Genomic DNA, 72,089 nt, shown 5'->3' on the forward strand with positions numbered 1-72,089 from the left:
CAGGTAAAGTGTTAAGAAGGGTTTAGAACAGCAAAAATCTCCATGCTGCTTTCTGAGTTATAGAAGAAACAGAAGTAAAAGTAAAGAGATAAATATGTATGGGTTATAAACAAACACAATCAGGTAATTAGGATTGGCCATAATATTTATTTTAATGTAAATATAATGTGTATATATATATATATAATGTATATAATGTAAATATAAAAATATAATGTATTTTTTATTTGCTACTTAAACATGAACACTTACATTGGAAACTTTTTTTCAGGGTAATATTTTCCATATTATTTAAATATACAAATAATATGTATTCGATGAAATTTAATAAATTCTTATGTGAACAATGAAAGAAGACTATCCTAAAACTAGCAGGCAAATTTTTATCACTATCATATTCCATCAAGCTTCTGTGTGAGAAAAACAGGAAACTACTTATTTTATTCTTTATCAACAAGAAAGATTTCCAAAGTAGGAACCCTACCTTCCTGAAGATCTGTGGAGGGTCCAGGCTAAACAATTTGTCTAGGAAGTGCTGTAAGAAATGATTAGAAATTTACTTTATCAGACACTGTTTTATGAAATAACAAAATACTTCACATTAAAGAAATCAAACTTTTATTGCAAGATAGTTTCATCACAATTATGATCTTTTTATATTGGCTTGACTAGAAAAACTTACAATTGTTTAACAGAACTCTAAAGGCAGCCATCACCAAAAGGCAAAATACTGCTAAGACCCCAGAGATCAACCTCCCTGCAGTGGTCTGAAAAGCTATAAAGAAAGAGAGGGTAATGATTTAAAGATCAAATACAGGAGTTCTTAAAGGCAGAAACCAGTGAGAGAATCCAAAAAGGTCTTTGGTTTGATAACCCAGTCATTTTGCCAGTAAAATGTTTGCAAATGAAGACAGTCCATTGAGAACTCTACCCAATACCAACATTTCAATATGATGTCCTTTGTTCTTCATTGAGATTATCAGTACCTTCTCTTATTTATCAGTTCCGTCTCAGTACAATGTATTTACCATTTATTTTTTAATTTGAAAAGAAGCTTAGAGATCTGTAGTAAAAAGAGATAAACAGGCACTAAGTTCCATTTTATTGACTCAACTCTTTGCGACCCCATGGACTGTGGCTCACTAGTTTCCTCTGTACATGGAATTATCCAGGTAAGAATACTGAAGTGGGTGCCATTCCCTTCTCCAGGGGATCGTCCAAACCCCAGGATTGAACATGGGTCTCCCTCATTGTAGGCAGACTCTTTACTGTCTGAGCCACCAGGAAAACCCTGATCTATTGATAACAAACTTATTTTGGTAATAACAACATAAGCATCACAAAGTGGAGCACATGACTCCCTAATGGGAGGTAAGAAAACCTAGGATAATTTTCCTGGTAAATTTATATCTCAATCAGAATTTAGAGCTATCCTGCTCAAAATCCACTCTTTAATCTGTTGAGAAAACTTCACAAGATCATCTCTATGTGACAGAATGAAGAGTCAGAAAAATGAAATTAAAAAGTGCTGATATATGAGAAACCTAAATCTGTACACATTTTTTCTTAACACGTTGCCCAAAATTAGCCGTACCCATGACATATATTTTTGGTTATTTTTATTTTTTCACTTTATGACTTGGGCTGCACATACCTGCCATGTGAGATGTTGTCTAATGTTGACGCAGATAAGGCACTGTGGATGCTTGTTCAAGGACAGTGAGGTTAGTCCATGGAGCTACGCTGGAGGCTACAAAAAACACAAAAGTTGTGAAGAAATTTTAAAAAAGAAAAACTGTGAATCAAAATGTGCTTGCATCTTCTGCTGATGAGACAAGGAGGCGTAGTATGAACAAGAAGCAGTAAAATCACTCTCTTCTAAAATGCTTCTGGAACCGCAATACAGGAAATTCTCACTGAACCTCATAATGCAGACCATTTGACTATCACAAATAAGGTGACAGGAAAGTTTTTTTTTTTTATTGTTCGAACATCAAAGTCATCTAAAAAGCTAATTGGAAAATGGAATATATGGACAAACCAAAGGAAAATTTACTTAGTAAAAAAAAATTTTGCACAGCATTTTCCTTTTTTAATAATGAAAAATGTTTATTATTTACCTCGTCTCAGACGTAAAGCCCATTTCATATATTAGCTTATTTTTTCCCTGAATGAGACCTAACAATGAAGGTAAATAAACACGCTTATTTTACCAATGAGAAAAGTAGGGTATAGTAAAGGTAGGTCATATGGTTGAAACCCGGGTAGTCTTTCTCTGGAGCACACATGAGATACATTTCAGATTAAGCCTCTCTCTCTCTCTGTCTATATGTTTTGCTAAGTTTCATTCATTTTCTTTAGTACAGAGTGGTTGGAACTTTCCTGCTCTCACGCTGTGCTTCTCATTCTTGTCTTATTAAACCAAGCATAGAAGACAAAATAAAAACGGTAGAATCAGAGGGACGTCTCCCCTCTTATCCTTCTTCTTCTCTTGCTCTTTCTCTCTCTCTCATTTAGTTCTCTAACTCGGTGGTAAAAATCCATCAAAGACTGGTTCAGTCCAACAAAGTAAATGTCAAGTCACAAATAAGATAACTGAATGCACTCATGCATATACACACAAAAGATGTAGATAGACAGATAGATGGACAGATAAGTAGAAGGTAGATACAGATAGGTAGACATATGTACATGTGTGTATATACTGTGTATGTTCTACATACGTATGTGTGCTCAGTTGCTCATTCGTATCTAACCCGTTCCGACTCCATGGACTGTAGCCCGCCAGACTCCTCTGCCCTGGAATTCTCTAGGCAAGAATAACGGAGTGGGTTGCCACTTCCTCCTCCAGGAGATCTTCCTACCCCAGAGACTGAACTCATGTCTCCAGCATCTGCTACACTGTAGATGGATTCTTTACTGCTGAGCCACCTGGGAAGTCAGGTGATTAAAGAGGGCTTTATATGTATATACTTTATATACATATAAAATTCTCTCTGTGCTATCAGCACTGGTTGATTGATCCCTTTTTGCACAAGAGCAGTGGAATTGTCTTTGTACCAGTTTCCCTACCGTTCATCTCCACTTGAAGCAAATGTTATCACTTTCCCTCAGAATATTTGTAAATTATGGAAAATCAGCAAGTGCAAATTTTCCCTCCTTGAACTGCTGAAAGTTTTGCTGCTCTCACCTGACAGTCCAGAAGTGTTGAGAAATTCTCACCGGGATGGCCCTAACCAACGCGTCTCAGTATTTGCTCTAATGCAGCAACCGTGACCTGAATGTGAGGCAATTTTGAACATTGTATTTTTCCCCACTTACCAGATTCACTCAAGTGATAGCCTCCAGTCTCCTCCTCTAGTGTCTGGATTAAGAGAGTGACCTTTATTGCGTTCTACATTCTCTTTCCTGTATTAACACACCCTCCTTTATCCACACACATTCCAAATATGCTTTGCACTCCAACCTCTATCAGGTGGGTTCTGATGCAGGGAGAACCCAGACTGAAGCTCCTCCACTGAAATGTCAGCTTCACTTATGTATTTGTTTCTCCTTCCAGAAAATGCAGGTCTCTCAGCAGAATCTCCTCTCCCCAAGCGTTCACTGTAGGAGCTACAACTTTTCTCCCCTGTAGATTACTCATGCCCTTGATCAGTGCCCATGTTGACTCTAGTAACTAACAGACCATTCAAACCTGAACTAACAGTTGGAGAAAAGTAATGAATGTCCACTTAATTATGAAGAAGGAGGTCTCTTCCTTGCCTATCAATGTTCCAGAATATAGTAGTAGTATATATTTTAAGGGTCTCAAATGACAAATTTTTTTGATCTCACCACTTGGAAAAGGGTACATTCTGTGAGTGGAGAGAAAATTGCCAGCATCAAGTTGCAAATTATTTTCTTTTTAAGGGAGAGGAAGATTCCCTAGGAAAAGAAAAAAAGAAGGATTCGGAACTAATAAAATCTTTGCATTGGATAATTGTATGGTGAAATGGTGACATCAAATCATATACTCCCGAATTGTGTTATCAGTGCTTGAAATATACACTTAGAGCAAAATTAGAATAGTGATCCAGGTTTCTAAATATATATGTGTAACATTAGTATAAAAGTGAGTTTTACAGTGTATGACATGATACTTTGGGAAAGTTTTTACTGGATTGATCAGGGAAGAAAAGAAGTGAAGGACTCCTTTATTGAAGAAGGATAAACATAAAAACACCAAAGAAATGTCAAAAGTGCTGAATTGAAGTGATAAGAAGATAAATTAATTTTATTTTGAGGAAAATTAAGAGGCAATCACTGTGTGAACCATGTCTTCAAAACAGGAGGCTCAAATTAAGATTAACAAAACACAATTGGATTGGGACACTTAAAAAATAATTTTTCTTAATCTTTATTAAGTACAGACAATTTTTTATCAACAACAATATAAGTGGTTTCAAATGTATTCATATAATCTTTATTACAAGAAGATAAAACAGAGACGAACACATTTCACTGTCTTCTAGAGGCAGAGAAATGTCCGTGATTTATGAAAATATAAGAGGTTCCGTTTTTAATCAGATGAGATTTGAATTCTTGCTAAGAAAACAGTTAAATAAGCTGTTTCTTATCAATACAATAGTTTCATTTTTTTTTAATTTCTTTTTCCCTACACTCTAGAGGATGATTAAAAACAGATGGTATGTGTGTGTTTGTATGTATGCACACACTAGCATACAAAAAATGAATATGAATCTAAAATATGTGTGGGCACAGCAACATTCTTTGAGCTTCTGTGTAAACTAAGTAGAGATGGATTATTATTTTGTTTTTCTTCTTATCTCAAATTTCACACCTTGAGACGTTGCCTTCAGTGCAGTTCTATGAAAGATGAATTATCTTGGTCAGATCTTAGGCAGACTCAACAAAAGAAGCAGAATAGCACCAGGACTACCAGACACTTACCAAACTGTAGGAAAGGGAAGGGCCACCTTCCCACAGGCAGGTGCTCGTTGAGCATCTGAGCCAGGAAAAAGGTGGTATGGAGTTCAGAAAAGCCACAGTTGGAAACAGTCAAACACATAATATGACTCCCAGTCCCTGTGCCTTCAGTGACTAAATAAAATTGTATATTTACTTTTGCAACTCTGGGCACCTTGCATTTTAATAAAGTAATGTCACAACCAGTCATTCAACCTCATGGTCCAAAGTTATTTTCTCTTAGATTAAGAGAATAATTCCATGACTCCACTTTCTCCTGACCAGAGGGAAAGGAGAATGAGCTAAGGACGCAATGGGGATTGGAGGAAGATAAAAAGAGGTCGGAGGGGCAAGACTGAGTACTGCTTGTGGGAAAGAGTGTGCTGTGAGTAGAGAGGATGCACTGGTGGTGATACTCATTTGCCACTTGAGTCAGCACTTTTCATCAATTTCTTGAATCCTTATAGAAAATGGGGAAACTCCTGAAGATGACTCACTCTCTGCCTGGAAGGGTATTGTGCATTTCATCCTCCTACGTCATATTCTAACTATTCATCTTATTATTATCTGGAGATAGTTTCCCTTTGAAAGAAGTAGGATCCATCCTATTTAATACCCTTATTTCTTGTAACATCCAATAAGCCTCATAAGCCCTCAACAAAAACAACAACAATAATAAAACAGAATGGAACTCTCCAGATGGTCAGTTAGAAAAATATTTCAAACCTTGATTGTGCTAGATTCCAAGATTCATCCTGGGCTAGAAATGTAAAAAATACCTCTCTGTACTTTTATACAGAAAGCTAACAAAAGTAGATAAAACAGAACAATAATTAGTTTGCTCTTGGGGCAGGACCAGAGTAATGACAAATAGGGAAAAGAATTACTGATTTTCCTAATAAGTTCTTCTGTACTGTGGAATTTTAAAGCATGTCCATGCTTTGCTTCTGCAAAATAACACACAAAAGCAAAAAATTTAAGTCTCCAAGAAAAGATTCATAACTTCAGGTTTCCAATGTTTTGAAAGTTGGCACTTACTAATATATATCTATCATGTGTGCATAGTTGCTCAGTCATGTCTGACTCTTTGCGACCCCATGGACTGTAGCCAGCCAGGCTCCTCCATCCATGGAGATTCTCCAGGCAAGAATTCTGGAGTGCAATGTCATGCTCTTCTCCAAGGGACCTTCCTAACCCAGGGATCGAACCAAGGTCTCCCTCATTGTAGGCAGATTCTTTACTGTATGAGCCACCGGGGAAGCCTGCATCTATCATAGTATGACTTAGGTTTATTTCTTCTGATTCTCTCTTTATTCAAGATTAAAAATGGCTTTGGTGTGATAGTCACATTGTCTAACAAGAAATAAATGGAAAGGTTTCTTTACATTGCCATGCTGTATGGGGAAATGGTGAAATTAAACCATATACTCTCAATTGTGTTATTAGTGGTTGAAATATACAATTAGATACAACCTAAGAATATCAATAGAATGGGAAAGACTAGAGATCTCTTCAAGAAAATGAGAGATATCAGGGGAACATTTCATGCAAAGATGGGCTCGATAAAGGACAGAAATGGTATGGACCTAACAGAAGCAGAAGATCTTAAGAAGTGGTGGCAGGAATAGGCAGAAGAATGGTACAAAAAAGACCTTCATGACCCGGATAATGACGATGGTGTGATCACTCACCTAGAGCCAGACATCCCGGAATGTGAAGACAAGTGGACCTTGGAAAGCATCACTACGAACAAAGCTAGTGGTGGTGATGGATTCCAGTTGAGTTATTTCAAATCCTAAAAGATGACGCTGTGGAAGTGCTGCACTCAATATGTCAGCAAATTTGAAACACTCAGCAGTGGCCACATGCCGGGAGCCAGCTCACGAGATCCCACCCATGACAGAGTCATGAGAAAGAAGACTGATCGAGCACGGCTTCTCTGGCCTCAGGGATTCTCGGGAGGCTGCCTCAGCGCTCACCTTAAAGATGATATCTGTCTTTCTGATGTTTGCTATAATAAACCTCTTCTTATTTTCTGTGACTTAGGCCAAAGGCTTTTCTTGATTTTCTTCTAAAATAGATCATTCTGAAACCTCAATCGACAAGGCCCCTGAACGGTAGCACCCTAATAAAATTAGCTGGGATATAGAATATGCTAATCTATATTCCTCTTGCTAGCATTTTGGTTTGTTTAATAAATGTACCTGTGCCTTTGGAGCTAGTGTGCACGACAGCTCCTTAACAATAAACAATACTGAGAGCCTCCACACAGAAAGCCCCAACGGGCACAGAGCCCTTCATAGGAAAAAAGGCTTATTAAGAAATGTAAGAGATATTGCTTTATAAAACTGTTACTTAGTCTACATTTACTCACTATGTTTTTGCTCTTAACGTATTTAGCCTATATAATGAAAGCATAATAGTTAGGGATTTATATAAATAGAAGTTTAGCTTTAATACAAATAATAAGACGATTGTTAATTCAGCTGGTGATTTTGCTAAGCACTGACCTTGGTGCTACATTGTTTTCAGCTTGCTGTGCCATGACTTTATGGGACCACATTCTTCTCTGTTAGGCTCAAGGCATAAGATAGAGTACAGAAAACAGGTTTTACCTTGAAACTCTGAGTTTGTGAATTCTCTCTTTGTCATAATCTGCTGTGCCTGTATTCTTTAAAAAATTGTAACCCTGGTGCTTTCTGTGCCTGATGCAAAAATGTCCTGGCTGATCAACCCTTATCAATAAAGGAGTCACTGAATGTTAGCAGGCCTCCAGGCCAAAAGATGATGTAAACAATTTAAACTTTTTGTAACTAAAAACACAAAGAGTGTTCGGGTTCCGAGAAGGGTCAAAAACTGCTGACCCATTGATTTGATTTGGCATGAGTTTACACTTTACATTTGTCTCTATGCACAACTAAAAATATAAAAGCTGCCTTGAAAATAATAAAGTCGGAAGACACTTGGAAACACCACGACTCGCTGTGTCTTCTCATTCTTATCGCCGACGCCGTCCATCCTGAGGGAACCCTGACCAGCTGGAGCAGGTCTCCGGCAGCCACAGGACCGGAAAAGATCAGTTTTTATTCCAATCCCAAAGAAAGGCAATGCCAAAGAATGCTCAAACTACTGCACAATTGCACTCATTTCACATGCTAGTAAAGTAATGCTCAAAATTCTCCAAGCCAGGCTTCAGCAATACATGAACTGTGAGCTTCCAGATGTTCAAGCTGGTTTTAGAAAAGGCAGAGGAACTAGAGATCAAACTGCCAACATCTGCTGGATCATCGAAAAAGCAAGAGAGTTCCAGAAAAACATCTATTTCTGCTTTCTTGACTACGCCAAAGTCTTTGACTGTGTGGATCATCATAAACTGTGGAAAATTCTGAAAGAGATGGGAATCCCAAATCACCTGACCTGCCTCTTAAGAAACCGATATGAAGGTCAGGAAGCAACATTTAGAACTGGACATTGAACAACAGACTGTTTCCAAATAGGAAAAGGAGTACGTCAAGGCTGTATATTGTCACCCTGACTATTTAACTTATATGCAGAGTACATCATGACAAACGCTGGGCTGGAGGAAGCACAAGCGGGAATCAAGCTTGCCAGGAGAAATATCAATAACCTCAGATATGCAGATGACACCACCCTTATGGCAGAAAGTGAAGAAGAACTAAAGAGCCTCCTGTTGAAAGTGAAAGAGGAGAGTGAAAAAGTTGGCTTAAAGCTCAACATTCAGAAAACTAAGGTCATGGCATCCAGTCCCATCACTTCATGGCAAATAGATGGGGACACAGTGGCTAACTTTATTTTTTTTGGGCTCCAAAATCACTGCAGATGGTAACTGCAGCCATGAAATTAAAAAATGCTTACTCCTTGGAAGGAAAGTTATGACCAACCTAGACAGCATATTAAAAAGCAGAGACATTACTTTGTCAACAAAGGTCCATCTAGTCAAGGCTGTTTTTCCCGTAGTCATGTATGGATGTGAGAGTTGGACTATAAAGAAAGCTGAGCACCAAAGTATTGATGCTTTTGCACTGTGGTGTTGGAGAATATTCTTGAGAATCCCTTGGATAGCAAGGAGATCCACCAGTCCATCCTGAAGGAAATCAGTCCTGGGTGTTCATTGGAAGGACTGATGTTGAAGCTGAAACTCTAGTACTTTGGCCACCTGATGCAAAGAGCTGACTCATTGGAAAAGACCCTGATGGTGGGAAAGATTGAGGGCAGGAGGAGAAGTGGACGACAGAGGATGAGATGGTTGGATGGCATCACCGACTCAATGGACATGAGTTTGGGTAAACTCCGGGAGTTGGTGATGGACAGGGAGGCCCGGTGTGCTGCGGTTCATGAGGTCGCAAAGAGTCAGGCACAAATGAGCGACTGAACTGAACTGACGAATATCAATGCAGATTCCTAAAGATATATGTGTAACATTATTACAAAAATGAGTTTTACAGTATATGATATTTGATACTTAGGAAAAGAGTTTAATGGAATAAACAGGGGAAGAAAGGATGTGAATGACTCCTGTATTGAGAAAGATGAACAAAAACACCCAAGAAAAACAAAAAGTGCTGAATTTAAGAGACTGGAACATAAATTATTTTTATTTCGAGAAAAATTGGGAGACAATTACATGAACCAAGGCTTCAAAGCAGGAGACTCAAATTAAGTTTAACAACATACAATAAAATTGGGAAATTTAAAAATAATTTTCTTAATCTTTTTATTTTGAGTAGAAACACATACATTTTATCAACAACAATAAAAGTAGTTTCAAATGTTTTTGTGTAGTATATATTGAAGCTTCCCTAATGGCTCAGATGGCAAAGAATCTGCGTACATTGCAAGAGACCCAGGTTTGATCCCTGGATCAGGAAGATCCCCTGGAGAAAGAAATGGCTACCACTCCAGTATTCTTGCATAGGAAATCCCATGGCCAGAGCAGCCTGGTTGGTGGGCTACAGTCATGGAATCACAAAGAGTTTGACACAATTAATGAATATTTATTAAAAGAGATAAAATAGACATAGTTACATTTAGTCTTCTAGAGATAGAGAAATGAGCATGATTTATTAAAATAAAAGAGTTTCCATATTTAGTCAGATGAGATTTGATTTTTTTCTAAGAAAACAGCTAAATAAGCTGTTTGTTACAAATTCAATAGTTTTGACTTTTTAAAATTTCCTTTTCTCTACATTCTGGAAGTGATAAAAAAGATGGTGTGTGTGTGTGTTTGTGTAACTTTGTTTATAATGTTCCCCTTATATTCAATTAAAACTATATTATTGTTATGAAAATCACATGGGCAGCAAAGGCAAAACATTTCAAGTATCTATAAAGTGCAGTGCATGTTTGCTTAGTCCATGTTAAGCATTTGAAAGATGCTATTGTCTATCTTGTATTTTTCATAATATAACAAGTGCATTTTTCCTAAGTCAACCTTCATACAAAAATGTGAAGAATTCAACTTGTCGTACTATTATATTTTGAGAAATAAAACATAAGAGGTTCCTTCCTCATCTTGACTCAGTATTTTTAAAATCAACTTTGGGTTCTTAATTATTACCATTTAATTAAAGTATAAAATCACAAAGCAAATAGAGGTGTCAAAACAAATTTCTTAAGATGTATAAAAGTGAAAGTGTCAGTTGCTCAGTCGTGTCTGACTCTTTGTGACCTCCCATGGACTGTAGTTCGTCAGACTCCTCTGTGCATGGAATTTTCCAGGCAAGAGAAATGGTGCACGTAGCCATTTCCTTTTCCAAGGGGTCTTCCCAACCCGGGGTTGTAAACTGGGTCAATTATATGCAACAGTTATAAAAAAGGGGGAGACTTGGGTTTTGATATCTGTGAGGTTAGGAAAATCCCATTCAGGTCACAGGCATCAGAACTCACTATGTTCTCAATCCTTCTTTGACCTACTCGAAAACCCTCAATAAAACAAACTGCTGCCTGTACCTCTCAAAAGTGTAATTGTTCAGTATTTATTACATACATAACTTTTAGGAAAAGATTTTGGGGATTGATGAGAGATTAAAATCTTCAAAGCACATGTGAGAATGACTTTTTTGTTTGTTTTACTGATATATAAGCATGAGGCAAGAAAGATCTATGGAATAAAAAAAAATAAAACTCTATATTTATGCGATCAGGGCTTAGATTACCTTTCCTTTTCCAAAATATGAAAATAATCTGTGAGACTACATACTTGGGCAGACTTGCAATTCTTTGGGGAACTTTGTAGCATCAAGAGAAGACACGCAAATGTGAAACCCTCTGAACCCTGTGATGCACAGGAAGAAAGTATTATATGGCACCTACAGGTCTAAATTAGAAGGTATAGATGCATAGACATCTAGAAAGAATTTAAAGGAGCATTAAAGCTATTTTTGCTTCCAGAAAAAAAGAGAACAGGATGGGAATTTTCAACCTAGTATGCCATACAAGGGGCTATGATTTTGATATATATTATTTGGTAGGAATTAGATTTTATTTGAATTTCAGCAAAGAGAGCTTCTAAGAATAGATGCATAAATTATGAAATTCACTATTGACCATATACATTCAATGTTCATGAAATTATTTATCTTGACTCCATAACTTCAGTGCAGGTACATAAGCTTCATCAATTTTAAAACACATTTCAAAATTTAAAAATTATAACTACAAAAAACTGCAACTATAACAATGGTGAATGTTAATTAGACTTACTGTCTAGTTATTGCTATGTTGTATACCTAAAACCAATATAATTTATATATCAATTATGTATTGATAAAAAATTTAAGCATATGTTTTCAAATATATGAAAATTATGATTGATAAGACACAATTTGAAACATTTTACAAATAGATAGTAGTAATGTGTTGCCATTCTAAGTAAGTCTAAATCTTCATTGCAGAATACTTCTGCCCCAAGAAACATCTAAACAAACTGTTGCTTACAGATGTAATTAAATGTACGTTCACAGTCTTCATCCACAGCACTTATGCTTGGCATATATATTATGCAGTTCTTTGGATTTACAGTGTGAAATAAAGGAACTCTGTAATGAAGAAGAAATTATTAGTATATGTGAAAAAGAATGATCAAAACCAAGGATGAACTCAAAAAGGACAGAAAAAGTTTTGATGCCAGAAACTTACAGATCTTGGGAGAGAATAGAATTGTCCTCCCTCAACCAGGCATGATGTTCTTCACTGTAAGAAAGTCCAATCCAGTAAAACCTGGAACTGAACTTCATAAAATCCTGCTTGGAAACAGAGACCAACATATTAAAGTATTTCAAATCTACTCTAGGAAACATGTACTTTTAAGAAGGTCAGTGTCCAGTATCAGATTCAGTTTTTCAATTCTATCAGATTGGTACGAAAAAGTAATTGTGGTTTCAGACCATAAATGCTAAATCATTATAACTAAGCTCAAACACATCTTTGTTAATCAAAATAGGAACCATGACAATCAACACATTTTTGCCATCGATAAATAAGTTTGTTTATTCCTGTAGCGTAAAAATCCATGCTTTGGGATTTGATGAACTCTTGGAAAGCATTTTCTGCCTCCAGTTAGTTGTGGAAACATTTCCCCTGCAAAAACTTGTGGAGATGCTTGAAGAAGAGGTAGTTGATTGCCACGAAATCAGGTGAATATGGCAGATGAGGCAAAACTTTGTAACCCACTTTGTTCAACTTTTGAAGTGTTTGTTTTGCAACCTGCAGCCAGGCATTTTCATGGAGAAGAATTGGGTCCTGTCTGTAGACCTATGAGAGCTGCAGGCATTGTAGTTTTTGGTGCATCTTATTGATTTGCTGAGCAGACTTCTCAGATGTAATGGTTTCACTGGGATTCAGAAAGCTGTAGTGGATCAGACCGGCAGCAAACCACCAAACAGTGACCATGACATTTTTTGGGTCCAAGTTTGGCTTTGGGAAATGCTTTGGAGCTTCTTCTTGGTCCAAGCACTGAGCTGGTCATCGCTAGTTGTATAAAATCCACTTTTTGTCACACATCACAATCCATTTGAGAAATGGTTTGCTGTTGAATAGAGTAAGAGAAGATGACACTTCAAAATGATTTTTTCAATTTGCTGTCAGTTCATGAGGCACCCACTTTTAGAACTTTTACACGTTTCTAATTTGCTTCAAATGCCAAATGATCACAGAATGGTTAACGCTGAGTTCTTGGGCAACTTCTTGTGTAGTTGTAAGAGGATCAGCTTTGATGATCCGCTCAATTTGTCGTTGTCAACTTCCGATGGTCGGCCACTGCACTCCTCAATTTCAAGGCGCTTGTCTCCTTTGCAAATCTTCTTGAACCACCACTGCACTGTACTTTTGTTAGCAGTTCCTGGTCCAAATGCATTGTGGATGTTGCAAGTTGTCTCCACTGCTTTATAACCCATTTTGAACTTCAATTTAAAAATTGCTTAAATTTGCTTTTTGTCTAACATAGTTTCTATAGCCTAAAATAAATATAAAATAAACAGCAACTGATGTCATTAGCAAAAAAAAAATACAGTGAGAAATGCATATTAAATGGTATATAACATAATCACTTTTATTTAAGAATGTTTTCCAATATCCTACAGCAATTTTCAACAAGGCAAAACCGCAATTACTTTCGCACCAAACTAACACAAACTAAAATCACTTTTAACTTCTAATTTAGGAGGTAGTCAGTCACTTGCCTCTTGTTTCTCATTGAACAAGTCAATTTCCGGAGGAAAAAATACCACAAAGTCTCACTTCTTGAAGGAATGAAAAATGTCATAATGGGTATTAGAGTTTTCATGGAACACTTCCTTCACAGGGGACCATCAGTCGACTCTGATCCCAAATCAACAGCACATTGAGGGCTAAATCTTACCACAGGTTCTACAGGGAGCTAGAGAACTTTTACTAAAGAGCTAATTGTTTTATAATATTCTACATATACATTTCACATTACACCCAAGAGTGTTAACAAAAGCTGTATAATTACAAAATAAATTAGAAATTCAATTAAAGAGCTAAAATAGGTTATTTTTAGCTAAAATAGGTTATTTTTATTTCTACTTTGAATTCTCTATAAAACTTTATCTGTACTTTATCTGTCAACACTCCTATCACGTAAATCTTTGAGAAATTTTGGGTTGATTTTGTGATGATAACAAAGTATAGGATATTAGTTCAAACATAATCATCCACTTGTTATCTGATTAAAGACTTAAATCAAAGTATTCAGCTTACTTAGATAACATATATCCTTAAGTCAAAGAAAATGTAGAAAATCAGAATTAAATACTTGCCAGTTCATTTCTGGTTTGTATCTGAAGTAGACTGGAATTATGAGAAACACAAAAATCCCTACTGTCTTTCCATGTTTTTAATTCATTCGAAATGAAATAACAGTTGCATTGGTAGCCAATCCACTTTTCTTGGCAAGAATAGCAGCCACATTCTAAGAGAGAAAATAAAACATGACTTGATGACATTGGAGATCCAGTTTCTTTTCAGTGCTACTTTTTCATTCAAAAAGAATTTGTTATTTATTAATTGTGTCTACAAATATTCTTTGAGAATTTACTGCATACACTACACATCAGCAGATATTTACCTGAACAACCCAGACATGACTCTTTTTCTTCATGGAGATTATATTCTAGAGAGAGAGAGAGAATTGCATACATTTTAGTCTTTATGAACTATATTTAATGCTAATCTGGGTAAGTATACCCAAGAAATTCACTGTGTTCAAATACAGTATAGCAGATTGTAGGATGTGGGGTGATTAGAAGAATGCTTTTTAAGGCAGTGACCCAAAGTTGATTTCTTCTATGTATTTAAAAGTAAACTAGATGAAAGAAGTATTAAAAGGAAGAAATAATTATAGCATATTTTGTGAGAGAAAACTTCTGAATATTTCATTTTCAAAATGATGATAAATAAAACGATTAGCTAGAAGACTGACCACCCAATATATTAGTGATCGTGTCTTCAGTATTGACCATCCTGAGTGACAAAAGTTCTGTCACATGGTAGACGCTCAAATCTTTGTCAAATAAATAATTTTGAGGGTGTAGGGTAGAATGGTGGTTAACAAGGGCTGAGATATGGGGAAAATAGGGAGATGTTGGTCAAAAGGTACATGGGATTTCCTGGTGGTCCAGTGGTTAAAACTCAATGCTTTCACTGCTGAGTACCTGGGTCCAATCTGTGATAGAGGGACTAAAATCCCAAAAGCTGGGAGGCAAGGCCAAACACATTTTTTTTTTTAAATATAAGCTTTCAGTTAGAAGATGAATTCATTCTAGGAATCTATGGTGCACCATTATAACTAGAGCTAACAGTGTTGTAGTATATATACTTGTGAGTTGCCATAGGAGTAGTTCTTAAATGTTTTTCCCACAAGCAGAAATGACAGTTGTGTGACATGATGGAGGTATTACTTAGTGCTACAGTGGTAATAATATTGTAATAATAAGTATATCAAATCAACACATTGCAGACATTAAACTTACACAATATCATTTGTCAAATGTATCTCAATAAAGCCAGGAAAATGCTCAGAAAAAAAAGATATGAATGAAGGGTTATATGAACAAAGAAGATAGTAAAACAACTTGGAGAGTGTTTGAGAAAAAAAACAAAACAACTAGGTCTTCGAGCTGCCTTTCACAGGTTAAGTGTTAAGAAGGGTTTAGAACTGCAAAAATCTCCATGCTGCTTTCTGAGTTATAGAAGAAAGAGAAGTAAAAGTAAAGAGATAAATATGTATGGGTTATAAACAAACACAATCAGGTAATTAGGATTGGCCATAATATTTACTTTAAAGTAAATATAATGTGTGTGTGTATATATATATATATAATGTATATAATGTAAATATAAAAATATAATGTATTTTTTATTTGCTACTTAAACATGAACACTTACATTGGAAATATTTTTTTCAGGGTAATATTTTCCTTATTGTTTAAATACACAAATAATATGTATTTGATGAAATTTGATAAATTCTTATGTCAACAATGAAAGAAGACTATCCTACAACTAGCAGGCAAATTTTTATCACTATCATATTTCATCAAGTTCCGCGTGAGAAAAACATGAAACTACTTATTTTATTCTTTATCAACAAGAAAGATATCCAAAGTAGGAACCCTACCTTCCTGAAGATCTATGGAGGGTCCAGGATGAATATTTGGTTTAGTAAGTGCTGTAAGAAATGATTAGAAATTTACTTTATCAGACACTGTTTCATGAAATAACAAAATACTTCACATTAGAAAAATCAAACTTTTATTGCAAGATAATTTCATCACAATTATGATCTTTTTGTATAGGCTTGAATAGAAAAACTTACAATTGTTTAACAGAACTCCCAAAGCAGCCATCAACAAAAGGCATATTACTGCTAAGACCCCAGAGATCCACCTCCATGCAGTGGTCTGAAAAGCTATAAAGAAAGAGAGGGTAATGATTTAAAGATCAAATACAGGAGTTCTTAAAGGCAGAAACCAGTGAGAGAATCCAAAAAGGGCTTTGGTTTGATAACCCAGTCATTTTGCCAGTAAAATGTTTGAAAATGAAGACAGTCCATTGAGAACTCTACCTAACACGAACATTTCAATATGATGTACTTTGTTCTTCATTGAGATTATCAGTACCTTCACTTCTTTATCAGTTCTGTCTCAGTACAATGTATTTACCATTTATTTTTTAATTTGAAAAGAAGCTTAGAGATCTGTAGTAAAAAGAGATAAACAGGCACTAAGTTCCATTTTATGGACTCAACTCTTTGCGACCCCATGGACTGTGGCTCACTAGTTTCCTCAGTCCATGGAATTATCCAGGTAAGAATACTGGAGTGGGTGCCATTCCCTTCTCCAGGGGATCGTCCAAACCCCCGGGATTGAACATGGGTCTCCCTCAATGTAGGCAGACTCTTTACAGTCTGAGCCACCAGGAAAACCCTGATCTATTGAAAAAAACTTATTTTGGTAATAACAACATAAGCATCACAAAGTGGAGCACATGACTCCCTAATGGGAGGTAAGAAAACCTAGGATAATTTTCCTGGTAAATTTATATCTCAATCAGAATTTAGAGCTATCCTGGTCAAAATCCACTCTTTAAATCTGTTGAGAAAACTTCACAAAATCATCTCTAAGTGACAGAATGAAGAGTCAGAAAAATGAAATTAAAAAGTGCTGATATATGAGAAACCTAAATCTGTACACATTTTTTCTTAACATGTTGCCCCAAATTAGCCGTACCCATGACATATATTTTTGGTTATTTTTATTTTTTCACTTTATGACTTGGGCTGCACATACCTGCCATGTGAGATGTTGTCTAATGTCGACGCAGATAAGGCACTGTGGATGCTTGTTGAAGGACAGTGAGGTTAGTCCATGGAGCCACGCTGGAGGCTACAAAAAACCCAAAAGTTGTGAAGAAAGTTTAAAAGAGAAAAACTGTGAATCAAAATGTGCTTGCATCTTCTGCTGATGAGACAAGGCGGTGTAGTATGAACAAGAAGCAGTAAAATCACTATCTTCTAAAATGCTTCTGGAACCGCAATACAGGAAATTCTCACTGAACCTCATAATGCAGACCATTTGACTATCACAAATAAGGTGACAGGAAAGTTTTTTTTTTATTGTTCGAACATCAAAGTCATCTAAAAAGCTAATTGGAAAATGGAATATATGGACAAACCAAAGGAAAATTTACTTAGTACAAAAAAACTTTTGCACAGAATTTTCCTTTTTTAATAACGAAAAATGTTTATTATTTACCTCGTGTCAGAGAGAAAGCACATGGCATATATTAGCTTATTTTTTCCCTGAATGTGACTTAACAATAAAGATAAATAAACACGCTTATTTTACCAATGAGAAAAGTAGGGTATAGAAAACCAAGGTTACAAAGTCTTTCTCTGGAGCACACATGAGATACATTTCAGATTAAGCCTCTCTCTCTCTCTGTCTATATGTTTTGTTAATTTTCATTCTTTTTCTTTAGTACAGAGTGGTTGGAACTTTCCTGCTCTCACGCTGTGCTTCTCATTCTTGCCTTATTAACCCAAGCATTGAAGGCAAAATAAAAACGGTAGAATCAGAGGGACTTCTCCCCTCTTCTCCTTCTTCTTCTCTTGCTCTTTCTCTCTCTCTCATTTAGTTCTCTAACTCGGTGGTAAAAATCCATCAAAGACTGGTTCAGTCCAACAAAGTAAATGTCAAGTCACAAATAAGACAACTGAATGCACTCATGCATATACACACAAAAGATGTAGATAGACAGACAGATAGATGGACAGATAAGTAGAAGATAGATACAGATAGGTAGACATATGTACATGTGTGTATATATTGTGTGCGTTTTACATACGTATGTGTGCTCAGTTGCTCATTCGTTTCTAACCCTTTGCGACTCCATGGACTGTAGTCCGCCAGACTCCTCTGCCCTGGAATTCTCTAGGCAAGAACAATGGAGTGGGTTGCCACTTCCTCCTCCAGGAGATCTTCCTGCCCCAGAGACTGAACTCATGTCTCCAGCATCTGCTACACTGTGGATGGATTCTTTACTGCTGAGCCACCTGGGAAGTCAGGTGATTAAAGAGGGCTTTATATGTATATACTTTATATACATATAAAATTCTCTCTGTGCTATCAGCACTGGTTGATTGATCCCTTTTTGCACAAGGGCAGTGGAATTGTTTTTGTACCAGTTACCCTACCGTTCATCTCCACTTGAAGCAAATGTTATCACTTTCCCTCAGAATATTTGTAAATTATGGAAAATCAGCAAGTGCAAATTTTCCCTCCTTGAACTGCTGAAAGTTTTGCTGCTCTCACCTGACAGTCCAGAAGTGTTGAGAAATTCTCACCGGGATGGCCCTAACCAACGCGTCTCAGTATTTGCTCTAATGCAGCAACCGTGACCTGAATGTGAGGCAATTTTGAACATTGTATTTTTCCCCACTTACCAGATTCACTCAACAGTGTTAGCCTCCAGTCTCCCCCTCTAGTGTCTGGATTAAGAGAGTGACCTTTATTGCGTTCTACATTCTCTTTCCTGTATTAACACTCCCTCTTTATCCACACACATTCCAAATATGCTTTGCACTCCAACCTCTATCAGGTGGGTTCTGATGCAGAGAGAACCCAGACTGAAGCTCCTCCACTGAAATGTCAGCTTCACTTATGTATTTGTTTCTCCTTCCAGGAAATGCAGGTCTCTCAGCAGAATCTCCTCTCCCCAAGCGTTCACTGTAGGAGCTACAACTTTTCTCCCCTGTAGGTTGCTCATGCCCTTGATCAGTGCCCATGTTGACTCCAGTAACTAACAGACCGATCAAACCTGAACCAAGAGTTGGAGAAAATTAATGAATGTCCACTTAATTATGAAGAAGGAGGTCTCTTCCTTGCCTATCGGTGTTCCAGAATATAGTAGTAGTATATATTTTAAGGGTCCCAAATGACAAATTTTTTTGATCTCACCACTTGGAAAATGGGTACATTCCGTGAGTGGAAAGAAAATTGCCAGCATCAAGTTGCAAATTATTTTCTTTTTAAGGGAGAGGAAGAATTCCCTAGGAAAAGAAAAAAAGAAGGATTCTGAACTAATAAAATCTTTGCATTGGCACATTGTATGGTGAAACAGTGACATCAAATCACATACTCCCCAATTGTGTTATCAGTGCTTGAAATATACACTTAGAGCAAAATAAGAATAGTGATCCAGGTTTCTAAATATATGTGTGTAACATTATTATAAAAGTGTATTTTACGGTGTATGACATGATACTTTGGGAAAGTTTTTACTGGATTGATCAGGGAAGAAAAGAAGTGAAGGACTCCTTTATTGAAAAAGGATAAACATAAAAACACCAAAAAATGTCAAAAGTGCTGAATTGAAGTGACCAGAAGATAAATTAATTTTATTTTGAGAAAAATTGAGAGGCAAGCACTGTGTGAACCATGTCTTCAAAACAGGAGGCTCAAATTAAGATTCACAAAACACAATAGGATTGGGACACTTAAAAAATAATTTTTATTAATCTTTATTAAGTAGAGACAAATTTTTATCAACAACAATATAAGTGATTACAAATGTATTTATATAATCTTTATTACAAGAAGATAAAACAGATATGAATACATTTCACTGTCTTCTAGAGGCAGAGAAATGTCCATGATTTATTAAAATATAAGAGGTTCCGTTTTTAATCAGATGAGATTTGAATTCTTGCTAAGAAAACAGTTAAATAAGCTGTTTCTTACAAATACAATAGTTCCATTTTTAAAAAATTTCCTTTCCCCTACACTCTAGAGGATGATTAAAAAGAGATGGTATGTGTGTGTTTGTATGTATGCACATACTAGCATACAAAAAATGAATATGAATCTAAAATATGTGTGGGCACAGCAACATTCTTTGAGCTTCTGGGTAAACTAGGTAGAGATGGATTATTATTCTCTTTTTCTTCTTATCTCAAATTTCACACCTTGAGACGTTGCCTTCAGTGCAGTTCTATGAAAGATGAATTATCTTGGTCAGATCTTAGGCAGACTCAACAAAAGAAGCAGAATAGCACCAGGACTACCAGACACTTACCAAACTGTAGGAAAGGGAAGGGCCACCTTCCCACAGGCAGGTGCTCGTTGAGCATCTGAGCCAGGAAAAAGGTGGTATGGAGTTCAGAAAAGCCACAGTTGGAAACAGTCAAACACATAATATGACTCCCAGTCCCTGTGCCTCCAGTGACCAAAAAGAATTGTATATTTACTTTTGCAACTCTGGACACCTTGCATTTTAATAAAGTAATGTCACAACCAGTCATTCAACCTCATGGTCCAAAGATATTTTCTCTTATAATAAGAGAATAATCCCACGACTCCACTTTCTCCTGACCAGAGGGAAAGGAGAATGAGCTAAGGACGCAATGGGGATTGGAGGAAGATAAAAAGAGGTCGGAGGGGCAAGACTGAGTACTGCTTGTGGGAAAGAGTGTGCTGTGAGTAGAGAGGATGCACTGGTGGTGATACTCATTTGCCACTTGAGTCAGCACTTTTCATCAATTTCTTGAATCCTTATAGAAATTGGGGAAACTCCTGAAGATGACTCACTCTCTGCATGGAAGGGTATTGTGCATTACCTCCTCCTACGTCATATTCTAACTATTCATCTTATTATTATCTGGAGATAATTTCCCTTTGAAAGAAGTAGGATCCATCCTATTTAATACCCTTATTTCTTGTAACATCCAATAAGCCTCATAAGCCCTCAACAAAAACAACAACAATAATAAAACAGAATGGAACTCTCCAGATGGTCAGTTAGAAAAATATTTCAAACCTTGATTTTGCTAGATTCCAAGATTCATCCTGGGCTAGAAATGTAAAAAATACCTCTCCCTACTTTAATACAGAAAGCTAACAAAAGTAGATAAAACAGAACAATAATTAGTTTGCCCTTGGTGCAGGACCAGAGTAATGACAAATAGGGAAAAGAATTACTGATTTTCCTAATAAGCTCTTCTGTACTATGGAATTTTAAAACATGTCCATGCTTTGCTTCTGCAAAATAACACACAAAAGCAAAAAGTTTAAGTCTCCAAGAAAAGATTCATAACTTCAGGTTTCCAATGTTTTGAAAGACGGCACTTACTAATATATATCTATGATGTGTGCTTAGTTGCTCAGTCATGTCTGACTCTTTGCGACCCCATGGACTGTAGCCAGCCAGGCTCCTCCTTCCACGGGGATTCTCCAGGCAACAATTCTGGAATGCAATGTCGTGTCCTCCTCCAGGGTACCTTCCCAACCCAGGGATCGAACCAAGGTCTCCCTCATTGCAGGAAGATTCTTTACTGTATGAGCCACCAGGGAAGCCTGCATCTATCATCGTATGACTTAGGTTTATTTCTTCTGATTCTCACTTTATTCAGGACTAAAAATGGCTTTGGTGTGATAGTCACATTGACTAACAAGAAATAAATGAAAAGGTTTCTTTACATTGCCATAATGTATGGTGAAATGGTGAAAGTAAACCATATACTCTCAATTGTGTTATCAGTGGTTGAAATATACAATTAGATACAACCTAAGAATATCAATAGAATGGGAAAGACTAGAGATCTCTTCAAGAAAATGAGAGATATCAGGGGAATATTTCATGCAAATATGGGCCCAATAAGGGACAGAAATGGTATGGACCTAACAGAAGCAGAAGATATTAGGAAGAGGTGGCGGGAACAGGCAGAAAAATGGTACAAAAAAGATCTTCACGACCCGGATAATGACGATGGTGTGATGACACACCTAGAGCCAGACATCCTGGAATGTGGGCCTTGGGAAGAATCACTACAAACAAAGCTAGTGGAGGTGATGGATTCCAGTTGAACTATTTCAAATCCTAAAAGATGACGCTGTGAAAGTGCTGCATTCAATATGTCAGCAAACTTGAAAAACTCAGCAGTGGCCACAGGACTGGAAAAGGTCAGTTTTCATCCCAATCCCAAAGAAAGGCAATGCCAAAGAATGCTCAAACTACGGCACAATTGCACTCAACTCACACACTAGTAAAGTAATGCTCAAAATACTCCAAGCCAGGCTTCAGCAATACATGAACTGCGAGCTTCCAGATGTTCAAGCTGGTTTTAGAAAAGGCAGAGGAACCAGAGATCAAACTGCCAACATCTGCTGGATCAGTGAAAAAGCAAGAGAGTTCCAGAGAAACATCTATTTCTGCTTTATTGACTATGCCAAAGCCTTTGACTGTGTGGATCACCATAAACTGGAAAATTCTGAAAGAGTTGGGAATCCCAGATCACCTGACCTGTCTCTTGAGAAACCTGTATGCAGGTCAGGAAGCAACAGTTAGAACTGGACATGGAACAACAGGCTGGTTCCAAATAGGAAAAGGAGTACATCTAGGCTGTATATTGTCACCCTGCTTATTTAACTTATATGCAGGGTACATCATGACAAATGCTGGGCGGGAAGAAGCGCAAGCTGGAATCAAGATTGCCCGGAGAAATATCAATAACCACAGATATGCAGATGACACCACCCTTATGGCAGAAAGTGAAGAAGAACTAAAGAGCCTCTTGATGAAAGTGAAAGAGGAGAGTGAAAAAGTTGGCTTAAAGCTCAACATTCAGAAAATTAAGGTCATGGCATCCAGTCCCATCACTTCATGGCAAATAGATGGGGAAACAGTGGCTGATTTCAATTTTTTTGGCTCCAAAATCACTGCACTTGGTGACTGCAGCCATAAAATTAAAAGATGCTTACTCCTTGGAAGGAAAGTTATGACCAACCTAGACAGCATACTAAAAAGCAGAGACATTACTTTGTCAACAAAGGTCCATCTAGTCAAGGCTGTTTTTCCCATAGTCATGTATGGATGTGAGAGTTGGATTATAAAGAAAGCTGAGCACCAAAGCATTGATGCTTTTGAACTGTGGTGTTGGAGAATATTCTTGAGAATCCCTTGGACGGCAAGGGGACCCAACCAGTATATCCTAAAGGAAATCAGTCCTGGGTGTTCATTGGAAGGACTGATGTTGAAGCTGAAACTCTAGTACTTTGGCCACCTGATGCAAAGAGCTGACTCATTGGAAAAGACCCTGATGCTGGGAAAGATTGAGGGCAGGAAGAGAAGTGGACGACAGAGGATGAGATAGTTGGATGGCATCACCGACTCAATGGACATGAGTTTGGGTAAACTCTGGGAGTTGGTGATGGACAGGGAGGCCTGGTGTGCTGCGGTTCATGAGGTCGCAAAGAGTCACACACAACTGAGTGACTGAACTGAACTGAAGTATATCAATGCAGATTCCTAAAGATATATGTGTAACATTTATCACAAAAGTGAGTTTTACAGTATATGATGTTTGATACTTAGGGAAAGAGTTTAATGGAATAAACAGGGGAAGAAATGTTGTGAATGACTCCTGTATTGAGAAGGATGAACAAAAACACCCAAGAAAAACAAAAAGTGCTGAATTTAAGAGACTAGAACACAAATTATTTTTATTTTGAGAAAAATTGGGAGACAATTACATGAACCAAGGCTTCAAAGCAGGAGACTCAAATTAAGTTTAACAAAATACAATAAAATTGGGAAATTTAATAATAATTCTCTTAATCTTTTTATTTTGAGTAGAAACACATGCATTTTATCCACAACAATAAAAGTAGTTTCAAATGTTTTTGTGTAGTACATATTGAAGCTTCCCTGATGGCTCACATGGTAAAGAATCCGCGTGCAGTGCAAGAGACCCAGGTTTGATCCGTGGGTCAGGAAGATCCCCTGGAGAAAGAAATGGCTACCACTCCAGTATTATTGCATAGGGAATCCCATGGACAGAGCAGCCTGGTTGGTGGGCTACAGTCATGGAATCACAAAGAGTTTGACACAATTAATGAATATTTATTAAAAGAGATAAAATAGACATAGTTACATTTAGGCTTCTAGAGATAGAGAAATGAGCATGATTTATTAAAATAAAAGAGGTTCCATATTTAGTCAGATGAGATTTGATTTTTTTCTAAGAAAACAGCTAAATAAGCTGTTTGTTACAAATACAATAGTTTTGACTTTTAAAATTTCCTTTTACCTACATTTTGGAAGTGATAAAAAAGATGGTGTGTGTGTGTGTGTGTGTGTGTGTGCGTTTTAGTACCTTTGTTTATAATGTTCCCCTTATATTCAATTAAAACTATATTATTGTTATGAAAATCACACGGGCAGCAAAGGCAAAATATTTCAAGTGTCTATAAAGTACAGTGCATGTTTGCTTAGTCCATGTTAAGCATTTGAAAGATGCTATTGTCTATCTTATATTTTTCATAATATAACAAGTGCATTTTTCCTAAGTCAACCTTCATACAAAAATGTGATGAATTCAACTTTTAATACTATTATATTTTGAGAAGTAAAACATAAGAGGTTCCTTCCTCATCTTGACTCAGTATTTTTAAAATCAACATTGTGTTCTTAATTACTACCATTTAATTAAAGTATAAAATCACAAAGCAAATAGAGATGTCAAAACTAATTTCTTAAGATGTATAAAAGTGAAAGTGTTAGTTGCTCAGTCCTGTCTGACTCTTTGTGACCTCCCCTGGACTGTAGTCTGTCAAGCTCCTCTGTCCATGGAATTCTCCAGGCAAGAGTACTGGAGCGGGTAGCCATTCCCTTTTGCAAGGGGTCTTCCCAACCCAGAGTTTGAAACTGGGTCATTATATGCAACAGTTATAAAAAAGGGGGAGACTTGGGTTTTGATATCTCTGAGGTTAGGAAAATCCCATTCAGGTCACAGGCATCAGAACTCACTATGTTCTCAATCCTTCTTTGACCTATTCGAAAACGCCTCAATAAAACAAACTGCTCCCTGTACCCCTCAAAAGTGTAATTGTTCAGTATTTATTACATAACTTTTAGGAAAAGATTTTTGGGATTGATGAGAGATTAAATTCTTCAAAGCACATGTAAGAATGGCTTTTTTGTTTTTGTTTTTGTTTTTTACTGATAGATATTCATGAGGCAAGAAAGATCTATGGAGTAAAATAAATAAAACTGCATATTTATGCGATCAGGGCTTAGATTACCTTTCCTTTTCCAAAATATGAAAGTAATCTGTGAAACTATATACTTGGGCAAAGACTTGCAATTCCTATGCGGAACTTTGTAGCATCAAGAGAAGACACACAAATGTGAAACCCTCTGAACCCCGTGATGCACATGAAGAAAGTATTATATGGCACCTGCAGGTCTAAATTAGAAGATATACATGCATAGAAATCCAGAAAGAATTTTAAAAGACCATTAAAGCTATTTTTTGCTTCCAGAAAAAAGAGAACAAGATGGGAATTTTCAACCTAGTACGCCATACAAGGGTCTATGATTTTGATATATATTATTTGATAGGAATTAGGTTTTATTTGAATTTCAGCAAAGAGAGCTCCTAAGAATAGATGCATAAATTATGAAATTCACTATTGACCATATACATTAAATGTTCATGAAGTTATTTATCTTGAATCTATAACTTCAGCGTAGATACACAAGCTTCATCAATTTTAAAACACATTTCAAAATTTAAAAATTATAGCTAAAAAAACTGTAACTATAACAATGGTGAATGTTAATTAGACTTACTGTCTCGTTATTGCTATGTTGTATACCTAAAACCAATATAATTTATATATCAATTATGTATTGGTAAAAAATTTAAGCATATGTTTTCAAATATATGAAAATTATATGATTGATAAGACACAATTTGAAACATTTTACAGATCCCAGAGATAGTAATAATATGTTGCCATTCTAAGTAAGTCTAAATCTTCATTGCAGAATACTTCTGCCCCAAGAAACATCTAAACAAACTGTTGCTTACAGATGTAATTAAATGTACGTTCACAGTCTACATCCACAGCAATTCTGCTTGGCCTATATATTATGCAATTCTTTGGATTTACAGTGTGAAATAAAGGAACTCTGTAATGAAGAAGAAATTATTAGTATATGTGAAAAAGAATGATCAAATCCAAAGATAAACTCAAAAAGAACAGAAAAGGTTTTGATGCCAGAAACTTACAGATCTTGGGAGAGAGTAGAATTGTCCTCCCACAACCAGGCATGATGTTCTTCACTGTAAGAAAGTCCAATCCAGTAAAAATTGGAACTGAACTTCATAAAATCCTGCTTGGAAACAGAGACCAACATATTAACCTATTTCAAATCTACTCTAGGAAACATGTACTTTTAAGAAGGTCAGTGTCCACTATCAGATTCAGTTTTTCAATTCTATCAGATTGGTACAAAAAAGTAATTGTGGTTTCAGACCATAAACGTTAAATCATTATAACTAAGCTCAAACACATCTTTGTTAATCAAAATAGGAACCATGACAATCAACACATTTTTGCCATCGATAAATAAGTTTGTTTACTCCTGTAGCATAAAAATCCATGCTTTGGGATTTGACGAATTCTTGGAAAGCATTTTCTGCCTCCTGTTAGTTGTGGAAGCATTTCCGCTGCAAAAACCTTTGGAGATGCTTGAAGAAGTGGTAGTTGATTGGCAAGAAATCAGGTGAATATGGCAGATGAAGCAAAATTTGTAACCTCTTCGTTCAACTTTTGAAGTGTTTGTTTTGCAACCTGCAGCCAGGCATTTTCATGGAGAAGAATTGGGTCCTGTCTGTAGACCTATGCCAGCTGCAGGCATTGCAGTTTTTGGTGCATCTTATTGATTTGCTGAGCAGACTTCTCAGATGTAATGGTTTCACTGGGATTCAGAAAGCTGTAGTGGATCAGACCGGCAGCAAACCACCAAACAGTGACCATGATATTTTTTTGGTCCAAGTTTGAGTTTCGGAAATGCTTTGGAGCTTCTTCTTGGTCCAACCACTGAGCTGGTCATCGTTAGTTGTATAAAATCCACTTTTCGCCACACATCACAATCCACTTGAGAAATAGTTTGCTGTTGAATAGAGTAAGAGAAGACGACACTTCAAAATAATGATTTTTTCAATTTGCTGTCAATTCATGAGGCACCCGCTTTTAGAGCTTTTACACGTTTCTAATTTGCTTCAAATGCCAAATGATCACAGAATGGTTAACGCTGAGTTCTTGGGCAACTTCTTGTGTAGTTGTAAGAGGATCAGCTTTGATGATCCGCTCAATTGGTCGCTGTCAACTTCCGATGGTCGGCCACTGCACTCCTCACCTTCAAGGCGCTTGTCTGCTTTGCAAACCTTCTTGAACCACCACTGCACTGTACTTTTGTTAGCAGTTCCTGGGCCAAATGCATTGTGGATGTTGCAAGTTATCTCCACTGCTTTATAACCCATTTTCAACTTCAATTTAAAAATTGCTTAAATTTGCTTTTTGTCTAACATAGTTTCTATAGCTTAAAATAATTATAAAATAAACAGCAAGTGATGTCATTAGCAAAAAAAAAAAAATAAAGTGAGAAATGCATATTAAATGGTATATAACATAATCACATTTATTTAAGAATGTTTTCCACTATCCTACAGCAATATTCAACCAGGCAAAACCGCAATTACTTTTGCACCAAACTCACACAAACTAAAATCACTTTTAACTTCTAATTTAGGAGGTAGTCAGTCACTTGCCTCTTGTTTCTCATTCATCAAGTCCATTTCTGGAGGAAAAAATACCACAAAGTCTCACTTCTTGAAGGAGTGAAAAATGTCATAATGGGTATTAGAGTTTTCGTGGCAAACTTCCTTCAGAGGGGACCATCAGTCGACTCTGATCCCAAATCAACAGCACTTTGAGGGATAAATCTTACCACAGGTTCTACAGGGAGCTAGAGAACTTTTACTAAAGGGCTAATTGTTTTATAATAGTCTACATATACATTTCACACTACACCCAAGAGTGATAACAAAAGCTATATAATTACAAAATAAATTAAAAATTCAATTAAAGAGCTAAAATAGGTTATTTTTAGCTAAAATAGGTTATTTTTATTTCTACTTGAATTCTCTATAAAACTTTATCTGTACTTTATCTGTCAACACTCCTATCGTGTAAATCTTTGATAAATTTTGGGTTGATTTTGTGATGATATCAACGTATAGGATATTAGTTCAAATATAATCATCCACTTGTTATCTGATTAAAGACTTAAATCAAAGTATTCAGCTTACTTAAATAACAGATTTTCCTAAGTCAAAGAAAATGTAGAAAATGAGAATTAAATACTTGCCAGTTCATTTCTGGTTTGTATCTGAAGTAGACTGGAATTATGAGAAACACAAAAATCCCTACTCTCTTTCCATGTTTTTAATTCATTCGAAACGAAATAACAGTTGCATTGGTAGCCAATCCACTTTTCTTGGCAAGAATAGCAACCAGATCCTAAGAGAAAAAATAAAACACGTCTTGATGACATTGGAGATCCAGTTTCTTTTCAGTGCTACTTTCTCATTCAAAAAGCATTTGTTATTTATTAATTGTGTCTACAAATATTTTTGAGAATTTACTGCCTACACTACACATCAGCAGATATTTACCTGAACAACCCAGACATGACTCTTTTTCTTCATGGAGATTATATTCTAGAGAGAGAGAGAGAATTGCATACATTTTAGTCTTTATGAACTATATTTAATGCTAATCTGGGTAAGTATACACAAGAAATTCACTGTGTTCAAATACACTATACCAGATTGTAGGATGTGGGGAGATTAGAAGAATGCTTTTTAAGGCAGTGACCCAAAGTTGATTTCTTCTATGTACTTAAAAGTAAACTAGATGAAAGAAGTATTGAAAGGAAGAAATAATTATAGCATATTTTCTGACAGAAAACTTCTGAATATTTTATTTTCAAAATGATGATAAATAAAATGATTAGCTAGAAGACTGACCACCCAATATATTAGTGATCGTGTCTTCAGTATTGACCATCCTCAGTGACAAAAGTTCTGTGACATGGTAGACGCTCAAATCTTTGTCAAATAAATAATTTTGAGGGTGTAGGGTAGAATGGTGGTTAACAAGGGCTGAGATATGGGGAAAATAGGGAGATGTGGGTCAAAAGGAACATGGGATTTCCTGGTGGTCCAGTGGATAAAACTCAATGCTTTCACTGCTGAGTACCTGGGTCCAATCTGTGGTAGAGGGACTAAAATCCCAAAAGCTGTGAGGCAAGGCCAAAAACATTTTTTTTTTTAAATATAAGCTTTCAGTTAGAAGATGAATTCATTCTGGGAATCTACTGTGCACCATTATAACTAGAGCTAATGGTATTGTAGTATAAATACTTGTGAGTTGCTACAGGAGTAGTTCTTAAATGTTTTTCCCACAAACAGAAATGACAGTTGTGTGACGTGATGGAGGTATTAGTTAGTGCTACAGTGGTAATAATATTGTAATAATAAGTATATCAAATCAACACATTGCAGACATTAAACTTACACAATATCATTTGTCAAATGTATCTCAATAAAGCCAGGAAAATGCTCAGAAAAAAAAAGATATGAATGAAGGGTTATATGAACAAAGAAGATAGTAAAACAACTTGGAGAGTGTTTGAGAAAAAAAGCAAAACAACTAGGTCTTCGAGCTGACTTTCACAGGTTAAGTGTTAAGAAGGGTTTAGAACTGCAAAAATCTCCATGCTGCTTTCTGAGTTATAGAAGAAACAGAAGTAAAAGTAGAGAGATAAATATGTATGGGTTATAAACAAACACAATCAGATAATTAGGATTGGCCATAATATTTACTTTAATGTAAATATAATGTGTGTGTGTATATATATATATAATATATATAATGAAAATATTAAAATATACTGTATTTTTTATTTGCTACTTAAACATGAACACTTACATTGGAAATTTTTTTTCAGGGTAATATTTTCCTTATTATTTAAATATACAAATAATATGTATTTGATGAAATTTAATAAATTCTTATGTCAACAATGAAAGAAGACTATCCTACAACTAGCAGGCAAATTTTTATCACTATCATATTCCATCAAGTTCCGCGTGAGAAAAACATGAAACTACTTATTTTATTCTTTATCAACAAGAAAGATTTCCAAAGTAGGAACCCTACCTTCCTGAAGATCTGTGGAGGGTCCAGGCTGAATATTTGGTTTAGGAAGTGCTGTAAGAAATGATTAGAAATTTACTTTATCAGACACTGTTTCATGAAATAACAAAATACTTCACATTAGAAAAATCAAACTTTTATTGCAAGATAGTTTCATCACAATTATGATCTTTTTATATAGGCTTGACTAGAAAAACTTACAATTGTTTAACAGAACTCCCAAAGCAGCCATCAACAAAAGGCATATTACTGCTAAGACCCCAGAGATCCACCTCCATGCAGTGGTCTGAAAAGCTATAAAGAAAGAGAGGGTAATGATTTAAAGATCAAATACAGGAGTTGTTAAAGGCAGAAACCAGTGAGAGAATCCAAAAAGGGCTTTGGTTTGATAAACCAGTCATTTTGCCAGTAAAATATTGGCAAATGAAGACAGTCCATTGAGAACTCTACCCAATACCAACATTTCAATATGATGTCCTTTGTTCTTCATTGAGATTATTAGTACATTCTCTTCTTTATCACTTCTGTCTCAGTACAATGTATTTACCATTTATTTTTTAATTTGAAAAGAAGCTTAGAGATCTGTAGTAAAAAGAGATAAACAGGCACTAAGTTCCATTTTATTGACTCAACTCTTTGCGACCCCATGGACTGTGGCTCACTAGTTTCCTCAGTCCATGGAATTATCCAGGTAAGAATACTGGAGTGGGTGCCATTCCCTTCTCCAGGGGATCGTCCAAACCCTGGGATTGAACATGGGTCTCCCTCATTGTAGGCAGACTCTTTACTGTCTGAGCCACCAGGAAAACCCTGATCTATTGATAACAAACTTATTTTGGTAATAACAACATAAGTATCACAAAGTGGAGCACATGACTCCCTAATGGGAGGTAAGAAAACCTAGGATAATTTTCCTTGTAAATTTATATCTCAATCAGAATTTAGAGCTATCCTGGTCAAAATCCACTCTTTAAATCTGTTGAGAAAACTTCACAAAATCATCTCTAAGTGACAGAATGAAGAGTCAGAAAAATGAAATTAAAAAGTGCTGATATATGAGAAACCTAAATCTATACACATTTTTTCTTAACATGTTGCCCCAAATTAGCCGTACCCATGACATATATTTTTGGTTATTTTTATTTTTTCACTTTATGACTTGGGCTGCACATACCTGCCATGTGAGATGTTGTCTAATGTCGACGCAGATAAGGCACTGTGGATGATTGTTCAAGGACAGTGAGGGTAGTCCATGGAGCCACGCTGGAGGCTACAAAAAACCCAAAAGCTGTGAAGAAATTTTAAAAGAGAAAAACTGTTAATCAAAATGTGCTTGTATCTTCTGCTGATGAGACAAGGAGGCGTAGTATGAACAAGAAGCAGTAAAATCACTATCTTCTAAAATGCTTCTGGAACTGCAATACAGGAAATTCTCACTGAACCTCATAATGCAGACCATTTGACTATCACAAATAAGGTGAGAGGAAAGTTTTTTTTTTTATTGTTCGAACATCAAAGTCATCCAAAAAGCTAATTGGAAAATGGAATATATGGACAAACCAAAGGAAAATTTACTTAGTACAAAAAAACTTTTGCACAGCATTTTCCTTTTTGAATAATGAAAAATGTTTATTATTTACCTCGTGTCAGACATAAAGCACATGGCATATATTAGCTTATTTTTTCCCTGAATGTGACTTAACAATAAAGATAAATAAATACGCTTATTTTACCAATGAGAAAAGTAGGGTATAGTAAAGCTAGGTCACATGGTTGAAACCCGGGTAGTCTTTCTCTGGAGCACACATGAGATACATTTCAGATTAAGCCTCTCTCTCTCTCTGTCTATATGTTTTGTTAGTTTTCATTCATTTTCTTTAGTACAGAGTGGTTGGAACTTTCCTGCTCTCACGCTGTGCTTCTCATTCTTGCCTTATTAACCCAAGCATAGAAGGCAAAATAAAAACGGTAGAATCAGAGGGACTTCTCCCCTCTTCTCCTTCTTCTTCTCTTGCTCTTTCTCTCTCTCTCATTTAGTTCTCTAACTCGGTGGTAAAAATCCATCAAAGACTGGTTCAGTCCAACAAAGTAAATGTCAAGTCACAAATAAGATAACTGAATGCACTCATGCATATACACACAAAAGATGTAGATAGACAGATGGATGGACAGATAAGTAGAAGATAGATACAGATAGGTAGACATATGTACATGTGTGTATATATTGTGCATGTTTTACATACGTATGTGTGCTCAGTTGCTCATTCGTTTCTAACCCTTTGCGACTCCATGGACTGTAACCCGCCACACTCCTCTGCCCTGGAATTCTCTAGGCAAGAATAACGGAGTGGGTTGCCACTTCCTCCTCCAGGAGATCTTCCCGACCCAGAGATTGAACTCACGTCTCCAGCATCTGCTACACTGTAGATGGATTCTTTACTGCTGAGCCACCTGGGAAGTCAGGTGATTAAAGAGGGCTTTATATGTATATACTTTATATACATATAAAATTCTCTCCGTGCCATCAGCACTGGTTGATTTATCCCTTTTTGCACAAGGGCAGTGGAATTGTCTTTGTACCAGTTTCCCTACCGTTCATCTCCACTTGAAGCAAATGTTATCACTTTCCCTCAGAATATTTGTAAATTATGGAAAATCAGCAAGTGCAAATTTTCCTTCCTAGAACTGCTGAAAGTTTTGCTGCTCTGACCTGACAGTCCAGAAGTGTTGAGAAATTCTCACCGGGATGGCCCTAACCAACGCGTCTCAGTATTTGCTCTAATGCAGCAACCGTGACCTGAATGTGAGGCAATTTTGAACATTGTATTTTTCCCCACTTACCAGATTCACTCAACAGTGTTAGCCTCCAGTCTCCTCCTCTAGCATCGGATTGAGAGTGACCTTTATTGTGTTCTACATTCTCTTTCCTGTATTAACACTCCCTCCTTTATCCACACATATTCCAAATATGCTTTTCACTCCAACCTCTATCAGGTGGGTTCTGATGCAGAGAGAACCCAGACTGAAGCTCCTCCACTGAAATGTCAGCTTCACTTATGTATTTGTTTCTCCTTCCAGAAAATGCAGGTCTCTCAGCAGAATCTCCTCTCCCCAAGCGTTCACTGTAGGAGCTACAACTTTTCTCCCCTGTAGATTACTCATGCCCTTGATCAGTGCCCATGTTGACTCTTGTAACTAACAGACCATTCAAACCTGAACCAAGAATTGGAGAAAATTAATGAATGTCCACTTAATTATGAAGAAGGAGGTCTCTTCCTTGCCTATCAGTCTTCCAGAATATAGTAGCAGTATATATTTTAAGGGTCCCAAATGACAAATTTTTTTGATCTCACCACTTGGAAAATGGGTGCATTCTCTGAGTGGAAAGAAAATTGCCAGCCTCAAGTTGCAAATTATTTTCTTTTTAAGGGAGAGGAAGAATTCCCTGGGAAAAGAAAAAAAGGATTCTGAACTAATAAAATCTTTTCATTGGCACATTGTATGGTGAAATGGTGACATCAAATCATACTAACTCCCCAATTGTTATCAGTGCTTCAAATATACACTTAGAGCAAAATAAGAATAGTGATCCAGGTTTCTAAATGTATATATATAGCATTATTATAAAAGTGAGTTTTACAGTGTATGACATGATACTTTGGGAAAGTTTTTACTGGATTGATCGGGAAAGAAAAGGAGAAGTGAAGGACTCCATTACTGAAGAAGAATAAACATAAAAACAGCAAAAAATGTAAAAAGTGCTGAATTGAAGTGACCAGAAGATAAATTAATTTTATTTTGAGAAAAATTGAGAGGCAAGCACTGTGTGAACCATGTCTTCAAAACAGGAGGCTCAAATTAAGATTAACAAAACACAATAGGATTGGGACACTTAAAAAATAATTTTTATTAATCTTTATTAAGTAGAGACAAATTTTTATCAACAACAATATAAGTGATTTCAAATGTATTTATATAATCTTTATTACAAGAAGATAAAACAGAGATGAATACATTTCACTGTCTTCTAGAGGCAGAGAAATGTCCATGATTTATTAAAATATAAGAGGTTCTGTTTTTAATCAGATGAGATTTCAATTCTTGCTAAGAAAACAGTTAAATAAGCTGATTCTTACAAATACAATAGTTCCATTTTTAAAAAATTTCCTTTCCCCTACACTCTAGAGGATGATTAAAAAGACATGGTATGTGTGTGTTTGCATGTATGCACATACTAGCATACAAAAAATGAATATGAATCTAAAATATGTGTGGGCACAGCAACATTCTTTGAGCTTCTGGGTAAACTAGGTAGAGATGGATTATTATTCTGTTTTTCTTCTTATCTCAAATTTCACACCTTGAGACGTTGCCTTCAGTGCAGTTCTATGAAATATGAATTATCTTGGTCAGATCTTAGGCAGACTCAACAAAAGAAGCAGAATAGCACCAGGACTACCAGACACTTACCAAACTGTAGGAAAGGGAAGGGCCACCTTCCCACAGGCAGGTGCTCGTTGAGCATCTGAGCCAGGAAAAAGGTGGTATGGAGTTCAGAAAAGCCACAGCTGGAAACAGTCAAACACATAATATGACTCCCAGTCCCTGTGCCTCCAGTGACCAAAAAGAATTGTATATTTACTTTTGCAACTCTGGACACCTTGCATTTTAATAAAGTAATGTCACAACCAGTCATTCAACCTCATGGTCCAAAGTTATTTTCTCTTAGATTAAGAGAATAACTCCATGACTCCACTTTCTCCTGACCAGAGGGAAAGGAGAATGAGCTAAGGACGCAATGGGGATTGGAGGAAGATAAAAAGAGGTCGGAGGGGCAAGACTGAGTACTGCTTGTGGGAAAGAGTGTGCTGTGAGTAGAGAGGATGCACTGGTGGTGATACTCATTTGCCACTTGAGTCAGCACTTTTCATCAATTTCTAGAATCCTTACAGAAATTGGGGAAACTCCTGAAGATGACTCACTCTCTGCATGGAAGGGTATTGTGCATTTCCTCCTCCTACGTCATATTCTAACTATTCATCTTATTATTATCTGGAGATAATTTCCCTTTGAAAGAAGTAGGATCCATCCTATTTAATACCCTTATTTCTTGTAACATCCAATAAGCCTCATAAGCCCTCAACAAAAACAACAACAATAATAAAACAGAATGGAACTCTCCAGATGGTCAGTTAGAAAAATATTTCAAACCTTGATTTTGCTAGATTCCAAGATTCATCCTGGGCTAGAAATGTAAAAAATACCTCTCCCTACTTTTATACAGAAAGCTAACAAAAGTAGAAAAAACAGAACAATAATTAGTTTGCCCTTGGTGCAGGACCAGAGTAATGACAAATAGGGAAAAGAATTACTGATTTTCCTAATAAGCTCTTCTGTACTATGGAATTTTAAAACATGTCCATGCTTTGCTTCTGCAAAATAACACACAAAAGCAAAAAGTTTAAGTCTCCAAGAAAAGATTCATAACTTCAGGTTTCCAATGTTTTGAAAGACGGCACTTACTAATATATATCTATGATGTGTGCTTAGTTGCTCAGTCATGTCTGACTCTTTGCGACCCCATGGACTGTAGCCAGCCAGGCTCCTCCTTCCACGGGGATTCTCCAGGCAACAATTCTGGAGTGCAATGTCATGCTGTCCTTCAGGAGAAATTCCCAACCCAGGGATCGAACCAAGGTCTCCCTCATTGTAGGCAGATTCTTTACTGTATGAGCCACCAGGGAAGCCTGCATCTATCATAGTATGACTTAAGTTTATTTCTTCTGATTCTTACTTTATTCAAGACTAAAAATGGCTTTGGTGTGATAGTCACATTGACTAACAAGAAATAAATGAAAAGGTTTCTTTACATTGCCATAATGTATGGTGAAATGGTGAAATTAAACCATACACTCTCAATTCTGTTATTAGTGCTTAAAATATACAATTAGATACAACCTAAGAATATCAATAGAATGGGAAAGACTAGAGATCTCTTCAAGAAAATGAGAGATATCAGGGGAACATTTCATGCAAATATGGGCCCTATAAATGACAGAAATTGTATGGACCTAACTGAAGCAGAAGATATTAGGAAGAGGTGGCGGGAACAGGCAGAAGAATGGTACAAAAAAGATCTTCACGACCCGGATAATAACGATGGTGTGATCACTCACCTAGAGCCACACATCCTGGAATGTGAAGACAAGTGGGCCTTGGGAAGCATCACTACAAGCAAAGCTAGTGGAGGTGATGGATTCCAGCTGAACTATTTCAAATCCTAAAAGATGACGCTGTGAAAGTGCTGCGTTCAATATGTCAGCAAACTTGAAAAACTCAGCAGTGGCCACAGGACTGGAAAAGGTCAGTTTTCATCCCAATCCCAAAGAAAGGCAATGCCAAAGAATGCTCAAACTACGGCACAATTGCACTCGTCTCACACGCTAGTAAAGTAATGCTCAAAATACTCCAAGCCAGGCTTCAGCAATACATGAACTGCGAGCTTCCAGATGTTCAAGCTGGTTTTAGAAAAGGCAGAGGAACCAGAGATCCAACTGCCAACATCTGCTGCATCATCAAAAAAGCAAGAGAGTTCCAGAAAAACATCTATTCCTGCTTTATTGACTATGCCAAAACCTTTGACTGTGTGGATCACCATAAACTGTGGAAAATTCTGAAAGAGTTGGGAATCCCAGATCTCCTGATCTGTCTCTTGAGAAACCTGTATGCAGGTCAGGAAGCAACAGTTAACACTGGACATGGAACAACAGACTGGTTCCAAATAGGAAAAGGAGTACGTCAAGGCTGTATATTGTAACCCTGCTTATTTAACTTATATGCAGAGTACATCATGACAAATGCTGGGCTGGAGGAAGCACAAGCTGGAATCGAGATTGCCGGGAGAAATATCAATAACCTCAGATATGCAGATGACACCACCCTTATGGCAGAAAGTGAAGAACTAAAGAGCCTCCTGATGAAAGTGAAAGAGGAGAGTGAAAAAGTTGGCTTAAAGCTCAACATTCAGAAAACTAAGATCATGGCATCCAGTCCCATCACTTCATGGCAAATAGATGGGGAAACAGTGGCTGACTTTAATTTTTTGGGCTCCAAAATCACTGCAGATGGCAACTGCAGCCATGAAATTAAAAAATGCTTACTCCTTGGAAGGAAAGTTATGACCAACCTAGACAGCATATTAAAAAGCAGAGACATTACTTTGTCAACAAAGGTCCATCTAGTCAAGGATGTTTTTCCCGTAGTCATGTATGGATGTGAGAGTTGGACTATAAAGAAAGCTGAGCACCAAAGAATTGATGCTTTTGCACTGTGGTGTTGGAGAATATTCTTGAGAATCCCTTGGACAGCAAGGAGATCCAACCAGTCCATCCTAAAGGAAATCAGTCCTGGGTGTTCATTGGAAGGACTGATGTTGAAGCTGAAACTCTAGTACTTTGGCCACCTGATGCAAAGAGCTGACTCATTTGAAAAGACCCTGATGGTGGGAAAGATTGAGGGCAGGAGGAGAAGTGGATGACAGAGGATAAGATGGTTGGATGGCATCACCGACTCAATGGACATGAGTTTGGGTAAACTCCGGGAGTTGGTGATGGACAGGGAGGCCCGGTGTGCTGCGGTTCATGAGGTCGCAAAGAGTCAGACACAACTGAGCGACTGAACTGAACTGAAGAATATCAATGCAGATTCCTAAAGAGATATATGTAACATTTATCACAAAAATGAGTTTTACAGTATATGATATTTGATACTTAGGGAAAGAGTTTAATGGAATAAACAGGGGAAGAAAGGATGTGAATGACTCCTGTATTGAGAAAGATGAACAAAAACACCCAAGAAAAACAAAAAGTGCTGAATTTAAGAGACTGGAACATAAATTATTTTTATTTTGAGAAAAATGGGAGGCAATTACATGAACCAAGGCTTCAAAGCAGGAGACTCAAATTAAGTTTAACAAAATACAGTAAAATTGGGAAATTTAAAAATAATTTTCTTAATCTTTTTATTTTGAGTAGAAACACATACATTTTATCAACAACAATAAAAGTAGTTTCAAATTTTTTGTGTAGTACATATTGAAGCTTCCCTGATGGCTCAGATGGTAAAGAGTCCGCGTGCAGTGCAAGAGACCCAGGTTTGATCCCTGGGTCAGGAAGATCCCCTGGCGAAAGAAATGGGTACCACTCCACTATACTTGCATAGGAAATCCCATGGCCAGAGCAGCCTGGTTGGTGGGCTACAGTCATGGAATCACAAAGAGTTTGACACAATTAATGAATATTTATTAAAAGAGATACAGTAGACATAGTTGCATTTAGTCTTCTAGAGATAGAGAAATGAGCATGATTCATTAAAATAAAAGAGTTTTCATATTTAGTCAGATGAGATTTGATTTTTTTTTCTAAGAAAACAGCTAAATAAGCTGTTTGTTTCAAATAAAATAGTTTTGACTTTTTAAAATTTCCTTTTCCCTGCATTCTGAAAGTGATAAAAAAAAAAGATTCTGTGTGTGTGTGTGTGTGTGTGTGTTTGTGTAACTTTGTTTATAATGTTCCCCTTATATTCAATTAAAACTATATTATTGTTATGAAAATCACATGGGCAGCAAAGGCAAAACATTTCAAGTGTCTATAAAGTACAGTGCATGTTTGCTTAGTCCATGTTAAGCATTTGAAAGATGCTATGTCTATCTTATATTTTTCATAATATAACAAGTGCATTTTTCCTAAGTCAGCCTTCATACAAAAATGTGAAGAATTCAACTTGTCGTACTATTATATTTTGAGAAATAAAACATAAGAGGTTCCTTCCTCATCTTGACAGTATTTTTAAAATCAACTTTGGTTTCTTAATTATTACCATTTAATTAAAGTATAAAATCACAAAGCAAATAGAGATGTCAAAACAAATTTCTTAAGATGTATAAAGTGAAAGTGTTAGTTGCTCAGTCGTGTCTGACTCTTTGTGACCTCCCATGGACTGTAGTCTGTCAGGCTCCTCTGTCCATGGAATTCTCCAGGCAAGAGTACTGGAGCGGGTAGCCATTCCCTTTTGCAAGGGGTCTTCCCAACCCAGAGTTTGAAACTGGGTCATTATATGCAACAGTTATAAAAAAGGGGGAGACTTGGGTTTTGATATCTGTGAGGTTAGGAAAATCCCATTCAGGTCACAGGCATCAGAACTCACTATGTTCTCAATCCTTCTTTGACCTATTCGAAAACCCCTCAATAAAACAAACTGCTCCCTGTACCCCTCAAAAGTGTAATTGTTCAGTATTTATTACATAACCTTTAGGAAAAGATTTTTGGGATTGATGAGAGATTAAATTCTTCAAAGCACATGTAAGAATGGCTTTTTTGGTTTTTTTACTGATAGATGAGCATGAGGCAAGAAAGATCTATGGAGTAAAATAAATAAAACTGCATATTTATGCGATCAGGGCTTAGATTACCTTTCCTTTTCCAAATTATGAAAGTAATCTGTGAAACTACATACTTGGACAAAGACTTGCAATTCCTATGCCGAACTTTGTAGCCTCAAGAGAAGACACACAAATGTGAAACCCTCTGAACCCCGTGATGCACATGAAGAAAGTATTATATGTCACCTGCAGGTCTAAATTAGAAGGTATAGATGCATAGATATCCAGAAAGAATTTCAAAAGAGCATTAAAGCTATTTTTTGCTTCCAGAAAAAAAGAGATCAGGATGGGAATTTACAACCTAGTATGCCATACAAGGGACTGATATGATTTTGATATATATTATTTGGTAGGAATTAGGTTTTATTTAAATTTTAGCAAAGAGAATTTCTAAAAATAGATGCATAAATTATGAAATTCACTATTGACAATATACATTAAATATTCATGAAATTATTTATCTTGACTCTATAATTTCAGTGTAGGTACACAAGCTTCATCAATTTTAAAACACATTGCAAAATTTAAAAATTATAACTAAAAAAAACTGTAACTATAACAATGGTCAATGTTAATTAGACTTACTGTCTTGTTATTGCTATGTTGTATACCTAAAACTAATATAATTTATATATCAATTACGTATTAATGAAAAATTTAAGCATATGTTTTCAAATACATGAAAATTATATGATTGATAAGACACAATTTGAAACATTTTACAGATCCCAGAAATAGATAGTAATAATATGTTGTCATTCTGGGTAAGTCTAAATCTTCATTGCAGAATACTTCTGCCTCAAGAAATATCTAAACAAACTGTTGCTTACAAATATAATTAAATGTACTTTCACAGTCTTTATCCAGAGTACTTCTGCTTGGCCTATATATTATGCAGTTCTTTGGATTTACAGTGTTAAATAAAGGAACTCTGTAATGAAGAAGAAATTATTAGTATATGTGAAAAAGAATGATCAAATCCAAGGATAAACTCAAAAAGGACAGAAAAAGTTTTGATGCCAGAAACTTACAGATCTTGGGAGAGAGTAGAATTGTCCTCCCGCAACCAGGCATGATGTTCTTCACTGTAAGAAAGTCCAATCCAGTAATAACTGGAACTGAACTTCATAAAATCCTGCTTGGAAACAGAGACCAACATATTAACCTATTTCAAATCTACTCTAGGAAACATGTACTTTCAAGAAGGTCAGTGTCCAGTATCAGATTCAGTTTTTCAATTCTATCAGATTGGTACAAAAAAGTAATTGTGGTTTCAGACCATAAAAGTTAAATCATTATAACTAAGCTCAAACACATCTTTGTTAATCAAAGTAAGAACCATGACAATCAACACATTTTTGCCATCTATAAATAAGTTTGTTTATTCCTGTAGCATAAAAATCCATACTTTGGGATTTGACGAACTCTTGGAAAGCATTTTCTGCCTCCTGTTAGTTGTGGAAGCATTTCCCCTGCAAAAACTTGTGGAGATGCTTGAAGAAGAGGTAGTTGATTGGCAAGAAATCAGGTGAGTATGGCAGATGAGGCCAAACTTTGTAACCCACTTTGTTCAACTTTTGAAGTGTTTGTTTTGCAACCTGCAGCCAGGCATTTTCATGGAGAAGAATTGGGTCCTGTCTGTAGACCTATGCCAGCTGCAGGCATTGCAGTTTTTGGTGCATCTTATTGATTTGCTGAGCAGACTTCTCAGATGTAATGGTTTCGCTGGGATTCAGAAAGCTATAGTGGATCAGACCGGCAGCAAACCACCAAACAGTGACCATGACATTTTTTTGGCCCAAGTTTGGCTTTGGGAAATGCTTTGGAGCTTCTTCTTGGTCCAACCACTGAGCTGGTCATCGCTAGTTGTATAAAATCCACTTTTCGTCACACATCACAATCCACTTAAGAAATGGTTTGCTGTTGAATAGAATAAGAGAAGATGACACTTCAAAATAATGATTTTTTCAATTTGCTGTCAGTTCATGAGGCACCCACTTTTAGAATTTTTACACGTTTCTAATTTGCTTCAAATGCCAAATGATTACAGAATGGTTAACGCTGAGTTCTTGGGCAACTTCTTGTGTAGTTGTAAGAGGATCAGCTTTGATGATCCGTCCGATCGGTCACTGTCAACTTCCTCAACTGCAAGATGCTTGTCTCCTTTGGAAATCTTCTTGAACCACCACTGCACTGTACTTTTGTTAGCAGTTCCTGAGCCAAATGCATTGTGAATGTTGCAAGTTGTCTCCACTGCTTTATAACCCATTTTCAACTTCAATTTAAAAATTGCTTAAATTTGCTTTTTGTCTAATATAGTTTCTATAGCATAAAATAAATATAAAATAAACAGCAAGTGATGTCATTAGCAAAAAAAAATAAAGTGAGAAATGCATATTAAATAGTATATAACATAATCACATTTATTTAAGAATGTTTTCCAATATCCTACAGCAATTTTCAACCAGGCAAAACCGCAATTACTTTCGCACCAAACTAACACAAACTAAAATCACTTTTAACTTCTAATTTAGGAGGTAGTCAGTCACTTGCCTCTTGTTTCTCATTCATCAAGTCCATTTCTGGAGGAAAAAATACCACAAAGTCTCACTTCTTGAAGGAATGAAAAGTGTCATAATGGGTGTTAGAATTTTCATGGAACACTTCCTTCATAGGGGACCATCAGTCGACTCTAATCCCAAATCAACAGCACATTGAGGGATAAATCTTACCACAGGTTCTGCAGGGAGCTAGAGAACTTTTACTAAAGGGCTAATTGTTTTATAATAGTCTACATATACATTTCACATTACACCCAAGAGTGATAACAAAAGTTATATAATTAGAAATTCAATTAAAGAGCTAAAATAGGTTATTTTTAGCTAAAATAGGTTATTTTTATTTCTACTTTGAATTCTCTCTAAAACTTTATCTGTACTTTATCTGTCAACACTCCTACCGTGTAAATCTTTGAGAAATTTTGGGTTGATTTTGTGACGGTTTCAAGGTAATAGGATTTAGTTCAAATAAAATCATCCACTTGTTATCTGATTAAAGACTTGAATCAAAGTATTCAGCTTACTTAGATAACATATTTTCCTAAGTCAAAGAAAATGTAGAAAATCAGAATTAAATACTTGCCAGTTCATTTCTGTCTTGTATCTGAAGTAGACTGGAATTATGAGAAACACAAAAATCCCTACTGTCTTTCCATGTTTTTAATTCATTAGAAATGAAATAACAATTGCATTTGTAGCCAATCCACTTTTCTTGGCAAGAATAGCAGCCAGATTCTAAGAGAAAAAATAAAACATGACTGGATGACTTTGGAGGTTCAATTTTTTTCCATTGTTATTTACTTTTTCAAAAATCATTTGTTATTCATGTATATTACTATATGTGAAATAAATTGCCAGTCCAGGTTTGATGCATGAGACAGGTTGCTCAGGGCTGGTGCACTGGGACGACCCTGAGGGAGACTATAGGGAAGGAGGTGGGAAGGGGGTTCAGGATGGGGGACACATGTACACCCATGACTGAGTTATGTGAATGTATGGCAAAAACCACTACAATATTGTAAAGTAATTAGCCTCCAATTAAAATAAACAATAATAAAAAAAATGTTCCCACATGCCGCTCATGGTGTGTCCAAAAAATATAAATAAATAAAAATTGAAAAATAAATAAATCAACAACCCCCCAAAATCATTTGTTATTTATTAATCTTTTCTACAAATATTCTTTGAGAATTTACTGCATACACCACAGTTCAGGGAATATTAATTTGAACAACTCAGACATGACCCTTTTTCCTCATGGAGATTATATCTTAGAGATAGGGGTAGAATTATATAAATTTCAATCATTTATGAACTATATTTAGTGATAATTTGAGTAAGTTTACAAAGAAATTCAGTATGTTCAAATACAGTGCAGCAGATGATAGGACAGGGGGCAGTGATACGAACCTTTTTTGAGAAAACGACCCAAAGTTGATCTCTGCTGTGTAATTAAAAGTAGACTATGCTGGCATTCTGTTTTGTCCTTTTCTTTGTCCATTTGTCTTTTGTATCTATGCTAAAATTGTGACTGCTCTTATGCCTCGGGGTGAGTATTGCTTTTCATCAAAGACAACATTTACATAAATCACAGCAAAATGAAAGAAAATTTTTGGTAAAAAAAAAGAAAGAAAGAAAAAGTAAATTAGATGAAAGAGATATGTAAAGAAGGAAATCATTTTAGCACATTTCCTGAGTCATAGAAGAATTCTGAGGACTTCCCTGGTGGTATAGTCTTTAAGACTTTGTGCTTTCAATGCAAAGTTTCTGATCGCTGGTTGGGAAACTACGATGCCATATGCCACATGGTGCAGTCAGAAGATTTAAAAAAAAAAAGAATTCTGGTTACTTTATTTTAAAAATGAAAGTAAAAGAATAATTAGCTTGAAATTGGACCATTCAGTTTACTAGTGATAATGTCTTCAACAACACGCAAATCTTTGCCAAATGAATGGTGCTGAAATTTTAGAGTAGAATGGTGATTACCAGGGGATGGGATGTGGGATAAATGGGCTTGTTGAAAGGTTCATGGGAATTCCTTGGTGATCCAGTGATTAAGATTCCAAACTTTCACTGCCTGGACTCTGGTTCAATTCCTGGTCAAGAAACTATGATCCCACAAGCCACCTTTTGTGACCAATACTAAAAAAATAAGGTATACACTTCTCCAGTTAGAAAATGAATAAGTTCTGGGAATCTACTGTGCACCATTGTAACTAAGGTTAACAATACCATATTACTTACTTGTGAGTTGCCATAGGAGTAGTTCTTGAATGTTCTCACCATGAATAGCAATGATAGTTGTGTGACATAACGGTGATGTTAGTGAATGCTTTGGGATAATATTGTCATAATAAGTGTACCAAATCAGCACATTGTACACAAAACTTGTTGCTAAGTTGTGTCTGACTCTTTTGCAACCCCATGGACATAGCCCCCAGGAATCAAACCCATGTCTCCAGCTTTGTAGGGGGTTTCTTTACAGCTGAGCCATCAGGGAAGCCCCATACATTAAATTTATGCAATGTCCTTTATCAATTGCATCTCAATAAAGTTGGAAAAATGCTCAGGGGAAAAAATGATACAAGTGAAGATATATATGAACATAGAAGACAACTTGGAGAGCATTTGAGTATAAAAATACATTTAAAAACTACGATGTTTGTTGGGTGATAGGGTGAGAAATCAGATTACAGTGGGTTGAAGAGCAAATAAAAGATCTTCTTCTAGTTACAAAAAAAAAAAACAACTAAGATTTTGAGCTGACTTTCACTGGTTAAGTAGGGTTTAGAATTGCATTAATCTCCATATTACTTTCTAAATTATGGAAGAAGCAGAGGTAAAGGTAAAGAGATATAAAAGTAAAGGTTATCAACAAACATAAGCAGGTAATTAGAATTAGCTAAAATATTTACTGCAACTTATTTTTTGCCATTTTTTATTTGCAATTTATTTTTGTTAATTATAATATTTACTGTAATTTTTGTGTTTATTTTTACATGATCACTCACATTGGAAAATGTCATTTCAATAATGTTCTTATTATTTAATTATATAAATAGTATATAATGTATTTAATACATTCTTATTAAATACGTTTAATACATTCTTAAATGAACAATGAAATGGGACTATCCTACAATTACCACATCAGTTGGTATGACTGTATTATTCCATCAAGCTTCTGTGTGAGAAAACCAAGAAACTGTTTATTTCCTTCTCTACCAACACAAAAATTTTCCAAAGTGTGAAACCAACCTTGACTGAGATTTGTGGAGGGTCCAAGCTGAACACTTTGTTCAGTAAGTGCTGTAAGAAATGATAAGAAATTTACTTTGTCAGATAAACATTTATGAAATAACAAAATACTGTTGTTGTTCAGTGACTAAGTCCATGTCTGACTCTTTGCGACCCCATGGACTACAGCATACCAGGCTCCTCTGTCCTCCACTCTCTCTGGCAATTTGCTCAAATTCATGTCAATTGAGTCAATGATGCTATCTAACCATCTCATCCTCTGCCACCCCCTTCTCCTTTTGCCTTCTGTCTTTTCCAGCATCAGGATCTTTTACACGTTAGCAAAATGAAACTTTTCTTATAAGACAGCTTCATCACAATTTTGATTTTTTTTATATAGGCTTGACTAGCAAAACTTACAGTTTTTCAACAAAACTCCCAAAGCTGCCATCAACAAAAGGCATACTACTCCTAAAACCCCAGAAATCAACCTCCATGGAGTGGTCTGAAAACCTGTAAAGAAAGAAAGATAGAGTAATGATTTAAAGAACAAACTTGGGAATTCTTAAAAGCAGAAACCAGTGAGAGGATCCAAAAAGTTTTTTGGCTTGATTATCCAATCATTTTGCCAGAAAAATGCTGGAAAATGGAGATATTCCATTCAGAACTCCAGTTGTTACCAGCATTTTTATATAATATACTTTATTCTTCAGTGAGATTATCCATACAATTTCCTCTTTATCCTATCTCATTATTTACCTTTAATTTTTTAATTTGGCAAAGAATCTCAGAGATCTGTAGTAAAAAGAGATCAACAGGCACCAATTTCTGGTTAATGGGCTAATATAATGAATTTATTTTCACAAAAACAACAGCAATCACAAGATAGAATGTATGACTCCCATTAGGTAGATCAGGAATCTTATTGTCCATTAACAAGGTTATTTTTCTCAAGATTCAAAGCTAGTAAGTACTCAAGTCAGAATTTGAATGAAAGCTTTTCTAGACCCAGGGTCTTTCATTTAACATATTCTATCATTGTCACGAAACTATTACAATACTTGGAAGTGTTCAGTTCAGTTCTGTTCAGTTGCTCGGTTGTATCTGACTCTTTGAGACCCCATGGATTTTGCAGCATGCCAGGCTTCCCTTGGGAGCATGCCCCTCTGCTAATCTCAACATATTCACTCCTCTAAGAAATGTCAAGCTGCTGATAGCTTTGTGTAGAAGCTGTACCAGGCAGAGAAGACATGGCAGTACTCTGGACTTGGTGTGGTGGGAGGCTCCCCAATCCACGTACAGGTAATACCTTGAGAGCTTGGCTTTGTTTCCACAGTAAATTAACTTATGACACATAAGCACTCATTTTTACAGGAACCATTTTCCACATATACTGCATTTTCTCATGCCAAAAATTGTTTGCTTAAAGACCTTTCTCCTAAAATAATCTAGCATCGGGATATTCTGCATTAACATGAGTGCACCCCAAAGTGTGGTGTCATGAATAACAGTGCAATGTGTCAAAATGTTAATCTGGATCATTTTGGGGTGTCATAACACAAACAGTAAATTTAAAAAAGCACTTTCAAGCATTGAGCTGTTAACAGTTAGCATTTTCTATCTATGTCCAAGCTAGAATTATATTGTTTACATTTTTTCTTCATAAATTCAGATCCCAATCAGAATTTAGAGCTATCATTGTCAGAATCGACTCTTTAAATCTGTTGACAGAGCTTCACAAAGTCATTGCTAAGTTACAGAATGAAGAATCAGAAAAGTGAAATTGAAGTAAAAAGTGCTAAAACATGGAAAGCCTAAAACGGCATTCTTTTTATTAAAGCATTCCCTGAAATCAGCCATGCTCATGAGCTATCTTTCCTGGCTATTTTCATTTATTTCATGTTATGACTTGGGATGCACATACCTGCCATGTGAGATGTTGTCCAATGTCAGTGAAGATAAGACACGATGGATGCTGGTTCAGAGAAATGAGATTAGATCTAGAAGCTGAGCTGGAGGTGAAGGAACCCGAAAGTTGTGAAGAAATCCTTTAAAATAAGAAAAACTGTGTATCAAAGTGTGTTCAAATCTTCTGCCGATGAGACATGGATGTGTAGTATGAAAAGAGGCAGTAAAATCATTGTCTTCTAAAATGCTTCAGGAACCACAATACAGGAAATTCTCACTGAACTTGCATAATGCAGACCCTTTGACTATCACAAAATAAAGTGAGAGGAAAAAAATTTTTCTAATGTTTGAACATCAAAGTCATCTAAAACATTACTTGGAAAATGGAATATATGGGCAAACCAAAGGTAAATTTACTTAGTGTAAAAAAACTGACACTGAATTTTCCTTTTTTAATAAGGAGAAATATTTATTATTTGCTTTGTGTCAAATATAGATTAAATCATGAAGGGTATATTAGCTTATTTTTATCCCTGGATATGTCTTAATAATAAAGATATATAAATATGCTTGTTTTACCAATGAGAAAAGTAAGGTACAGTAAAGCTAAAGTACTAAACCAAGTTTACTTATGTTTGAAACCCTTAGTCTTTCTCTAGAGCATGCATGACCTGTATTTCAAATCAAGCCTATCTCTCTGGGTCTATAAGTTGTGTTGATTTTCATTTATTATTTTTAGTTCAGAGTGGTTGGAACTTTTCATCTCTCATTCTGTGCTTCTGATCTCTGCCACTTTAACCCAGGTTTGGAAGGCAAAGATATAAAAGGTAGAATCAGAAGACATCCCATGATTGTCCTATAAAACACACACACACACACACACACACACATCTGTACCCTACAACTGCTTCAGCTGGTCTAAGCCTACACGCTTAATTCTTCATTGATACTAGCATTGAAAGTTTCTTTTAATACTGGACTCTCTATTTTTACTAATATGTCAATTATTATAATCATTTATTGTGTATCTAATTCAGATAAGAGACTGATAATTCAAGTCACATATTTTTGTCCTCAGAAGCATAACCTTGATAGTAGGAATTTCAGATGAGGGCAGATAGGCAGATTAAGAGCCAATAACAGAGACCTTGATCTACGGTTAAGTGTCTGGAAATATAATCGATCGTTCATCCACATACAAAATAAATTCTCAAGTTTTTTTTGTTATTTAAGTTGTTTATTTTTAAGCATTATAATATTACTATATTACATAAAATGAATCCTGGTCCCTGCAGCCCCATGACACAAAAATTCATGTATTTACTTTTGTTTATGCAACTTTGGGCACCTTGCATTTTGAATATGTGATGTCAGAGTCAGCATTCAACCTCATGCTCCAAAATAATTTTCTTTTATGGTAAGATAATAATCACATGACTCCTCTGTTTTTTTTGCCTATTCATTTATAGAGTATGAATTACCATCAAACTGCATTCATCATAGGAGCTGTCAGAACATAAATGCTTAAGACAACACTTCCTTCTCAAATTACTAGCAGTTTCATCTCAAGATGTCTGAATTCAATGAAACTTTGTGGACAAAGCACTAAATCCAATAGTGTAGAGTCAGTACAGGTTTTGAATGTACCCAGAGAAAGATCTTTTCTCTTAAAATTATTGACTCTAAGATAATTCTATATGTTATTTCAGAGATGTGAAAATAACTATATCATTTTATTTATTTATTTTTTATTTTTTTTTGTATTGCTATCATTTTTATTTACATTTAATACTATAATAAATGAAAAGTAAACACTTAACAAGCAAATCTGTGCTACATAAAAAACCACATATATCTCTAATTATGAATACTATATATTCCATTGCAATGGATAGTCTAATAACATAGAGTGTCTTTCTTTTTAGCAGTTTCACATGGTAACTAATAATGACCTAAGGGTCTGTTAAGAATACAACCTATTTTATTATCCATCTCATGACAAAGAGACTTTTGGTTATGACTGACTTTTTTTAGAAGACTTTAAACTTGACTAAAGTGAAAAATGAGCTTTTAATTTGTCATATTTATTTGATAACACATGACAAATATTTGAAAAACATGTAAGCATTTATTGTTATATCTTATTTCATCTCTAAATTGCCCTTATTGTTATATCCTATTTCATCTCTGAAATGCCCTTTGTTTGAAGGTTCAGTAATAATAAGAAGAAGACTCTATTAATCATCTTCCTTGAAATAAGGCTACAACAGTTTGAAAAATATAATAGATCTGCCATTAAAGACAACAGCTTTTCTTTTTTTTTTAGTTGTTATTTGTCAATAATGACTGTTCAATGATTAGAGGGAGGAAAGGAAACCTTGAGCAAAGCATCATAAAGTATTATTATTAAAAGGATGTGTTTTGTATTTTGTTTAAAATGGACAATAGAAAAGAGTTAAAATTATTACAATTCAGTTTAAGCTGTTGAATCAGCAATGGACAAGACTGAAATTTTACCCTATATTAAAGCTAGATATGGGCTTCCCTTGTGGCTCAACTGGTAAAGAATTTACCTGCGATGTGGGAGACCTGGGTTTTATCCCTGGGTTGGGAAGATCCCCTGGAGAAGGGAAAGGCTACCCACTCCAGTATTCTGGCCTAGAGAATTCCATGGACTGTATAGACATAAGAATTATGATTGCTTTTTTTATCTGTATGATTGCCTCTTTCATCTTTAATCACCTAAAGTGCAAAACATGAACCTAATCTGTTTTTGACGTATCACCAGGTAAAAATATTAAATACATACATTTTAGTCATGATTATGATCATTTCATTTTCACAGATATATCAGTGTCTTTATTTTAATGTTTCATAGTGATCTAGTTTTATTCATTGTAAATTTTCCTAAGAGCTTTTTTCTTTAATTTTTATTTGCAGAATAATTGCTTTACAATGTTGTCCTAAGAGTTTTATACACTTTTTCTGAAAACTTAGCTTTTACGTTATTTGTATAGTTTTTTAAGTCACCTTATTTCAGTTTTATGATGAGCATTTTATTTATTTAAATATTTATCTATTAATTTGGCTGCAACTGATCTTAGTTGTAGTTTGTGGGATTGGAGTATGTGGGGTCTTCCATCTTCATTGATGCATATGTGATTTAGTTCCCTGATCAAGTATCGAACCTGGGCACCCTGCATTGAAACTTGGAGTCTTACTCACTGGACCACCAGGGAAGTCCCTATAATGAGTATTTTAGAGTATAAGCAATAACCAGATAATTTGCTTAAAATTCCATTCAATGTCTAACAATCAGATTAAGTGTTCAACCTAATTGTGTAGAATATCTCAATGTCTATCAAAGAAAGTGATGTGATACCTGCCTTGAGAAAATATTGATTCATATGTACATTCTAACTGAAATACATGGGAATTCTGATGATCTGCGGATGAGGTAACACCTGAATCTTCCCAATCCACTCTGGAACAGAACTATTTCACAGAGGAGAAATTGACAATGTCAGAAGGAAATGAAGAAAGAAATCATAATAAGATTAAAATTTGAGTAGTCTTGTAGGATAAATAGACTTGGAAATGTGGAAGTGTGGTTACTATAAAGTGAGAAATAGTTAACAGAACTGCCTCATATCAAAACCTAAATAAGACAGAAAAGATTTCAACATATTTTCTCTTCTTACCTTTTTAAAATAAAAGATGATATTCATACTGAAAAGTAATAAAATCATAAAGTTTATTACTTATTAGAGATAACACCCTTGTAACTACCACATCAGTCAAGAAATAGAACATTTCCAGGATGTTCAAGGTTTTTGCTCATTTAGCTTTCTAATTCATACCCCCTTTCTCCTTCCAAATATCTCTACCACCTTGACCTCTAACACTGTAGTTTAGTTTTTCTTGTTTTTAAAATGTGTATAACCAGAATAATGCAAAATTTTTGGTGTCTAGTTTATTTTGGTCACGTCTTTGTGAGAGTGATCCAAGAATTCCTCTCCATCTTATTGACACTAGCTAAACTACATGCTTGGCCTTCCCTGGTAGCTATGCTGGTAAAGAATTTGCCTGAGATGCAGGAGACCCCGGTTTGATTCTTGGGTCGGGAAGATCCTCTGGAGAAGGGATAGGCTACCCACTCCAGTATTCTTGGACTTTCCTGGTGGCTCAGATGGTAAAGAATCTGCTTGCATGCGGGAGACCTGGTTTTGTTTTCTGGGTTGGAAAGATCCCCTGGAGGAGGGCATGGCAACCCACTCCAGTGTGCTTGCCTAGGGAATCCCCATGGACAGAGGAGCCTGGTGAGCTACAGCCCATGGGGTCACAAAGAGTTAGACACGACTGAGTGATTAAACATAGCACAGCACAAGCTAGATGTTTCAGTTCAGTTCAGTTCAGTCACTCAGTCGTGTCTGACTCTTTGCAATCCCATGGACTGTAGCGCGCCAGGCCTCCTGTGCATCACCAACTCCCAGAGTCTACTCAGACTCATGTCCATTGAGTCGGTGATGCTATCCGACTACCTCATCCTCTGTCGTCCCCTTCTCCTCCCGCCTTCAATGTCAATGAGGGCTTTCCAAGTGGTGCTTGTGGTAAAGAACCTGTGTGCCAATGCAGGAGACTTAAGAGACACAGATCGCTCCCTGGGTAGGGAAGATCCCCTGGAGAAGGGTAACCCACTCCAGTATTCTTGCCTGGAGAATCCCATGGACAGAGGAGCCTGGCCGGCTATGGTCCATAGGGTCGCAAAGAGTCGGACACAGCTGAAGCTACTAAGCATTCATGCCTGCAAGCTAAAAGCAAATTACTACTGTGGCCCACAGATAAGACACATGGATTGACTGAAATCCATGGGGGCCCAGTTGTGATACAGTATCCACTTGGATGCTGAGGTGGAGTCAACTCTACCCAAAACAAAATGGCTAGCAATGATGATCTATAGGAAATTTTAAAATGCTGAACTTCTAGAATGAACTTTAGGAAAGTAGTGATGCCTATCAATAATGTTTCATGTTTGTCTTTGCTTTGTTTTGCTATTTTCTCAAGTTTACTCTTTCTGAATGAATCTTCCACTGATCTACATGTACAAGTTTATTTTGAAGCACAGTGAAAAGATGAGAATGATCTTTTTGTATACCTATTGTGTACCTATTGTAATCAACTAAAGTACACATTTAGGGGGGTTGTGTTTAGAAATCTTCAAGTCTAAATTCAGCAAGAAAGAATGTTTATAATAGAGGCATAATGAGTTCCCCTAGCTCTGATCTGTAAACATTGAGCACATCCACCACCTCTGAATTACTGTTTCTGATGTTGAATGAACCTCTTGTTAAGAATATAGCAGAATTTGCTTTAGTGAAAGAGTTATTAATAGTAGTGTAGCTGAGATATAAGGAGGACAGGAAAATGAGGATAGTTAGTGTTAACACCAAGGGAATAAGCATACTTATTATTAACTTAACTGGACTTCTGTTAACTCTCTTTTTTTTTCATTTTTTATTTTGAAATTAACATAAATTGACAGGAAAAATACACAGTACCGGGATCTCCCTTGTAATAACTTACATAACTAGAGCACAACATCAAAACCAAGATACTAACATTAGTTCAATCGATAGCTCTTATACAGATTTCACATGCATATGTGTGTGTGTGTGTGTGTGTGTATATATATATATATATACCCATATATATACAAATGTATGTGTGTGCTCAGTCACTAAGTCATGTCCAACTCTGTAACCCTATGGATTTTAGCCCACCAGGCTCCTCTGTCCACGGGATTTTTCTGGCAAGAATACTGGAGTGGGTTGCCGTTTCCTTCTCCAGGGGATCTTCCCAACCAGGGATCAAACACACACCTCCTGCATCTCCAGTAAGCAGATTCTTTACCGCTGAGCCACCTGGGAAGCCCCATATGTGTATATAGTTTTATAGGATTTTATCACATATGCAAATTCATGTAAGCACCATCACATAATCTGTTTTGGTATTCTATAAAATAATTATCACCAATTATTTTATTACTCTGAAATGGTATTATTAAAGGCAAGATAAATAACTGAAACCTTGTTTATCAATTTTCATTTTAATGAACTGGTTTGGTAGGGAAGAATGTTAACATTTGCTGAGCACACATAACATACTTATTGTAGTGTTGACTATGTATGTTTTATATACCTTAAGTAGATGATTATATTTAATCCTAGGGAAGTATTTTGGTATTTCACAAATTTACTGATGCAGAAATTTATTAATACACTAGAAATTCTCTATGCAATACCTTCTTTAAGGTAAAAATCACACAAGTATACCTAGCAATAGGAAATCATTTAAACTTCTCCCACCTCTGAATAATCTTGTCTTACAGATAAAGATCCTGACATCATTTAAAGTTGAGTAGCTGGCCTCTTATTGGTCATTCAGTTCCACTGAAGAAAGTTTTCTAAAAATTAATTGGGGTTGTTCTTTAACAGGTCTTACTCTGGCTTTCTCTAAGAAGTAGAGATGATCACCTCAGGGCTTCAATCAAGTGAGAAATATTTGCTATTGGTGAGAACATGATTTTCAGATTTTATTCAACATATTATTTTAATTTGATCTCTGACATGCTACCCACTATCTTTATATTATTGGTTTTGGATACTGCATAGTTGTTTTTACAAGTATGGTATCATTTTACATTTGCAATTTTACCTGACAGTTACAAATACAATCATAGATTTTAACCAGACACATTACACAAACAAATGTCCCTTTTTGCATGAAGTTAAAAGTACCAGGGGTACTGGTAGTACTCAGTTAAGTTCAGTTCTTTGAGACTCCATAGACTATATCCCACCACACTCCTCTGTCCATGGAATTTTCCAGGAAGAATACTGGAGTGAGTTGCCATTTCCTCCTCCAGGTGATCTTTTCAACCCAGGGATTGAACTTGCATCTCTTGCATATTCTGCATTGACAGGTGGCTTCTTTACCACTGCACCACCAGGGAAGCCCTACCAAGAGTACTGCTGCTGCTGCTGCTAAGTTGCTTCAGTCATGTCCGACTGTGTGCGACCCCATAGATGGTGGCTCACCAGGCTCCCCCATCCCTGGGATTCTCCAGGCAAGAACACTGGAATGGGTTGCCATTTCCTTCTCCAATGCATGAAAGTGAAAAGTGAAAGTGAAGTCACTCAGTCGTGTCCGACTCTTAGCAACCCCATGGACTGCAGCCTACCAGGCTCCTTCGTCCATGGGATTTTCCAGGCAAGAGTACTGTTATTGCCTTCTCCGACCAAGAGTACTGCTTCCCATCAAAAGAAATAAAAGGACAAATGAGCAAGAAAACCACAGCAGCAGCCAATTCTGCATCTGGTTCAGATATAACTTAGACTCAAAAAAGAAATAAAACAATGTGAAAGTTTTGTACATATCTAAATCTTTCTCAGCACTTGACTCTGCCTGATAGCTATTTTATAAAGTGAGATGTCAACAGAGAAAAAAAGAAGCATTCAGATAATAATGATCTAACAGCTAACATATATTTTAGATAAAACATTGTCACTCTCTGATTGTGTGGAGTTAGGAGAGGCTTATAAAACCAGAGTGATGAGAACACACAATTTGTTTCAAAATTTCTTAACGTCAACCCTTAAACCAGGGATCCCCAGCCTCTGGGATCTAATGGCTGGTCGAGCTGATTTAATAATAATAGAGATAAAGCGCACAATAGATGTAATGCGCTTGAATCATCCCCAAACCATCTCCCTCAACTCAGTCCATGGAAAAATTGTCTTCCATGAAACCAGTAACTGGTGCCAAAAAGACTGGCGACCTCTGTCTTGATGTTCATCTCTTCTAATTGATAAATTCCATCACCTAAGACTTAAGCAAAGTGTAAAAGCTTCACAAAAGAGCTGCAGAGAGCTTGCTTTTTGGCTGCAGCTGTAGCTTGTTGCACCCCACGCAGCTGGAAACAGTGTCTCTGTGGTGAGCTGTTGGAGAGCCTTTGCGTTCTCACTAAAAAAACTGGTCACTTTTTGAGATTGAAAGCTCAAGTATTTTTTACTAAGTATCATTAAAATGGCACTGAGCCTCTTTCTCGGCCTCTAAGCCAAGCTTTTCTACACTGAAAAGCTCTACAGTCAGAATCTGTTGATGAAATGGGCATAAAGAAAAAGAAAGCGAAAATAAAAGGATTCTCTAAGAATAATAAGATGTATCAGTACCCAAACAGGAGATGATTCATCAATAAAAATCTGTCAGTTTCAAGAACTCAACTTTTCACTTTTATGCAAAGCACTCAACCAGCAGTGAGTGTCAATTTACACATTACCAAGCTCCACTAGCCTGAAATGAATCTTGGAAAAGAAGGATTCACATAAAGGATTATTGTTAAAATTTTATAATTTATTCTTTAATTCTTCAGTTGACAGGTGGTCTATAATTTATTATAGTTAACACACTTAATAATTATCTGTAAAATAGTAAGCTATTTTGGTGTTTATGCCAGCTTCATGTGAGATATTTTGCATAATTTACCTTTATAATCTTCATTTACTCTGTTATTATTAGCATTATTTCTTAAATTTCATAGCTGAAGACACATAATTATCAAAGAAATAAGCTCCAAGTCAACTAACTAGCAATGGCTGAGCTGAGTCTCATTAAGTTCTGTCGATCTGCAACAGATAAAAATGTGGAGAGTTACTTTGCATACTTGTAGGAGAATATATGCTATTTTGCCTCAGTTACCCTGGTAATTTTGAGTCTTTATTCGATTTTAGATACATAAATAACCACAGATGTTTTGGATATTACTACATATGCAAGTATGTAAATACTTACATAGTAATTAATATTACATAATAATTAAATTGTAATTTTATATTTGCATACTTAGAAGCACAAGCTGGAATCAAGATTGCCAGGAGAAATATCAATAACCTCAGATATGCAGATGACACCACCCTTATAGCAGAAAGCAAAGAAGAACTAAAAAGCCTCTTGATGAAAGTGAGAGAGGAGAGTGAAAAGTTGGCTTAAAGCTCAACATTCAGAAAACTAAGATCATGGCATCTGGTCCCATCACTTCATGGGAAATAGATGGGGAAACAGTGGCTGACTTTATTTTTGGGGGCTCCAAAATCACTGCAGATGGTGACTGCAGCCATGAAATTAAAAGACTCTTACTCCTTGAAAGGAAAGTTATGATCAAACTAGACAGCATGTTAAAAAGCAGAGACATTACTTTGTCAACAAATGTCCATCTAGTCAAGGCTATAGTTTTTCCAGTGGTCATGTATGGATGTGAGAATTGGACTATAAAGAAAGCTGAGCGCCGAAGAATTGATGCTTTTGAGCTGTGGTGTTGGAGAAGACTCTTGAGAGTCCCTTGGACTGCAAGGAGATCCAACCAGTCCATCCTAAAGGAAATCAGTCCTGGGTGTTCATTGGAAGGACTGATGTTGAAGCTGAAACTCCAATACTTTGGCCACCTCATGCGAAGAGTTGATTCATTGGAAAAGACCCTAATGCTGGGAAGGATTGGGGGCAGGAGGAGAAGGGGACGACAGAGGATGAGATGGCTGGATGGCATCACCGACTCGATGGACATGAGTTTGGGTAAACTCCAGAAGTTGGTGATGGACAGGGAGGCCTGGCATGCTGCGATTCACGGGGTCGCAAAGAGTCGGACATGACTGAGCGACTGGACTGACTGACAGTATACAAACTACATGCATCCTTGACTGTGAAATATCTGATTGTTCTCATGGAGGTAAACCCCAGATTTGGACAAATAATTAAATCAGGCTATTACCATAATTTTTGTACAACCTAAGAGTAGTTTTTAAAGTCTCAGGAAGCTTTTAGTTATATGCTTTGTCTCCTGGTTTCTCTATTTTCATGCCTTGTGCCTTCTAAGAAGCACAATTTAATTTTTAGAAATATCTGTCTGTATACATGAATTTCATGATAATTGCATACATAAAATAAATTCACTTGAAGATGATATCGGCACCAAGATGGATGGTCCGTTTTAGAATTTATTTGTATTTCTTTGAAGTTAGATTTCATGGGGGGAAAAGAGATTTTACCTTATTCCCTCCTTCTACTATTTGCATGTATGTGTGTTTATATGTGAGCATGGGTGTGGGTGTATATGAGGTAAGAGAGGTGAAAAATCTTTGACCAAAATGGTGTAAATGCAAAGATAGAAGTAAGCTTTATAATTTGACTGTAGCAATTACAGAATATTTCCTGTTCACTACATGTGGATGTCATGTTTACAGTGTTTCAACAGGCACTAGGGGTAGAATGATGTGAATATATATGTTAAGATCTTTGTTTACTAGAAAGGTTAGAGAATTATAGCACATTTTATCAACAACATCAGAGAGGTAAATATAAGAATTAGGTACTATAAGTGTGCTTCATGACATAAAGTAGAAAATATGACTTATAACTTTGTTGAGAAAAACTTTGTTAAGGAATTTGTATCCTGTTCCCTTAGGATAGTCAAAAATTTTATATCAAATATATAAAGTTCTATAATGTACTTATTTAATATGATTTTTTCTTGGTTATAGACTCCTTCAGAGAGTTGGAAACTAAAAAAAAAAAAGGAACAGAAATGGCCTGTGAATGGCCTGTGTTCTCTTTACACATATACCTCTTATAGTTTCATTTTGCTTCATTGCACTTCACAGATATTGTGGAATTTTTAGGGTTTTTGCTTTGTTTTGTTTTGTTACAGATTGAAGTTTTGTAACCAACCACAATATTCCCTTAAGTCAAGGCTAGTCCAGAGCAAGGCTCTAAATCTCTTCAATTCCAAGAAAGCTGAGAGGGATGAGGAAGTTGCAGAAAAAAATTTTAAACTAGTAGAGATTAATTTATGAGATTTAAGGAAAGAAGCTCTCTCTATAACACATGAGTGCCAAGTGAAGCAGGGCTTCCCTAGTGGCTCAGACAGTAAAGAATCCATCTGCAATGAGGGTGACTTGGTTCAATCCCTAGGTTGGGAAGATACCCTGGAGAAGAGAATGGCAACCCACTCCAGTATTCTTGCCTGGAGCTTTCCACGGACAGAAGAGACTGGCAGGCTACAGACCATGGGGTTCCAAAAAATCTGACACTGACTGAGAAACTTTCACTTTCCCTTTCTTCACAGCCAAGTGAAGCAGCAAGTGCTGATGTAGAAGGTGAGGCAAGTTTTACAGAAGATCTAGCTAAGATGATTAATAAGGTGACTACACTAAACAACAGATTTTCAAAGTAGGTGAAGTAACCTTATATTGGAAAAGGTGCCATTTATAGCTGGAGAGAAGTCAATGCCTGGCTTCAAAGTTTCAAAGGATAGGTTAACTCTCTTGTTAGGGGCTAATATAGCTAATGACTTGAAGTTGAAGCCAGTGTTAATCTATCATTCTGAAAATTCTAGGGCTCTTTAGAATTATGCTGATTCTACTCTGCCTGTGCTCTATAAGTGGGACAACAAAGCCTGGATGACAGCATATCTGTTTACAACACGGTTTATTTTAAGCCCACTTTTGAGACTACTGCTCAAAAAATAAGAATCCGGGGGAGAGCAGAAGATGGCGGAGGAATAGGACGGGGAGACCACTCTCTCCTCCACAAATTTATCGAAAGAACATCTGAACGCTGACCAAACTTCACAAAACTACTTCTGAAGGCTGGCTGAGGACGTCAGGCTTTCACAAAAACTGCGCATTATCTTCAAAAGAGGTAGGAGAAATTATAAAAGATAAAAAGAGAGACAAAAGAGTTAGGGACGGAGACCCGTCCCGGGGAGGGAGTCGTAAAAGAGGAGGAATTTCCAAGCACCAGGAAACCCTCTCACCGGCGGGTGTGGGGGAGGATTTTTTATCTCGGAGGGCAACGTAACTGGGAGGAAAAAATAAATAAAATCGACAGATTACGTGCCTAAAGCAACTCCCAGCAAAGAACCCCAGACGCTCGCATCATCCGCCACCAGCAAGTGGGGGCTGAACGGAGAGGAGCGGGCGGCATTGCCTAGGGTAAGGACCGGGCCCGAGTGCCCCGAGGGCAATCTGAGGGAGCTAACGTGAGATAGTAACCTAAACTGTGGGACAGCGAGAGAGAGAACTATCCCGCGAAAAGCCCAACTCTAAGGCACTGCCGGCCCGCTCACAGAACAAAGGACTGAGCGATACCAGAGGAGAGCTAGCCGGCTGCGGACCGCGCCATCCCCCGCCGGACACAGCGGGCAGGCGGGGCCCGCCAGAGCCGGAAAGGGGCAAACTCGGCTCCAGAGAGGGCACCCCCTACCAAACTGCAAACAGGCTCCCAGTTTTTTAAGCAAAGACTGCCTGAGATCCCGGAGGGTCGACAGCAGCCGGGAGGGTCGCAGCCAGAGACCAGCTCCCCAGAACCGACACAAAGCACACCGGAGCCGGGCGCGCCCGTAAACCGAGGCGGGGACCAGGGAGGTGATAAGCCGCACCGCCCCAACAGGGGACAGCGCCCTCGCCAAACTCCTGGCCGCCTGGGCAGCTCCGACCGGGAACGGCATAAGCCGCGGGCAAAATCGAGTCTGCGCCTTTGTGGAGTAACCGGGAGCCTGAACCTGAGCGGCTTAGTCCTGGGAAGTGCACGCAGCTCAGGGCCCGCTCCCCGGCCTAGTAACCTGAAGCCTGAGCAGGGTAGACGGGGAAAGCACACACGCCGTGAGCGGGGGCGAACCCAGTGCGGCCGAGACACTGCGAGCTTACCACACACACGCCAGAATTGCAGTGTTCCTTCCTCCCCACAGCACGATTGAACAAGCGAACCTAAAGAGATCACCTCCACCGCTTTGTTGCAGGGCGGAAATTAGATACTGAAGAGATCTCCAAACAGAAGCCAAATAAACAGAGGGAAGTGCTTTGGAAGGGACAGGCCAACAGATTAAGATCCCTGTAGCTAATACCGACTGCATTAAAAAGGACCTACAGATCTTGAAAAGTATAAGCAGGAATAAGGATCTATCTAAAACTGAGCAGATCCCACACTGCTCACAACAGCTCCAGAGAAAGTCCGGGATATATATATTTTTTACTATTATTATTTTTTTTAATTTTTTTAATTTTTTTTTTTTTTAATTAAAAAAAAAAATTTTTTTTCTCTTCTTTCCTTTTTCTTCAAGCCCTCTATTACACCTTTAACTTTCATTTTCATAACCCACTATTAACTTGCAAAAAAAAAAAAAAAAACCCTATTTTTGAAGCAAACTACATACATATATCTTATACCTTTTGTGTTTTTTTTTTTTAATGTTTTTTTCCTGTTCTACATTTTTTTACTGTTTCTTTTTTTACTGTTTTACTGTTTTTTTTTCTTTTTACACTGTTCCCTTTTTTCTTTTTTTTTTTTTTTTTTTTTTTTTTTTAGATTGTAAGTTTTATAAGAGTCTAACCTCTACTCTAGATTTTTAATCTGTGTTTTACATATTTGATATCAACTTTGTACATTTAAGAACCCAATCTTTAGGACCCATTTTTACTCAGGAGTGTGATCACTGGCCTGATCACTCTCTCCCCCTATTGATGCTCTTTCTTCTCCCCCAGGGAACCTCTATCTCCCACCCTCCTCCTTCTCTTCTCAACCCAATTCTGTGAATCTCTGAGGGTGTTCTGGGTACCGGAGAACACTTCAGGAACAGCATACTGCCCAGATCTCTCTCTCCCCTCTTAATTCCTCCCTTTCTACTCATGCTCACCTCTGTTACCTTCCTCCCCCCTCTCTATGTATCTCTGTGAATCACTCTGAGGGTTCCAAACTGTGGAAAGCACAGAGGGAAGTGCTTACTGGCTAGATTGCTCTCTCCACATTTGAATTCCCCTCTTCCCCTCCTGGTCACTACAACCCACCCCCCCCCACCTCATCTCTCCATGTAACTCAGTGAACCTTTCTGGGTATCCCTCACTGTGGAGAATCTTTTCACCATTAACCTAAAAGTTTTATTATTGAGGCTGTATGGAAGGAGAAGTCTTGAGGCTACTGCAAGAATAAGACTGAAAGCCAGGGGAAACATTAATTAATAAGAGACCATCCAATAGCCTCCATAAATTCACTGAAACCAAGCTCCACCCAAGAGATAATAAGTTCCAGAGCAAGACATACCACGCAAATTCTCCAGCAACGCAGGAACATAGACCTGAGCATCAATATACAGGCTGCCCAGAGGCACACCAAATCCATAGACATCTCAAAAATTAATACTGGTCACTCCATTACACTCAAGAGAGCAGAAATCCAGCTCCACCCACCAGAACACCGACACAAGCTCCCCCAACCAGGAAACCTTGACAAGCCACCTGTCCAACCCCAACCGCAGTGAGGAACCTCCACAACAAAGAGGAACTTCATACTACCAGAATACAGAAGGGCCACGCCTAACACAGCAATCTAAACAAGATGAAAAGGCAGAGAAATACTCAGCAAGTAAAGGAAAATGAGAAATGCCCACAAAGCCAAACAAAAGAGGAGGAGATAGGGAATCTATCCGAAAAAGAATTTAGAATAAGGATAATAAAAATGATCCAAAATCTTGAAAGCAAAATGGAGTTACAGATAAATAGCCTGGAGACAAAGATTGAGAAGATGCAAGAAATGTTTATCAAGGACTTAGAAGAAATAAAAAGGAATCAATATAGAATGAATAATGAAATAAAGGAGATAAAAGACACTCTGGAGGGAACCAACAGTAGAATAACGGAGGCAGAAGATAGGATAAGTGAGGTAGAAGATAGAATGATGGAAATAAACGAAGCAGAGAGGGAAAAAAGAAAAAAGAATCAAAAGAAATGAGGAAAACCTCCGGGACCTCTGGGACAATATGAAACGCCCCAACATTCGAATCATAGGAGTCCCAGAAGAAGAAGATAAAAGGAAAGGCCATGAAAAAATACTCGAGGAGATAATAGTTGAGAATTTCCCTAAATTGAGGAAAGAAATAGTCACAGAAGTCCAAGAAACCCAGAGAGTTCCAAACAGGATAAACCCAAGGCGAAACACCCCAAGACACATATTAATCAAATTAACAAAGATCAAACACAAAGAACAAATATTAAAAGCAGCAAGGGAAAAACAACAAATAACACACAAGGGGATCCCCATAAGGATAACAGCTGATCTTTCAATAGAAACCCTTCAGGCTAGAAGGGAATGGCAGGACATACTTAAAGTAATGAAAGAGAATAATCTACAACCCAGATTACTGTACCCAGCAAGGATCTCATTCAGATATGAAGGAGAATTCAAAAGCTTTACAGACAAGCAAGAGCTGAGGGAATTCAGCACCACCAAACCAGCTCTCCAGCAAATGCTAAAGGATCTTCTCTAAACAGGAAACACAGAAAGGATGTTTCAACACGAACTCAAAACAACAAAGTAAATGGCAACGGGATCATACTTATCAATAATTACCTTAAATGTAAATGGGTTGAATGCCCCAACCAAAAGGCAAAGGGTTGCTGAATGGATACAAAAACAAGACCCCTATATATGCTGTCTACAAGAGACCCACCTCAAAACTAGGGACACACACAGGCTGAAAGTGAAAGGATGGAAAAACATATTCCATGCAAACGGAGATCAAAAGAAAGCAGGAGTCGCAATACTCATTTCAGATAAAATAGACTTTAAAATAAAGGATGTGAAAAGGGACAAAGAAGGACACTACATAAAGATCAAAGGATCAATTCAAGAAGAAGACGTAACAATCATAAATATATATGCACCCAACATAGGAGCACCACAATATATAAGGCAAATACTAACAAGTATGAAAGGGGAAATTAACAATAACACAATAATAGTGGGAGACTTTAATACTCCACTCACGCATATGGATAGATCAACTAAACAGAAAATTAACAAGGAAACACAAACTTTAAATGATACAATAGACAAATTAGATTTAATTGATATTTACAGGAGTTTCCACCCCAAAACAATCAATTTTACCTTTTTCTCAAGTGCACATGGAACTTTCTCCAGGATAGATCACATCCTGGGCCATAAATCTAGCCTTGGTAAATTCAAAAAAATTGAAATCATCCCAGCCATCTTCTCTGACCACAATGCAGTAAGATTAGACCTCAATTACAGGAAAAAAACTATTAAAAGTTCCAACATATGGAGGCTAAACAACACGCTTCTGAATAACCAACAAATCACAGAAGAAATCAAAAAAGAAATAAAATTATGCATAGAAACGAATGAAAATGAAAACACAACAACCCAAAACCTATGGGACACTGTAAAAGCAATACTAAGGGGAAGGTTCATAGCAATACAGGCGTACCTCAAGAAACAAGAAAAAAATCAAATAAATCAACTAACTCTACACCTAAAGCAACTAGAGAAGGAAGAAATGAAAAACCCCAGGGTCAGTAGAAGGAAAGAAATCTTAAAAATTAGGGCAGAAATAAATGCAAAAGAAACAAAAGAGACCATAGCAAAAATCAACAAAACTAAAAGCTGGTTTTTCGAGAAGATAAACAAAATTGATAAGCCATTAGCCAGACTCATCAAGAAACAAAGGGAGAAGAATCAGATCAACAAAATTAGAAATGAAAATGGAGAGATCACAACAGATTCCACAGAAATACAAAGGATCATAAGAGACTACTACCAACAGCTATATGCCAATAAAATGGACAACTTGGAAGAAATGGACAAATTCTTAGAAAAGTATAACTTTCCAAAACTGAACCAGGAAGAAATAGAAGATCTTAACAGACCCATCACAAGCACGGAAATCGAAAGTGTAATCAGAAAACTTCCAGCAAACAAAAGCCCAGGACCAGACGGCTTCACAGCGGAATTCTACCAAAAATTTAGAGAAGAGCTAACACCTATCCTGCTCAAACTCTTCCAGAAAATTGCAGAAGATGGTAAACTTCCAAACTCATTCTATGAGGCCACCATCACCCTAATTCCAAAACTAGACAAAGATGTCACAAAAAAGGAAAACTACAGGCCAATATCACTGATGAACATAGATGCAAAAATCCTTAATAAAATTCTAGCAAACAGAATCCAACATCATATTAAAAAGATCATACATCATGACCAAGTGGGCTTTATCCCAGGAATGCAAGGTTTTTTTAACATCCGCAAATCAATCAATGTAATACACCACATTAACAAATTGAAAGAAAAAAACCATATGGTTATCTCAATAGATGCAGAAAAAGCCTTTGACAAAATTCAGCATCCATTTATGATTAAAACCCTCCAGAAAGCAGGAATAGAAGGAACATATCTCAACATAATAAAAGCTATATATGACAAACCCACAGCAAACATTATCCTCAATGGTGAAAAATTGAAAGCATTTCCCCTAAAGTCAGGAACAAGGCAAGGATGCCCACTTTCACCACTACTATTCAACATAGTTTTGGAAGTTTTGGCCACAGCAATCAGAGCTGAAAAAGAAATAAAAGGAATACAGATAGGAAAAGAAGAAGTAAAACTCTCACTGTTTGCAGATGACATGATCCTCTACATAGAAAACCCTAAAGACTCTACTAGAAAATTACTAGAGTTGATCAATGAATATAGTAAAGTTGCAGGATATAAAATTAACACACAGAAATCCCTTGCATTCCTATACTCCAATAATGAGAAAACAGAAAGAGAAATTAAGGAAACAATACCATTCACCATTGCATCAAAAAGAATAAAATACTTAGGAATATATCTACCTAAAGAAACAAAAGACTTATATATAGAAAACTATAAAACACTGATGAAAGAAATCAAAGAGGACACAAACAGATGGAGAAATATACCGTGTTCATGGATTGGAAGAATTAATATAGTGAAAATGAGTATTCTACCCAAAGCAATCTATAGATTCAATGCAATCCCTATCAAGCTACCAATGGTATTTTTCACAGAACTAGAACAAATCATCTCACAATTTGTATGGAAATATAAGAAACCTCGAATAGCCAAAGCAATCTTGAGGAAGAAGAATGGAACTGGAGGAATCAACCTGCCTGACTTCAGACTCTACTACAAAGCCACAGTCATCAAGACAGTATGGTACTGGCACAAAGATAGAAATATAGATCAATGGAACAAAATAGAAAGCCCAGAGATAAACCCACGCACTTATGGACACCTTATCTTCGACAAAGGAGGCAAGAATATACAATGGAGAAAAGACAACCTCTTTAACAAGTGGTGCTGGGAAAACTGGTCAACCACTTGTAAAAGAATGAAACTAGAACACTTCCTAACACCGTACACAAAAATAAACTCAAAATGGATTAAAGATCTAAACGTAAGACCAGAAACAATAAAACTCCTAGAGGAAAACATAGGCAAAACACTCTCCGACATAAATCACAGCAGGATCCTCCATGACCCACCTCCCAGAATATTGGAAATAAAAGCAAAAATAAACAAATGGGACCTAATTAAAATTAAAAGCTTTTGCACAACAAAGGAAACTATAAACAAGGTGAAAAGACAGCCTTCAGAATGGGAGAAAATAATAGCAAATGAAGCAACAGACAAACAATTAATCTCAAAAATATACAAGCAACTTCTGCAGCTGAATTCCCGAAAAATAAATGACCCAATCAAAAAATGGGCCAAAGAACTAAACAGACATTTCTCCAAAGAAGACATACAGATGGCTAACAAACACATGAAAAGATGCTCAACATCACTCATTATTAGAGAAATGCAAATCAAAACCACAATGAGGTATCATTTCACACCAGTCAGAATGGCTGCTATCCAAAAGTCTACAAGCAATAAATGCTGGAGAGGGTGTGGAGAAAAGGGAACCCTCTTACACTGTTGGTGGGAATGCAAACTAGTACAGCCACTATGGAGAACAGTGTGGAGATTCCTTAAAAAACTGGGAATAGAACTGCCATATGACCCAGCAATCCCACTGCTGGGCATATACACCGAGGAAACCAGAATTGAAAGAGACGCGTGTACCCCAATGTTCATCGCAGCACTGTTTACAATAGCCAGGACATGGAAGCAACCTAGATGTCCATCAGCAGATGAATGGATAAGGAAGCTGTGGTACATATACACAATGGAATATTACTCAGCCATTAAAAAAAATACATTTGAACCGGTTCTACTGAGATGGATGAAACTGGAGCCCATTATACAGAGTGAAGTAAGCCAGAAAGAAAAACAACAATACAGTATACTAATGCATATATATGGAATCTGAAAGATGGTAACGATAACCCTATATGCGGGACAGAATGAGAGACAGATGCATGGAACAATTTTATGGACTCTGAGGGAGAAGGTGAGGGTGGGTCGTTCTGGGAGAATGGCATTGAGACATGTGTATTGTCATATGTGAAACAGAGCACCATTCCATGTTCGATGCATGTGACAAGGGCTCGGGGCCGGGGCAGTGGGATGATCCAGAGGGATGGGAGGGGGAGGGAGGTGGGTGGGGGTTCGGGAAGGGGAACACATGTAAACCCATGGCTGATTCTTGTCAATGTATGGCAAAAACTATTACAATATTGTAAAGTAATTAGCCCCCAAGTAAAATAAATAAATTTATAAAAAAAAAAAAAAAAAAAAAAATAAGAATCCTTTCAAAATATTACTGCTCGTTGTCAAGTCACCTGAGTCATGAAAGAGTCTGATGAAGATGTACAATGAGATTAATGTTGTTTTCATGCCTGAAAACATACACAACATCCATTCTGCAGCCCAGAGTTCAAGAAATAATTTTGACTTTCAAGTCAGTATTTAAGAAATATATTTCATGAGGCTATGGCTGCCATAAATAGTGACTCCTCTTGATAGAGCTGAGCAAGGTAAATTAAAAACCTTCTGGAAAGGATTCACTCTTTCAGATGCCATTAAGAACATTCATGATTAGCCAAAAGAGATGAAAATATCAACATTAATAGGAACTTAAAAGAAACTAGTTCCAATATTCATGGATGACTTTGGTTCAAGACTTCGGTGGAGGAAGTAATGGCAGATGGGGTGAAAGTATCAAGAGACCTAGAATTAGGAGTAGAACCTGGGGATGTAACTGAATGGCTGCAATCTCAGAATAAAACTTGAATGGATAATGAGTTGCTTCTTATGGATGAGCAGAGAAAGTGTTTTCTTGAGATGAAATCTACTCCTGGTGAAGGTGCAGTGAAGATTGTTGAGATGACAACAAAGGATTTGGAATGCTATATAGGCTTAGTTTATAAAGCAGCTGAAGGTTTAGGGGAGATTGACTCCAATTTTGAAAGAAGTCCTACTGTGGGTAAAATGCTATCCAATAGCATTGCGTGCTACAGAGAAATTGTTTGTGAAAGGAAGAGTCAACTGATGTGGCAAATTTCACCACTGTCTTATTTTAAGGAATAGCCACAGTCACTCCAACCTTTAGCAACCAAGACTGTTCTAACACTCAAAATTTATGACTTTCAATACTTACAATTTAGTAGATATGTTTGAACTATCTTCTCATTCCCAGATTTTGCTCTTTTTTTCCCTGAATCAAACCAATCTAGTGAAAAAAAAAATCATTTTCAGTTGAATTAAATCTTACAGAGAATCAGAATTCATAACATTATGGACATCAGGGTTGGACTATGTTTTATTAGCTCTGCACCTCCCTCATTGAAGAGCAACAGCAGATGTTCATCTTCAGTTTTTACATTTCTATGTTGTCTGAGTATATACATAGAATCAGGCAATAATTAGATTTATAAAAAATTGTAAAAGAATGAAACTAGAACACTTCCTAACACCGTACACAAAAATAAACTCAAAATGGATTAAAGATCTAAACGTAAGACCAGAAACTATAAAACTCCTAGAGGAAAACATAGGCAAAACACTCTCCGACATAAATCACAGCAGGATCCTCCATGACCCACCTCCCAGAATATTGGAAATAAAAGCAAAAATAAACAAATGGGACCTAATTAAAATTAAAAGCTTTTGCACAACAAAGGAAACTATAAGCAAGGTGAAAAGACAGCCTTCAGAATGGGAGAAAATAATAGCAAATGAAGCAACAGACAAACAATTAATCTCAAAAATATACAAGCAACTTCTGCAGCTGAATTCCAGAAAAATAAACGACCCAATCAAAAAATGGGCCAAAGAACTAAACAGACATTTCTCCAAAGAAGACATACAGATGGCTAACAAACACATGAAAAGATGCTCAACATCACTCATTATTAGAGAAATGCAAATCAAAACCACAATGAGGTATCATTTCACACCAGTCAGAATGGCTGCTATCCAAAAGTCTACAAGCAATAAATGCTGGAGAGGGTGTGGAGAAAAGGGAACCCTCTTACACTGTTGGTGGGAATGCAAACTAGTACAGCCACTATGGAGAACAGTGTGGAGATTCCTTAAAAAACTGGGAATAGAACTGCCATATGACCCAGCAATCCCACTGCTGGGCATATACACCGAGGAAACCAGAATTGAAAGAGACGCGTGTACCCCAATGTTCATAACCGAGACAGAATAAGAGACACAGATGCATAGAACAATTTTATGGACTCTGAGGGAGAAGGTGAGGGTGGGACATTCTGGGAGAATAGCATTGAAACATGTATATTGTCATATGTGAGGCAGAACACCATTCCATGTTCGATGCATGAGACGGGGGCTCGGGGCCAGGGCAATGGGATGACCCGGAGGGATGGGATGGGGGGGGTGGATGGGGGGTCCAGGAGGGGGAACACACGTAGACCCATGGCTGATTCATGTCAATGTATGGCAAAATCTATTACAATATTGTAAAGTAATTAGCCCCCAACTAAAATAAATAAATTTATAAAAAAAAGAAAAAAGAAAAAAGAAAAAAAAAAAGTTAAAACCAAAAAAAAAAAAAATTGAATGTCTCTTAACTAACTGAGGTCAGATTCGACACATCTGTCTTAGTAGCATGGAAACTAGATCAGTGAGAATATCTAATGAGCACAAGACACACAAAGAATATAGAAAAATAGCAGCACAGACCTAAATGAGAGGATAATACAAATGTAGACTGTTTTGCATTCAAAACTAATTTCTAATTGATACTCATCAGATGATTCTTCTGTGCCCTTCTTCAACGTGCTAAATATGAGGTGTCAAAAGTCAGTAGCTTTGGACTTCTCTGGTGGTCCAATGGTGAAGATTCCACCTGCCAATGCAGGGGACAAGGATTTGATCCCTGGGTCAGGAAGATTCCACATGCCTCAGGACAACTAAGCCTGTGAGCCACAACTACTGGGCCTGCCCATCCTAGAGCCCATACCCTTCAACATCAGAAGCCACCACAGTGAGAAGTCTGCGCACTGCAACTGGAGAGAAACCCACAGTTGCTGCAACTAGAAAAAGCCTGCACACAGCAATGAAAGCCCAGGGCAGCCATAAATAAATCAATGAATCAAAGGAATCTCATTAAAATGTGATTTTTTTTTTTAGAAGAATTGAAGATTTTTTTTAAAAAAGTCAGTAGCCTCAAGTGTCTGATTCTGCTTCTTGTTAGATTTGTAAACTTGAGTAGGTTAGAAAACTCCTTTAATATTCATTTCTTTCACCTGAAAAGGTGAAACACAATTATAAATAGTTTTTTAGAAATGCTGTCTGGATTCAGACATGACCCTGCCCTTGATCAGACCTCAGTCATCAGCTCAGGGCGCTCCATGTGTATAGAGGTGTCCTGTACATACAGAATATTTCCAAGCTCAGACTTGATGACGCTCAACATGACACTTAACACCTACAGTAGGCACGATATGATCATACGGTCCTGGGGATGAGATGAGTGGATGTGGAGCTTGTCTGTTAAAAAAAAAATAAGAAGCTACTAGAAAAAATAGTGGGAATTGAAGCAGTTGATCTGGTCAAGGAACAGACTATAAAGCATAAGGAGGAGAAGAGAACAAAAGTGAGGTTTACAAGCCTGTATGTGGTGATCGTTATCACTTGAACTGCGTCACTATCATTCGGACAAACATGACCACAGGAAATAGCACTGAGTTCAAAATCATAACAGCATTTACCCACTAAGAGAGGAGGAGGTAAGAGCCACACACACACACACACACACAAACATGAGGATCATAAAGCATCAGTTGATTAGAGTGTAAATACTAGACTTGTATTTTACATAAAATTTTTTAACCTGAATTTTCTTCTGATAGAGTGTATAAAAGTAAGTATTTTGTAGATGAAAATAATGGACAAGTGAGGACACAAAAGAATAACTCTGAAGCTGCTTATGGGCAAAGGTGTTAATACCATACAGACATAATTGGGGGTCCTGTTTATACACAACTTTGTAAAAGGAATTGTTTCTCCCTAACTTCCTCCAAGCGAAGAAGAACTGAAGAGCCTCCTGATGAAAGTGAAAGAGGAGAGTGAAAAAGTTGGCTTAAAGCTCAACATTCAGTAAACTAAGATTATGGCATCTGGTCCCATCACTTCATGGCAAATAGATGGGGAAGCAGTGGAAACAGCAGCTGACTTTATTTTAGGGGGATCCAAAATCACTGCAGATGGTGACTGCAGCCATGAAATTAAAAGATGCTTGCTCATTGGAAGGAAAGTTATGATCAAACTAGACAGCATATTAAAAAGCAGAGACATTACTTTGCCAACAAAGGTCTGTATAGTCAAGGCTATAGTTTTTCCAGTGGTCGTGTATAGATGTAAGAGTTGGACTATAAAGAAAGCTGAGTGCTGAAAAATTGATGCTTTTGAACTGTGGTGTTGGAGAAGACTCTTGAGAGTCCCTTGGACTGCAAGGAGATCCAACCAGTCCATCCTAAAGGAGATCAGTCCTGGGTGTTCATTGGAAGGACTGATGTTGAAGCTGAAACTCCAATACTTTGGCCACCTGATGCGAAGAGCTGACTCATTTGAAAAGACCCTGATGCTGGGAAAGATTGAAGGCACGAGAAAGAGTGACAGAGGATGAGATGGTTGGATGGCATCACCGACTCTATGGTCATGAGTTTGAGTAAGCTCCAGGAGCTGGTGATGGACAAGGAGGCCTGGCGTGCTGCAGTCCATGGGGTCACAAAGAGTCAGACCCGACTAAGTAACTGAACTGAACTGAACTTCCTCCTGAACTAGTATTATGACAGAACAGTGAGGAGAACAGAAAGTCTTCAAGACAACCAATTCACATGAGAGGAAAAGAAAGAAGGAATGTGACAAAAATAATTCCAGAAGAAAATGTGCATCAAACAGTCATGATTTAAAAGCCACCTATTCTCAGCAAGACTATACTGTACTTAAATGTCAGTTTTAGCAGGTACACAATCTGAAGTGAAAACTTATTTTACAAATAATAGTAAGGTGCTTTTAAAAATAAAGAAATGT

General features: G+C 36.8%; 3 protein-coding genes and 1 pseudogene across 8 annotated transcripts; all 4 read right to left on the reverse strand.

Moving 5' to 3' along the window:
• LOC145545715 (natural killer cells antigen CD94-like) overlaps positions 1–1,661 on the reverse strand; it is a 5,428-nt pseudogene extending 3,767 nt beyond the window's left edge.
• Positions 1,662–9,683: 8,022 nt separating this feature from the next.
• On the reverse strand, positions 9,684–19,323 carry LOC145545289 (natural killer cells antigen CD94-like). 5 transcript variants are annotated; one of them, XM_081589387.1, is made up of 9 exons: positions 19,096–19,323; positions 18,819–18,905; positions 17,295–17,390; positions 16,322–16,414; positions 16,124–16,174; positions 14,573–14,617; positions 14,265–14,416; positions 12,124–12,227; positions 9,684–12,023 (listed from the first exon to the last, which is right to left on the reverse strand). In XM_081589387.1, exons 3-9 carry the CDS (start codon positions 17,299–17,301, stop codon positions 11,903–11,905), a joined length of 573 nt encoding a protein of 190 aa, XP_081445513.1. In that variant the 5' UTR covers positions 17,302–17,390; positions 18,819–18,905; positions 19,096–19,323; the 3' UTR covers positions 9,684–11,902. The 5 variants fall into 5 exon arrangements, with proteins under 5 accessions (XP_081445513.1, XP_081445514.1, XP_081445515.1 ...); XM_081589388.1 differs by lacking the exons at positions 18,819–18,905; positions 19,096–19,323 and adding exons at positions 16,626–16,702; positions 18,950–18,996; XM_081589389.1 differs by lacking the exon at positions 19,096–19,323 and adding an exon at positions 16,626–16,702 and having other exon boundaries at positions 18,819–18,996.
• Positions 19,324–23,975: 4,652 nt separating this feature from the next.
• LOC145545288 (natural killer cells antigen CD94-like) lies at positions 23,976–31,942 on the reverse strand. The gene is made up of 7 exons (XM_081589383.1): positions 31,747–31,942; positions 30,774–30,866; positions 30,576–30,626; positions 29,027–29,071; positions 28,720–28,871; positions 26,576–26,679; positions 23,976–26,475 (listed from the first exon to the last, which is right to left on the reverse strand). Exons 1-7 carry the CDS (start codon positions 31,751–31,753, stop codon positions 26,355–26,357), a joined length of 573 nt encoding a protein of 190 aa, XP_081445509.1. The 5' UTR covers positions 31,754–31,942; the 3' UTR covers positions 23,976–26,354.
• A 2,513-nt stretch (positions 31,943–34,455) lies between these two features.
• Positions 34,456–47,926, reverse strand: LOC145545285 (natural killer cells antigen CD94-like). Of its 2 annotated transcripts, XM_081589366.1 has the most exons (7): positions 47,731–47,926; positions 46,227–46,319; positions 45,828–45,878; positions 43,153–43,304; positions 41,043–41,146; positions 35,043–35,140; positions 34,456–34,958 (listed from the first exon to the last, which is right to left on the reverse strand). In XM_081589366.1, exons 1-7 carry the CDS (start codon positions 47,735–47,737, stop codon positions 34,948–34,950), a joined length of 516 nt encoding a protein of 171 aa, XP_081445492.1. In that variant the 5' UTR covers positions 47,738–47,926; the 3' UTR covers positions 34,456–34,947. The 2 variants fall into 2 exon arrangements, with proteins under 2 accessions (XP_081445492.1, XP_081445490.1); XM_081589364.1 differs by lacking the exons at positions 34,456–34,958; positions 35,043–35,140 and adding an exon at positions 38,983–40,942.
• Positions 47,927–72,089: the final 24,163 nt, after the last annotated feature.

This window comes from Giraffa tippelskirchi, chromosome 4, assembly GCF_054371585.1.
Source record: "Giraffa tippelskirchi isolate mGirTip1 chromosome 4, T2T-mGirTip1v1.2.pri, whole genome shotgun sequence".
NCBI classification, from domain to species: domain Eukaryota; kingdom Metazoa; phylum Chordata; class Mammalia; order Artiodactyla; family Giraffidae; genus Giraffa; species Giraffa tippelskirchi.

What these genes read in the sequence shown, in the direction of transcription:
- LOC145545289 (XM_081589387.1), bottom strand. An exon ending in GGGAGTTCTGTTAAACAATT is followed by an intron (nt 16,175 to 16,321) that starts GTAAGTTTTTCT and finishes CATTTCTTACAG; the next exon opens with CACTTACTAAACCAAATATT. An exon ending in TACAAACCAGAAATGAACTG is followed by an intron (nt 12,228 to 14,264) that starts GCAAGTATTTAA and finishes GTTTCCAAGCAG; the next exon opens with GATTTTATGAAGTTCAGTTC.
- LOC145545285 (XM_081589364.1), bottom strand. An exon ending in GGGAGTTTTGTTGAAAAACT is followed by an intron (nt 45,879 to 46,226) that starts GTAAGTTTTGCT and finishes CATTTCTTACAG; the next exon opens with CACTTACTGAACAAAGTGTT. An exon ending in TCTACTCTCTCCCAAGATCT is followed by an intron (nt 40,943 to 41,042) that starts GTAAGTTTCTGG and finishes TCTTCATTACAG; the next exon opens with AGTTCCTTTATTTAACACTG.
- LOC145545288 (XM_081589383.1), bottom strand. An exon ending in GGGAGTTCTGTTAAACAATT is followed by an intron (nt 30,627 to 30,773) that starts GTAAGTTTTTCT and finishes CATTTCTTACAG; the next exon opens with CACTTCCTAAACCAAATATT. An exon ending in TACAAACCAGAAATGAACTG is followed by an intron (nt 26,680 to 28,719) that starts GCAAGTATTTAA and finishes GTTTCCAAGCAG; the next exon opens with GATTTTATGAAGTTCAGTTC.